This window comes from Diceros bicornis, chromosome 14, assembly GCF_020826845.1.
Source record: "Diceros bicornis minor isolate mBicDic1 chromosome 14, mDicBic1.mat.cur, whole genome shotgun sequence".
NCBI classification, from domain to species: Eukaryota; Metazoa; Chordata; class Mammalia; order Perissodactyla; family Rhinocerotidae; genus Diceros; species Diceros bicornis.
In genome coordinates, this window is record NC_080753.1 from 16836427 (window position 1) to 16908515 (window position 72089).

A 72089-nucleotide genomic window follows, 5' to 3' on the forward strand; every position below is an offset into this window, starting at 1 on the left:
CTGGGGAAAATGTGGTATATATGTACAAAGAAATATTATTGAGCCATGAGAAAGAAGGATTTTCTGCCATTTGTGACAATATGGATGGACCTTGAGCACTTATGCTAAATGAGATGTCAGATAGAGAAAGACAAGTACTGTACGTTATCACTTATGTGTGGAATCTAAAAAAGCCAAACTTATAAAAACAGAGAGTAAAATGAAGTTTACCAAGGGATGGGTGTTGGGGGGATAGGACGGATGTGGTTTAAGGGTATAAACTTCCAATGAGTAGTAAATATGCCCTAGAGATCTAATGCATAGTGCAGTGAATGCAGACAATATTGTATTATAACCATCAAAATTTCTAAGAGACTGGAACTTAATTATTCCAACCACTAAAAAGAAAGTATAATTATGTAACATGATAGAGGTGCTAATTATTGCTACAATGACAATCATATTACGATATATAAATGTATCAAATTAACATGTACGCCTTAAATTTATACAGTGTTATATGTCAAATATATTTTCATAAAAAAAAGAGAAGGAATTGGGGAATTAACTGTAGGGACTGAAAAAAATGAGAGAACAATACAAATAAATTAGCATACAGATTATCCATTTCCTGGAAATTAATGTCATTAAATTTAATTATTATATTAAAGAATAATTTTAAAAGACATTTATAAACATACTATTTATGTATGAGGGCACAGTTAAATTAACGCTAATTCTAAAATGCACCTGGGTCTATGACCCTCAATTTCTTGTTGAGGATACAGAGGACCAGAGACGATCAATCATTTCACTAAGGTCACCCTGACGGTCTCTAATAGAACTGGGCCTTGAACACTCAAACTTCTGATTAAATTATACTGATTCTTTCCTATGACATCTAAAAGGAGAAAAAGATCTTATAAATCCACCTGCATTGGCAATTCACTCAAACAAAATGCATTTACGGAAACATTTTATGTGCTTAACGAATACCAGGCTTTGGAGAAGATAACAATAAAAATGTTAATTCTATTTATTATCATATGCCAAGCATTATTTTAAGCATTTTATGTACAATAAACTTTTCAATTGCCAAAGCAAACCTATGATATGAAAATCCACATTTTACAGAAGAGAAAACTGAAGTTCAGAGAGGATTTCCCAGATCTGACAGTTTTCAAAGACTGCTCTTAACCAGTAGGTGGTTGGGAACTGGGAAGTAAAAGTCATAGAAAGCTGGGCCACGAGAGGTCAGCTATAAGGCAAGGATCCTATTTACCTTTGCAGTAACTACTCAGTTTTGGGTGATCAGCAAATGATTAGAAATGCCAAAAAGGCAACATCCAGTTGCTACCGTGTCTAAGATGAGAGGAGGGCAGGTTAGGGAAGGAGGGAAGCTGTGCTTTGTTTACTCATGTTATAACCAATCTGGTTAGAGTGCGGTGGTCAAAACCCAAGAACAGAAGATTAATTTTAAGGAGTAAGAAAAGCAACATTCCCTAAGCAGGATGTAGTGATTAATAGCAATGGTCACCGAGATACTCAATTACAAGTTCCATCAGAATAGTTGAAATTGATTAAAATATATACACAGGAGCCAATGATTTGCCCTTTTAACATAAAGTTTGGATATACAAATAAGAATAAGCTGGAAGATACTCATTGATAAAATTCAGAGGACTGGATCATGAAGGACCAACAATGACCATGGTAGACATAAATACGGAAAAAAAAATCATCATGGGAAGAGAGAGAACCAAGGTGTTTGGAAACACCATTTTGGAAGATTAAGGTCAATCTGTCAGTCGGATACGTGTACACTATTTTGTGACCCAAAGGAGACACATATTTTTTATATTTGTTTAACTTAATAATAAGGGTGCTAATATTTGACAAGCAAAATACCTTATATATCATGTTGCACACAATGATCATCTAGTGATAACTATGAATATAAAGTTAGAGGAAATCTAAGTGTTAATAAATCAAAAAATATTTTTTCCCTTTTTATACCATTTTCTATCCACTTCTTATGGTAATTTTTCACAGAACTACATATACCTTAGTAAACCAAACCATGTTTCATAAAATTCAAGTGCAATCCCATAGCTTAGAAGCATCAGGTGCAGGTTTGTTCAGACACAGAGGAAAAGAAGCATATAATATGGGAGGAAACTAACACGTTAGAAGTTCTTCCTACACGGCAGGCAACTTACGCATATTATCTCATTTTATTACAGTTAAATAAAATAATATTATTCCCATTTATAGATATGAAATTTACGGAAAGAAAAATAACTTCCCAAAATACATGGGTACAGAAATTTAAACCTATCAGACTATAAATCCCCAGCTCTTAACAATATTCTACACCATTAAGTGGAGACGAAGATGGGTCCTAGATGCTTCTGGATCTGGTCTTGCCCATGAAACACATTCTCTCACAGAAAGATGATTACATAGATGGTAATTCCAAGGTGCTTTTATCCAGGTGGCTGATTCAGCTTATTGAGAGCTCCCACTTCACATATACATGGGGTAAAATACACTTTAGGGATTAACTAGAGACATGGAAGCCAAGCAGTTAGCAGTTTTTTTATTTTATGGTAAAATCCATCCTGAGTTCTAAACTTTGCTGAGAAAATTTAGAGTAATATACCATCATTTAACTTACTGATTAACTATAATTAAATGATATGTCTGTTGAGCAGGCACTAGTCTATTCTGGTACATTTTTGCCACACAACTCAATAATGCTAGAATAAAAAAAAATGAACAGATATTATTGAATTGCGCACCACATTGTGAAATCTATACGCCTACATGAGCACCCAGAAATGTCTACCAGTGCTATGTATGTGCTACTTGTGATTTATTAATTTATACTCCCTCATTAATGAAAACTCAGGATTTGAAATCATTACATTTTAGAGCTAGAGAGAATCTGAACTCATTAGTCCAACCTCCTTCATTATTGAGATGTGGGAACAAGCCTGAAATGTTTAAATAAAGCCTTCCATAGATGAACAGAGGCAAATGATGATCACTGTGGAGAATCACAAGATACTGCCAAAATTGCAGTTAGACAAACAGCAATGAAATTTGAGACTTATTGGAATGACAAATCCTGTTTCAGACCTGTTGACTTAGACTACTTGCATAACCAGAATTTGCTAAAAACAGGAAATAGGTGTAATGTATATATACCTCTCTATCCTTCTCTCTCTCCACCTTACTTCTTCCTACAGATAAAGCAGATACTTCACCTTGCTCTGAGACCCAAAAGTAAGTGATAACTCCTTTATTTTAACGTGGACATTTTATTATGCCAATATATTTATGCCATGTCAGTGGTGAAATGATGTATAGTGAATGAATCTATCCTTTTCAAAACTCTGTTGTAACTTTTATTGAGAGTAATAATCTTAAGTTATTATATTCTTTTTAAGCTAAGAAAGTGACATAGCTCTATTATTTCAAAAGCACTTTTATTGAATTTAATATTTAAATGAATTTTTTACTTTTCATTCGAAAATAAAAAATATAATTAATTCCCATGTCTTTAACTTAGAAACAATTGTACTAGAACTTCCTTTAATAGAAAAATGAAAAACTATAGTTATATGTGTATGTATACTTCCATATTAATAACTTTAATATGCACATATATGGATATGTCTTCATATAGACATTATTAAAATAAGGATGGGAAGCTATTGATAATAGGTTTAAATCTATCAAAACAAAATTATAGCACTGACTTGGAGATAAAAGGTATTCTATTAAAGATTATCAAAACATAAAATACAATTTCCTCCATGAAATACGCTCAAATCAAAAAGGAAAAAAAAAGACTTTTAAAACTTTTCCAATCAGTCAATCTACTCAGGCAGCTACATTTATATAAATAATTTAAATATAATATGCTGTGTATATTTTATATAAGGAAGCAATTTCCACATAGAACTTAATATTTTTAGCTAATAAGAAGTGATTCTGGGTAAAAAGATATCAAGAGACCACAGAACTACCTAATGACAACACATAAGGCGTTCTTTACCTTGTAGAGGGAAGATTTTACTTACAAAACTATTTTATTAATGTTTTTCTCCTCCATGGCTAAATGCCATCCAGGGAGCTTTGGCAGGACATACTGTTGCCAAAGAAGATCAGGTGTTTCCTCTTCTGCTAGTTAAAATCAAAACCAACGTCTGCCTGGGTGACTAACGATCTGGAGGAGAATCAAAGGAAATTAAACTGATGACAAGTTTCAAGCCCAGAGGCGATACTCAATAATGATGCATTGTACAGTCAACTGGGGCCCCTGGATTGAGCTCAGATTTGTAAGGGGAAGAGGTAAATTGGAAGGAAGAATGTCAGAACGCTCAAATAATGTTTAAATCAGATACTTCTAGGAATTCCGATGATGTTGTTTAGTATATTTAAGTAAAGAGAAGGCAATTCATCCTTGGAAAGGAAAAAATTTGTTTTCTGGGAACTGTCAAGGCAGCTATTATTATTTAGATACTTTTGCAGATTTCCTACATGATAAAGTCTAGAACTTTTGTGAACTTTGTATAGTGTCATGGGCTGCTTTCTATCTCACAGACAAGTGGTGAGATGAAAGAGATCAGAATGAAGATTAAATACCACATTGAGGGGGCCGGCCCCGTGGCTTAGCGGTTAAGTGCTCGAGCTCCGCTGCTGGCAGCCCGGGTTCGGATCCCGGGCATGAAACGACGTACCGCTTCTCCAGCCATGCCGAGGCCGCGTCCCACATACAGCAACTAGAAGGATGTGCAGCTATGCCATACAACTATCTACTGGGGCTTTGGGGGAAAATAAATAAATAAATAAAATTAAATACCACATTGAAAGTTTGAAAATATTGCATCAGTTACTTTTCTGGTCTGTGATTGGTATATGAATGTGTCTATACCTATAATGCATGCATTACAACACATGTGTGTTAGTGCTTTAAACGACATATTTTCTGGTCTGTAAAATCATTTAAAACAAGTTCATCTCTTCCTTTCAGGATCAAGGGCTTTAAGCCAAACTGTCTGGGCTTATTCCTCAGATCTGCTTGCAAGTTTATGGCATTTCATTATTAAATCTTTGATCCTGGGGCTGCTCATCTGTAAACTGGAGTATTGAGTAACATCATTTACTATCTAGATTGTTATGAGTTTTAAATGAGCCCATAAAGAGTAACATAGTGCTTCACACAAAACACAGAATCACCATAGATCGGCATTATTATGTGTGACTCACTCAGGGCAAAGGAGTATGGCCCTGAAAATTTGCATGTAAATCGTTTTATCTATTTATAAATTTAATCCCTCTACTTTCACCTTTATAGATAATGCTTAAAAAGAATCTGTTTTATTTTTCTCCATAGAGTGAGCTAATTTTCCCAATACTGTATGCTAGATAATCTGTTCTTCCTCTAATGCCTTTTTATGCTACCTTGTTTGGTCTGTCTCTTAAATTTTCTATTTACCTCCATTGGTCCATTTGTCTGTTCCTACAATAATATCAAATTTTTGTCAACGTAAGTTTGAAATCTATCTTAATAACTAGTACGAAAATATACCCAAATTAATTCTTCTTATAAAAGGATTATTTCATTATTCATGGGCCAATCAGAATTTTTATTGGAATTATAAAGAATTTTTACATTAATTTAATTAGGATTGACATCTTTGTTATATTAGCATACCATTTAAGATCACGAAAACCTCTCCATTTATGCAGATCTTCTTAAATGTCTTTTACTAGAGTTTTAATGTTTTCTCGAAAAAGGAATTTTTTTATTCTTGGTTATTTCGTAGATACTTTATAATTTGTGTTACTATTATGAATGGTATCTTTTCTTTAAATCTTATTTCCTAGTTGAGTGTTGCTGGTATACGGCAATGGTTTTTTTTTTTTTTTTTTTTTGCTGAGGGAGATTGGCTCTGAGCTAACATCTGTTGCCAATCTTCCTCTTTTTGCTGAGGAAGATTGGCTCTGAGCTAACATCTGTGCCCATCTTCCTCTATTTTGTATGTGGGACACTGCCACAGCATGACTTGATGTGTGAGACATCAGTCCGTACCCAGCATTCAAACCTGTGAACCTTGGGCTACTGAAGCAGAGCACACAAACTTAACCACTATGCCACTGGGCTGGCCCCGGGAAATGTTGTTTTTTGTAGGCTGATATTGCATCTAGCAAACTTGTTGATTATGGTGTAATCTCTAGATAGATGATCATATCATTTGAAATTCATTACAATACTACCTCTTCCCTTACAAGACCTACAAATATATATTTTTCCTTTTCTTATTGCTTTGATCAGGACCTCTCCAATATGTTAACAGTGCCGTTAGTCCTTCTTTTCTTGTTCCCAATACTGAATGGAATACACCTGGAGTTTCTCCAATAACTAAAATATTTGCTAGAGATATTTCGCAATTTTGCCATTACCAAATTAATGATCTCCTCTATTCTCCTCTGTTTTTTTTTTAGCTCTAACTAGAGATTGAACTTAATAATATATTTTTTGCCACGTGATTTTTCTTTATTCCATTAATGTGATGAATTTGACCAATGAATGTCTTAATTTTGAATTATCTTTGCAGTCCTGGTATAAACTTTACTTGATCATGATTTTTTAAATGCATTTTTGAAGTTGGTGAATTCATATTTTGCTTGGATTTTTGCACATCCTTTATGAAATGGGCCTATATATTATTTACTATTATCCTTATCTGTTTTAGGAATCACTCCTAGAATCATTTCCATTCACTGCCACTCCTCAGGTTACACTTTAGGAAGAAACAGCATTGAGAGGAAGTAGTCACACTAATTTATACTCACATAAACTTGAGGGGGGGGTGGGGAGGAATAGAGATACGACTATAATAGCAACATACAGTAGTCCACATATCTTTATTTCATTAGTCTTCACACCTGATGAAGGTTTTTATGGTTCCCCGATTCTATATTGTTGACATACAGCACCAGGACAGGTGGCTCATTCTGTTGCTGCAGAATTTTGCAATAAAGGGGAAGAAATTATTATCTTGAGGCAAGAGCAGGAACTAAAAGGCATTACTCTTCCTATGCCATTGAGCCAGCCACTGCCTCAGGACGTAACACCTTCCTCCACCTCACACTCACCACACACACCAACTCACCCATACATACACACATACAAGAGGTCATGAGAGAAAGTTCTTCTCAGATTTTTCTCACTATCTTTTTGATACTTTCTTGGAAGGCATGTTTTCCTTTTGCTTCTATCATTCCTTCAGAGTTCATGTTGGTGACATAATAAGAAGCCTACCCGTTTTGATATCCTGACTGGAATAGAAGCCTAAAAGCTTACTTTTTAAATGGACCCTTTTATGAATTATTCTCTTAGGAACTAAGCAACTTCTCCTTAGTCTATAATTTGAAAATCTCTATTTCCACAAAATGGACTTTTAAGGCAAGGTATGCCAGTATAATTCTTGTAAATATACGTTTTTTATCAGTTAATAGGCAGTGATACCATGTCGTTAGAGAAAATAACATTTTCTTTATCAAATGAGTGTTTTAAACTTAGTGGTGGTCCTAACATCAATGTGAAGAAGCAGAGATATGTTACAGTTTAACTGCATCATATACATTTATGCTTAAAAAAGACACAATTTGCTCTGCTGCCTGTAATTAGATAGCAGTAAACCACCAACACTTGGAATTGCAAATCTTTGAAATCCCTGGATTTGGCTTTTCTCCAGTCACACCTGAAGAAATTACTAATCTCTATGAAAAAGGAAAATTACTCCCAGCAAAGAAGAAAACCAGATGATAGGAGAGACTTGGTGACTTGCACATAGCAAAATAACTCTTTTAATAGAGATAAATTAAAAGGAATCTAAAGTTTGTTCCTAAGGAAACAGCAGAGGAAATGTATGACTACACACATTTAGAAATTGTCTACATGCAAGTAGATGACAGAAAGAGGCAGTTATTTTTCCTAATTCTTTATAACGCTTTCTGGGCAACTCTACCAAATGAAAGTGCAAATAGACTGTATCCTCTCTGCACCTGCTATTCAGGGCAGCCCCTGGGGAAGAGGGGTGTGGTGGAGCTACGTGCTTTGGTCTTATAGCTGATGATAGATTTTTGTCATATTTACCTCATCTGAAATATTTAATTCCAGAGCCCTGGGCTATGTTAGCTTTTTCCTCATCCTTCTCCAAAAGCATCAGAATGGGTTAGGGCAAAAGAAAATAAAAGTTTATCCTCTACTTTTGCACCCATGGGAAAGTCCAACCAGCTCACACTCTGGGTGCTTAGATGATGGGCTCCCCCGATAATATGCTAAGACTCTGAGGTGGGCAGGAATCATGTCTTCTTCACTTGATCATGTCCAGCAATATCTAGCATGCTGTCCTCAATAGAGTATGTAAAATCGGATGAATGTCTGTTAAAGGAAAGAGCAATATCTGATTGTCAATGACTTGCAAAAAAAGAAGGATCTGTTTTTCTCTTTTGCTCAAATTCTCCAGGAGGCCTACTTGAGGCCATTGCCAGAGGGATGTGTGTGCCCAAGGACACAAGAGATAGTCCTCCGGAGTCTTTGAAAGTTTCTGCAGCTCCACCACTGAGCAAGTACAGAGTGAACCATCGTTAGCCATTAAGCATTTAAAAGAATGTGAAGATAGTAGTCTGCCTTTTCCAAACTCACAATCTGGAAGAAAGTCAAAAGTGCATAAAAAAATTGAGAGAAATAAGATGTTGCACTAAATCAGAAAAAATGAACATAATCAAAAGTTTACTGGGTGGGCTTTAAATATTCCTATCCAGGAACAAGATCAGTGTTTTTGGAGTTAGCCTCTGAGTTTCTTTGGAGAGAGGTACTTAGAAATGTTCTTGAAGGATGTGGCTAGAATCCAGGTTTGAGGATTAACCTGATCGATGGCATAAAGGGCATATGATCGCAGGATAATGAAGGTATAAATAAAGAGCCTATCCTGACTAAAGTTACAAAAAAGAAGGTTATCTAATGAATGATGTCACAGGTTGGGTTGCCCAGGTAACCCAACAAAATCCGAGACACAGGAAGTTTATTAAGGAATGCGCTTGTGATCCATTTCCTAGGAAGGGAAGGGAAAGGAATAAGATTAAGCAAAGATAGAAATCAAGCTGTGATGTAGTCTCATTGGAGGCTTCAGCCAGTCAACTACTTCAGAGTGGTTCTGAAGCTGGGATGATTTTTCAAAGTTGTCTCTAGTTGGAGCAAAGAAGTCAGCCTTTATATTCCACATCTGACAGACATGGGATGAGGGTGCCCTGGGAAGGGAGCATCATCTCGGGCCAGGTGGCTGTCTTCAGAAGAGCCAATCCCTGAAGGGCCTGAGAGCTGAGAGATTTCTGGCAGTACTCCCAGCTGAGGGAGCAAGCATCTCAAATGATAATAAAAATAGTAATGTTAATGCCAGGACTTGTATGGTGATTTTTTATGTTTTCAAATTGCTTTAACATTACTTAACTCCTCAAACCTCACAAAAATCCTATGAGGTGACCCTATGTCACGATATTCTAACTTAACAAATGAAGATTTTCAATTTCATATCGCTAGTTAAAGATGAGCTGAGTAAGAGCGCGTCAACAATAACAAGAAAAACCCAGGCTTCTTAACACTTACTGTGCTCTCTTTTCTTTCTCACAATACCAGGTGCCAAAGTTTAGGTTTGCTCAGTCTGGGACCAGGTATCTGATAAATAAAAATGGCTCTTTTTGACTTTAAATTTATGTATTTGCTTTATACTGAAATAAGTTCATTTCTCTTTCTGTGTTTTTCCTTTTCTATCTTCAAATTTTCATTCTGTTCCACCTCTTCCTCTGTTTCCCTAAAAACTACAATATAAACAAAATCAACCTTTTCCTATAGCTATGAGCAAAATTTTAAAGGGATAGAAGAACTTAAATTTCCAAAACATTGTGGGAACACCTGTATAATTTTTATTCCTTATAGAACCCTTATAGAAATATGCTATCAATTTTCTGATTCCCATTTCAATTCCATCCCTTCCCATTCCAGTTATTAAATGGACAAAAATACTTCATTAACATGCCAGCAAAGTTCTTCATTATTTCATCAAAGTTACATAAAGCTTATCATAATGGGGTATGTTTTCAACTCAAGATGGATATCCTAAGAAAATATTATTTGAGCTCTTTAAGTCTTAGGAGTTTTATTTTACATTTGAAGGACAGCAGAAAAGAATTGACTTAATTGTTAGTATTGTGTTAATTTTTTCTAATTTTCTCAAACGTGTTCAGTAATCTACCAGCGATTTACCAGCTGCAAAAAGATTTATAGGAATATGCAACTACTTTTGTCAAGGCAGAAATTCATTAAGTGCTTTCTTTCTTACCCAGAATCCCATGCCCCCAAAAAAGTATAATACAGTTTAGTGGGAAATAGATATTGAGGTTAAAAGAAACCTTAGATCTGTCCCAGCTATACAATAACTAGCAATGAGACTGTCAGAAGGTTGCTTAATATCTCTGTACCTCCGTTCTTCTCTTACGTGGACACCATAATGCCTAAACTATTGGCTGTACCAGGTTGCAAAAAAGCAACTAAGATAATAGGTTTGACAAAGTCAGAGGCACTTTTCCAAGGTTAATAATCTGTTTGTAATAAAAGTCTTTCCTTTTTCTAATTACTGTAATTGTAATAACGCAGATTCATTATAGAAAATGCAGAAAAGAACGTCTTACCACACGAAGATAAACTCATTCTCTTGTATTTCTGTTTAATCTCATTTGTTCTTTGCCTGGCTTTTTGTCTGATCATTAGCTTTGTGGGAGAAGAGAATGAGGTTCTGTTTCTGTCTGTCTTCCAGGAGAATCACAATGTATGCATTCCCAGGTCTCCCTGCACATCAAAATCATCAATACCGCTCTGCAATAAAATTTATTCCATTACTTTAGCTTAAAATTGGCCCAAAATACCTATGTCATAGAGTTTTTGTCATCTATCTGTGAGAAGAGCAAAGCTGCATTGAGATGTGGATGCTGGATGACAGTCGGAGGTAATCGGCTATCTCAGTCCCTTGTGAGAACACACGCGCCTGAATGCAGAGCTGTGGCTCCAGAAGATTTCAAATTACTCCGTATTATGGACCTTGGAACTCACTCCCACATAACCTAACCCTCAAATATGAAACATGAGAATGTGTATGAGTCTGTTTGGGCTGCCATAACAAAATATCACAGACTGGGTAGCTTGAAAACCAGAAATTTATTCTCCCACAGTTCTGGAGGTTACGAGTCTGAGACCAAGGGGCCAGTATGGTCAGCTTCTGGTGAGACTTCTCTTCCTGGCTTGCAGAGAGCCACCGTCTCACCGTGTTCTCCCATGGCCTCTTTGTATGCATGGAGGAGAGAGAGAGAGAGAGAGCACGCTCTGGTGTCTCTTCTTATTTGAACACTGGTCCTGTTGGATCAGGGTCCATCCTTATGACCTCATTTAACCTTAACTACTTCTTTGGGGCCCAAATACAAATACAGCCACACTGGGGGTTAGGGCTTCAACAAAATTTTGGGAGGACACAAACGTTCATTCATAGCAGAAGGCTAAGGATCTCCCATATACTACTTGGTATTCTGTTTTTTTTACTTAAATTTGAAGCATAAGCATTTTCCTTATTATAAAACCATCATAAACATAGTTTTATGTCTAATACACTAGAGCAAGAGGATGTACGCTAATTTACAGTCACGTGTCACTTAACAATGGGGATATGTCCTGAGAAATGCATTGTTCGGCAATTTTGTCATTGTGTGAACATCATAGAGTGTACTTACACAAACCTAGATAGTATAGCCTCCTACATATCTAGGCTATATGGTACTGATTTTATGGGATCCCCATCGTATATGTGGTCCATCGTTGTCCAAAATGTCATTATGTGGTGCATGACTGTATTTAGACATTTTATCTCCCCGTTATTAAGCACGTGGTTAATTATGTTTTTACCTTTATAAATACTAATGTGATGAAAAATTTATGCCTAAAGTTTTTCCAGTATACATTATTTTTTCCTCAGGATTCCAAGAAGTTGAATCAGGGAGGCAAAGGATGTAAACATATGTAATTACATATTAATACGTGAACACATATTAAGGGTATTCATACAGATTTAGTCAGTAATCCTTTTAAAGTGGGAAATCTATCTTCTGTTTTTACATCCAGAATTTGGAATTTGAGACATTGCAATAAAAAGAGAAATTTGAGTGAGAATGAATAAAGACACTGGCTACATGGGGAGAGTTGATGAAAATGGTTGAATGTATTAGAGAAAAGCACTTGCTTCTTAGTGGATTTACCTAGGGTTCTAGGAATGGCAAGCATATGAACCAGAGTCCTGGAAGGAAAGAAATAGCACATGCTAACTGGTAATTTGAAGAGATATTAATAAGGGGATATTTATAAAGGATTAAGCAGGGTTTAAGGAAACCAGCAAGGACTAATGCAGTGGTACCCCAGTAATAGTAACAGTTGGGAGTTATTACTACTCCTGACTGGGCAAAGTAGGAAGAAGCCATTCCTAGAACCTAAAGAGAGTAGCTACATGGACAAGACTGTGGAACTAGGGGAGAATTGGGTAGTATATCCTTAACATTTATAGGTGTACTTCAAGGGCTTCAGTCAAATACTTCTGTTTGTTCTTTATGGTCCCCATCGGAGGCTGGCTTCTGGGGCTGAATTCATTATCATTCTACTGGCACCATGTGACAAATCTTCTCTTACTAACAAATTTGGGATAACTGAGATCAATACATTGTTTTGTTTTCATTTTTCCCTTTGTTCCCCAGAAGTTCATGCACTAAACATTCCAATGCAGGTCTCTGTTGCCTTTGTTTTCCCAGCAATGGCATTGTTACCAGTGTTGCTGTTCCTGGCTGCTGTGTTGCTCCCATTATTTCCTGCAAATGGACAGGTATGGTTGAGGTTGAAAATCCTTTCAGAACAATTCAAACAACCTTGAGGGATACGGATAGGAAGCTACTAGATCAATTTCAAAAGTAAAAAGGGCTAGAGTGTCCAGTACATTACAAAGTACTCACCAGTTGCTCGAATACAGATAGTCTAAATTGAGATCTGCATAAATATAATACATAGCAAACTTCAAAAACTTAGTAGAAAAAGGAGGGAAAATATCTCATTAGTAATCTTAATATTGATTGCATGATGAAAACAAAATATTTTTAACATATTAGTTAAATAAAATATATTATAAATATCAATTTAATCTGCTTATTTTTTTCTTTTTGCAAGTGGTCACCAAAATATTAAAATTACATGTAATGCATTAATTACATTTCAATTGACAGCACTGGTCTACAGTTTTAAAAACTAATGAAACTCCTTCTGTCCCAAGATCTTTTCTGATTTTTTAATTAAATCTATTTCAGTGCGATTCCCACAGAAAATTAGCAATATGTTTATATAATCTCAAATCAGCAAAACTTCTTCACATACATCACTACAGTAAATTTTCATAGTTACTGTGTGAGAATACTTATAACTATTTTTTAAATTTAAAAAAAAAGAAATCTTACTAAAGATATTAAGTATTGGGATTTTTTTCATGGCTGTACAATTAGTATGTGTAAGATAAGATGCTCTAATTATTTCTAATATGCTGCTTCACTTTCATAATCCCAAAAACAAGATCAATCATCCTCTTCAATGATTGATGGGCAGGTGCTCATATAAGCTGTCTATCTCTTGATCAGAAAACCTCTGAATGTGAGGAACTTAGGTCACTGCTGTCTGTTCCCACACTCTCCTTTAACTGTGGGCATACAAGATTAGCTAGGACTCCTCAGACCTGAGAATTCTGACGCTGAGTCACTTCATTTGGCAATCAGAAATACAGTTATTATGTTACCATAATCAAATTTTCAATCTGAAGACAATTTATTCATCACCTAGGGCTTCATTCAAGTAGTTTGCTGTCTTCCCAATTTCTTTCCTTATGACTTCTTTTCATGGCCCTTTCCAATACCCTGTTACCTCTCTGGTCCATCTCCTGGTCTTTGTTTATAAAATTATTTTAAAAGGAGGTATCATTTTGTCTTTTGCACCACTAAATGTTTGCTGATCAGATGCTCTACATAACCTCTGCCCAGTGTGGTTTGCAGTGCCTTCTGAGGATGCCCAGAAAACACTATTCACCCTTCAAAACCTCAATCCAGACCATCTGTTGTGAAGCCTTACCTAACCTCAGTCAAGAAGAATTGATCCCTCCTTCCCCTATATCTAGTAGATCCCATCTATCATTTCAGTTATCATGTGGTATAGTAACTATTTATGTCGCATCGCCTAACCAATATAAACCCCTTAAGGAGAGATAGATACTATATTTTATCTATTTTACTCTCAAAAAATTTTTAGATTTCCTGTCACCTAATAAAAGCTTTATTGATACTCATTAAAAAAAAAAAAAAGAAACAAAGGTATGTCTTCTTCAGAATTTTTATCCACAAAGCAAGATGGGGTAAGAAACAGGAAATAATTATTTCTTTCTCAGGTACCAAATTTTGTTGTGCTTTGAAATGAAATTGCTTTACTTTAAGCAGGTTTTTGAGGGTCAATAGGACATATCCAGGAATGTTATTTCATGCTTTACTGTAATGCAGAGATTGGCCACAAATGATATTTCACACGTGCATCCTTTCTAACTCAGGAATCAGTAGCTGAGAATGTGCTGAATCTGTGGGCACAATGGCATTCGCTCTTGGTCCCTGCCCTTAGAAACATACAAACAGGCAGAAAAAATGGGTGCATAAATAAATAGTGGCAATAAAACATGGTCAGACCTATGTTTGCAGTATTTGGAGAGCTTTGAGGGAACTCAATATTGAGGAGAGGAGAGAATAACTTACCCGAAGGTGTCAGGGAAAATCAACAGAGGGCCTCGTCTGTTTAGACTTAACGCTTCAAACTCTTGCTCATGCTCGTATAATATCACACTCTTGTGTAAATTTAGATCACCAAATTGCGTAAACCTTACGGAACAATTCACACCCCCTACTCTACCTCCAGGCTCAGACTCCTCCCCCCCACACAAAGATACACCAAGAATATCAGCACTCTATTTAATACCTTATCAGTTACTTTTCTGTTACTAAAAGGAACAAAGTCAGCAATAGTCCATTAATTGATGGCTCTGCTCCCTCCAAATTGCCTTGGAGATTTTTTTAATATAATAAAACTGTTTTTTGAGTGACCCCATAAAATCTGTTACATAATTGGTAGCATCATTTACTAGAGTATTGAATGCACTTGGAATGGGCCTAAACAATCTTTCTCTAAATACAGACACCACGTCAGGTCAAAAGTCCTTGTAAAGTCCAGAATGAGTCACCTGCCCCTACCCGTACCATTCCCTTGCTGCAGCCCAATTGGGTGTGAATGAGAATGTCTTAACGGTTTCTATCTTGTACCTTTGTCATTATGTTATCACTCATATTTCTAGAAAAATCACACTAAGATCTCTCCTAATACTATTTGTGGCCTCAGAGGTGTTTTTAATTGTGATGCCATGAATTACATCCCCACCCTCAAAATTTAACACAATTTCTTTCCTATTCAAAAATTATAGCTTTGGCTCAGATTCATTGGCAATGCTTAACAATTAATATTGGCTTGAACTGAACATTTTTAAAAATAATCTTCGTTCTCTTGAATTATTCACTTGTCTATGCAATTTTCAAAACTAAAAAAATAATTCTAATTTGACTTTCCTTTAGGATCCAAGTTTTGGTGCTCTGTTAACCACCAAAGAAGAAGTCCAAAAAGAGATTGTAGATAAACACAATGACCTAAGGAGAACAGTCTCTCCACCTGCCAGTAACATGCTGAAGATGGTAAGAGGCAGCAACATAAAGAAAGTGGTTTAAGCCAGCTATGATAAGAGCAGGCACCTAGTAAAGAACATCTTTGAAGAATTTTGGGGCTTGGGAAGTTCAGTCTCTATTTAGTTATTTGAGCTGTGTTATGGACAGAGAAGAAATTCTTCTTTTTTTAATTCCACATACTATTTTTGCTTATAAATTGTATTTCCTCCTATCATTATATGTTCTGTGTACTAGAATAGTAAAATCTGTCAGAATCTACTCTCTGTCATGGCCATTTCAGAGTTTCCCATCTTTGTGAGTGGAATTTCTCTTCTCAGAAAAAAATGCATATATATGTGTATTTCAATACATGTATATATATATATATATACACACATATTTCAATATGTATAATTTCAAGGCGTCCATGGATCCCCTGAATCCCCTTCATGAACCCTGGGTTTAGACCCTCGCCTTGAGGTTATTATATGCCTTCCGACTTGGATAAATTGACTTTCAGACACTCTCACCAGGCCTTTTCTATTTATTTTGATCCAAAACAATTTTCCAATAAGTTCTCTGGACTGCGTGCAGCTCTTCTCTCCAGTCCCTCTCGGTACATTCATACCTACAACATCATCATCATCGTCGTTGTCCTCACTATTAATGTCCACTCCACCTGGGCTCCACCTTATATCCTAGATCTTTTCTAAGAGATATGTTGTTAGTAGGGGAAATCCAAGTTTCGGTGACTTAAAGCTTAAAGGAATCCTCTTGAGGGAAGAGAGTACAAAAATATCTTACCATTGCAAATTTTACAATAAAAAAATATGTCCAAACATATTCTGAGCATCCTTGCCACAACCTGGGGAAGGGCTTATATGAGGGAGGGGCCTAAAACTTCAACTTCGTTAGCTCCGCGGGACAGGGAAGAAATTCTTAACTTCACTTGATAATGGTTAAATGACTTGTTCAGGTTACAGGGCAATTTAAGTTGTGGAGGTGGAATGAAAACTAAATCTTTGCACATCCAATGAGAGGCCATTATATTTTTCTGCTTAATATTTCTCCTAATCTAGGATCAAGAAGACCTTTTCCCTGTAGGCTCAATGCCACTTAGGGTAAATAATAGCCCACTTTGCTGGGCCCAGTACTAAAAACCACATGTCTCCCAAATGTATTCAGTGGGAAAAAAAAAAAAAAAAGAACTAGGAATGAAGTATGTAAGCTCATTATTACAGGAAAAACAATCTCAAAACCTCCACGTGTTTAGGGTAGGACCATTACTAAAAATCTTTAGGTGTGCCTACTGTGCTATCATAAATAGACCATTAACCACCTTAGATTTTTCAGTTACTTAGAGTAGACATACCATCTATATTTCTTCACGGAGCAGAAAAAGGCACATCAAAAAATAGATCTTTGATTATGATGATAATCAGAAGATGCATGTACAGAAATCCTATAATGATGTAAATCTACCCACCAATCTCATTATAAAGCTTATGCTCCTTTGTGGTTTGAATCGTCAGGTGCATATCTTTTTTTCCCTCTTTCTTTTAGGAATGGGACAGCAAGGCAGCAACAAATGCCCAAAATTGGGCAGACAAGTGCCTTCTCAGACACAGTAGAAGTGAGGATCGAGTAGTCGGTATGTAAATCAATAAATATTTGCTGAGTAAATGAACAAGTAAAATAATAAGAGGCCATTTTTTAATGTTGCATTAAGAAATCTCTGTGGGGTCTGGCCCGGTGGTGTAGCAGTTAAGTTCGAGCACTCTGCTTTGGCGCCCGGGGTTCACAGGTCCAAATCCCAGGGGGGGACCTACACACCGCTTGTCAGCCATGCTGTGGCAGTGTCGCATATAAGGTAGATGAAGATGGGCACAGATGTTAGCCCAGGGCCAACCTTCCTCAGCAAAAAATGGGAGGATTGGCAACAGATGTTAGCTCATGGCCAATCTCCCCTCCCTCCAAAAAAAAGAAAAAAGAAGAAATCTTTGTGAATAAATGTCACTTCTAATGCTGCCTTGTTCAAGTTCAAGTCTCTCTGTATGAGAGAGAACTCTGCGAAGCATCACCTTGTGCTTATTTAGTGTTTCATATTTTACAAAATGTGTCTCACACAGTATCACATTTGTACCTCTTAACCATCTCATGAGTATAGCAGGTCATGTATCATCTCTTTTCTATTTTAAAGTATAGAAAACTGTCAGGGGAAAAATGATTGGTAATAAGTGTCACACATAGGAAATTTAAATATAATTTCTGATTTCTAATCCGGTGCTCTACTCATGTGATGCAGCCTGTTTGTGCTTTGAAAACTATTTATTTTTTTATTTATTAAATATGTTGAATTTTGTCAAACTGTTTCTGAACTTTACTCAAAAAATATTTAACATTAGCATCTACTTTTACTATTTTATTTTAATTTTTGATGACAGTAAGACAAGTCTTTTGTATGTTCTGGGTGCCTACAATGCATGCAATACTATATTAGACTTAAAAATAACCTATAATACGTGACCTCTACATCGAGGAACGTAAAAACAATGAGATAAAATGTCACATATATGAACTATTAGATAAGATATTTACAGGCATACCTCAGAGATATTGCAAGTTCAGTTCTAGGTGAGCACAATAAAGTGAATGTCATAATAAAGCAAGTCACACAAATTTTTTGGTTTACCAGTGCATATAAAAGCTATGTTTACACTATATAGTAATCTATTGCATGCAATACTGTTATGTCTAAAAACACAATGTACATACCTTAATTAAAAAATAATTTATTGCTAAAAAACGCTAACTATCATCTGAGCTTTTAGTGGGTCATAATCTTTTTGCTAGTGGAGGGTCTTGCCTTAGTGTTAATGGCTGCTGATTGATCAGGGTAGTGGTTGCTGAAGGTTGGGGTAGCTGTGGTAATTTCTTAAAATAAGACAACAATGGAGTTTGCTGCACCTATTGACTCTTCCTTTCATGAATGATTTCTCTGTAGCATGCAATGTTGTTTGATAGCATTTTACCCACAGTAGATCTTCTTTCAAAATTGGAGTCAATGCTCTTAAAGCCTTGCTGCTTTATCAATGAAGTTTATGTACTATTCTAAATCCTGTTTTGTCATTTCAACAATCCTCACAGCATCTTCACCAGGAGTAGATTTCATCTCAAGAAACCACTTTCCTTGCTCATCCATAAGAACCAACTCCCCATCTGTTAAAGTTTTATCATGAGATGGCAGCAATTCAATCACATCTTCAGGCTTCACTTCTAATTCTAGTTCTCTTGCTATTTCCACCACACCTGCAGTTGCTTCCACTGAAATCTCAAACCCCTCAGAGTCATCCATGAGGGTTGGAATCAACTTCTTCCAAATTCCTGTTAATGTTGATATTTTGATTTCTTCCCATGAATCACAAATGTTCTTAATGGCATCTAGAATGGTGAATCCTTTCCAGAAGGTTTTCAATTGACTTTACCCAGATCCATCAGAGGAATCACCATTTATGGCAGCTTTGGCCTTATGAAATGTATTTCTTAAATAATAAGACTTCAAAGCCAAAATTACTCCTTGATCCATGGGCTGCAGAATGGATGTTGTGTTAGCAGGCATGAAAACAATTTACATCTCATTATACATCTTCATCAGAGCTCTTCGGTGACCAGATGCACTGTCAATGAGCAGTAATATTTTGAAAGAAATCTTTTTTCTGAGCAGTAGGTCTCAAGAGTGGATTTATAAGACTCAGTAAACCATGCTGTAAACAGATGTGCTGTCATCCAGGCTTCGTTGTTCCATTTATAGAGCTCAGGCAGAGTAGATTTAACATAATTCTTAAGGGCACTAGAATTTTCAGAATGGTAAATGAGCATTGACTTCAGCTTAAAGTCACCAGCTGTATAAGCCCCTAACAAGAGAGTCAGCCTGTCCTTTGAAGCTTTGAAGACAGGCATTGACTTCTCTTCTCTAGCTATGAAAGCCCTAGACGGCATCTTCTTCCCATATAAGGCTGTTTTGTGTAGCCACCCTCATTAATTATCTCACCTAGATCTTCTGGAGAACTTGCTGCGGCTTCTACATCAGCTCTTGCTGCTTCACTTTGCACTTTTATGTTATGGAGATAGCTTCTTTCCTTAAACCTCATGAACCAACCCCTGCTGGCTTCAAACTTTGCTTCTGCAGCTTCCTAACCTCTCTCAGCATTCATAGAATTGAAGAGAGTTAGCGCGTTGCTCTGGAATAGGCTTTGGTTTAAGGGAATATTGTGGCTAGTTTGATCTTCTATCCAGACCACTAAGACTTTCTCCATATCAACAATAAGACTGTTTGGCTTTCTTATCATTCATGTGATCACTGGGGAAGCACTTTTAATTTCCTTCAAGAACTTTTCCTTTGCAGTCACAACTTGGCTAATTATTTGGCACAAAGACCTAGTTTGGGGCCTGTCTCAGCTTTTGACATGCCTTCCTTACTAAGTTTAATCATTTCTAGCTTTTGATTTAAAGTGAGAAGTGTGCAACTTTTCCTTTCACTTGAACATTAATTTCAATATTGCTGTCTCAAGGAATAGGGAGGCCCAAGGAGAGGGAGAGAGGTGGAGGAACTGCTGGTGGGTGGAGCAGTCAGAACACACGCAACTTTTATCAGTTAAATGTGCCATCTTACATGGGTACGGTTCATGGCACCCCAAAACAATTACAATAGTAACATCAAAGATCACTGATCACAGATCACCATAACAAATAATAATGAAAATTTTGAAACATTGAGAGAATTACCAAACATGACACAGAGATACTAAGTGAGCAAATGTGTTGGAAAAATGGCGCCAATAGAATTGTTTGACGTGGGGTTGCCACAAACCTTCAATTTGTAAAAAATGCAATATCTGCAAAGCGCAATAAAATGAAGTGCAATAAAATGAGGTATGCCTGGACTTAAATCATCAAAAATGACATAGATATAGGCAAGCCCAAATTGAAAGTAGTAAATAACTCACCTTTTTTGAAGGTAGGACTGCCATTGTTATTTGTATTTTTGGTACTATAATTTAATGAAATTATGAAGGATGACTATATTCAGTAGAAGATTGAGACAAATGTTCTTGAGGATCCCAGTTACTGTTAAAATCTTAGCTTCCTTTCTTTCCCTCTTAAAGGAGCTATCCAAGAGTAGTTTATACTCCCTTTAAGTAGCACGTAGACATTATTTTAGCCATTGCATGCTTTAGTATTGCTTTCTTCATGTATGCTCTATTTCTTCTTAGGTACAAGGCACTGTGGTGAGAATCTCTTTATGTCAAGTAGACCTATTTCATGGTCACATGCAATCCAAGGTTGGTATGATGAGGTCCGTCATTTTACCTATGGCGTAGGGAAAAATCATCCCAATGCAGTAGTTGGACATTATACTCAGGTAAGCAGAATAAATGAAAAACCCTCTGCCATAAGTGTCCTAAAAAGAAATCTTCAAATGCTGACTGATGCCAATGTTGGATTTGGGGGAAGATCTCTCACGCGGGTAAAGAATAGTTTAGGCATGTTGTGGGTATTTCAGCTGTGAGCTGTTTTCAACATCCTGCAGGCTCTTGGTAGGGAAACATACTCTGTATTTTTCTAACAGTCTAAATAGATAAAGTCGTGACAGTACATGGAAATGTAATATTTTAAAAGATTTTTACTTTGATTCAATAATCTAACTATATCGATAAGGTATATGGAAACAAAATACATCAGCAACATTCATTTCAGTTTTGGATTTCCTACTATTTGTTTTTCGATATTTCCTTCTTCTGTAATGTACTCTCATATCTTTCCTTGTGGATTTGTAGGTTGTTTGGTACTCGTCTTACCGTGTTGGATGTGGAATTGCCTATTGTCCTAATCAAAAATCACTAAAATACTACCAAGTTTGCCAATATTGTCCTCCGTAAGTACATACTTTTGAGTTTGCTATCAATAAAGCCACCAGTAATTTAATATTTTTAAAGTATAATAAATTGGAATATTTCAGTAAAGGGGGGATAAATCTTTACAAAGGTTTTCTCAATTTGAGACACAACAAACTTCTCAGAAAGACCAACTTCTCAGTTCTAAGTATAATATTCTGAAGCTCTCTTTCTTCATGTCTAAAATGACTTGTCCTCCCTCTGCATTGTCTTCCCCGAGGCTCAGAGTTACTCCGTGGGTGTACGTAGTATGTAGTTCTCTAGAGTTGGTATTGTCGCTTATTACTAAGCTCACACACTAGAAAGTCAAAGCTTGATGGTTAGGCCAGGGTGAAGGGGAGGTAGCAAATGGGGGATGACATTTTAGCGATTCCAGCCTTTTCTACTCAAATATTCCTACTCCTGCGTATCTAAAAATGCCTATATTACACCATTAAGAATTGATTAAATCTTGGGCCTCAAAGGCTTTTAAAGAGATCCTTGATACATTTCAAATTGTCAAGAAAAGGTAAGATCTTAAGTCTTTGCTCCTTAGAATTTAACACACAAGCTCTGAAGGAACCACCCATTATGATCTAGATTTACAGCAGGAAATATACCCCTTCCTCAAACAATATTTTTTAATTATCCACAAAAATTCCTATGAATATATTGAAGATATATTCACAATGTATCTGTTAGTTTTAATTTTTTTTAATTATTTTTTTATTTATTTATTTTTGTGTGAGGAAGATCAGCCCTGAGCTAACATCCAATGCCAATCCTCCTCTTTTTTGCTGAGGAAGATTGGCCCTGGGCTAACATCTGTGTCCATCTTCCTCCTCTTTATATGGGATGCCGCCACAGCATGGCCTGACAAGCGGTGCGTCGGTGCGCACCCAGATCCAAATCTGCAAACCTTCAGGCCACCTAAGAGGAGCGCGCATACTTAACCGCTGCGCCACCGGGCCGGTCCCAGTTTTAATTTATTTTTAATGTTTGAAATTCCTTACCACTGGAGGGAGATTTTCACCCAAAACCAAGCATCCAAAATGATTTATTTTGAGGCTATCCACAACCCAGATGAGGTAAGTTTCCAGTTAGAGAAATGTGACCTTCCGAGTCATTTTCCTGCAGGTGCCTATTAGGGTTTAGTAGAAAGAACTGAAAGGTCCTAGGAGAAAGCATCCAAACTCACTGCCTGGCTGTGAGGGGGAGGCATCTGGCCCAGGCATCTGAAGTGTGAGTTGGAGTGAATAATGAGGGAAAGCAGGAGTGCATGAACTTCCAGAACACTTTTCTATTTCACAATTTTTCCAAGAGCCCCCACACATAAAGCTACATTCTGTGCAGACAGATTGGGATTCTGGTGCATTGTCTTGGACCCACTTGGTATGACTGAGATTTTGACTCCCTTGTACTTTCAGATTATAATGGCCAATATATAATAATGATTATAATGATAATAATCATTAATGAGGTGCAGGCCAGTCACTGTAAGACCAATATACCCTGGAGATTAGTATTAATGAAACATTTTTTTTCCTAATAACAGTCCTATTTTTGGTAAGCATAAAAATCTTACACACAAAACCTCTAGATAGTCAACAACTTTCCTAAGGTCACCTACCTCCCAAAAACACACACCAAAAACTACTTGAAAATCACCACCTCTCATCTAGAAGCCAAAAATTCCCCTGGAGCTTGACTTTTTCTAGTTCACACTATACAAATTGTTATACTTTCCTTTTTAAATATAAAATTACATTTAACATTAAATATTTCTCATGCTGCAACTCCTGGTCCCTAGGAGCTCCTCCTGTCTTTCTAGAGGATATGTTTTACCCATCTTGGGTCAGCAACTTGGGGTGCACTGCCTTAACAATTTGACCAAGTCTACCGGAAGATGAAGAGTATTGCCACATGAAATATACTCTGAAAATTTTAGACACTATTTATCCCATTTCAGTTGCTCAGGCTGTGAAATTATTGTCAAGGAAGTGAGCGTGTGTGTAAATTATTCTCTTACTTTGCATTGTTATCTGAGTACACTTGGGGAATTTTAGTTTTTCAGTTATTTGACATGATTACATACATTGAATAAATATTCAGGTACATATGGTGATGGATGCTCCCCTTGGAGCATAGACTAAACCAAAAAATGAAAAATGTTTGACATGTTGCATTTCAAAATTTCAGTGGTAATTTTGTTGGCAAAGAACGTACCCCTTACCTAGAAGGAAAACCTTGTGCCAGCTGCCCTAATCACTGTGACAATGGACTATGCAGTAAGTCAACTCGTTACATGTTGGCATATATGAAAATGTTTCTGCAGAAATAATTCATTGTAATTAAATATACATTTTCTTTTCATCAAAGTTAATGCCATTAGAGCAAAGGTAGCATTTTAAAAAGAGAAAATATATACAAACATAAAGGTGTGAGACCACAGAATATGGCTCAGTCTGGACAGGCACACCAAAAATAATCATTCCTTATATGCCAATGAGTTCATCATACGAAATTCCTCACTTTCCCCATAGTGTAGTTAGATTCATCAAGTTTAACCTAACAACCACTTGCACTTTTGTTTGCTAGTAACTTTTACATACTTTCTATATGTCTATCAAATTGGCATACAGTATTATTAGCTCACAGAAGCCTCAAAAATATTTTAGCAAAAAGGAGTAAAATTAATGTCATGTAATATCTCATTTCCAGTGTTGTTGTGAATAGACATACAGAGAGTCGGTATTTTTGTTTAGTTGAGTATGTTATTAAAATTATTATAAATAATGTGGTTGACATTAACTGAGATTGTTACCTTTCAAACGTATTCACCTAACTGAATTGTAGCATCCTTTCTGAGTGAATGGTATAGACACAATTCAGAGCTATAAATCCACTAAAGAAGAAAATACTTATACCTCTGCTGAATACTATTTGTTAAGGAGTTTGAAATTCATCCTATTAGTAATGAGCATCCAGTTGAAAGATTTTAAACAGAAGAGTGATGAGATCAGAATTGTGTTTTTGGAAGAGCACCGGGCATTAGTATGAGGGAACAAGTAGGTGGAAGCCAACTTGGAAACTGTTGAAAAACCTGGGTTTAAAAACAAATGGATGTCGGGCCGGCCCGGTGGCGCAAGCGGTTAAGTGCGTGCGCTCCGCTGCGGAGGCCTGGGGTTCGCTGGTTCAGATCCCGGGCACGCACTGACACACTGCTTGGCAGGCCATGCTGTGGCGGAGTCCCATATAAAGTGGAGGAAGATAGACACGGATGTTAGCCCAGGGCCAGTCTTCCTCAGCAAAAAAGAGGAGGATTGGCAGATGTTAGCACAGGGCTGATCTCCTCACACACACACAAAAAAATGGACGTCTTACTTCATTAGGGCAAAACGAATGAAGAGGAATGGACAGTTAGGAGAGAGAGAAAGAAAGTAGATTAGCCAGTGTTTGTTACTTGTGCTTATTGGGTGCTGATAAAAAGTAGAGGTGAACAAGTTCAGGTTGATTCCTAGTTCCTGGTTTGAATTACTTAGTAGTTGGGAGTGCCATTTCTCTGAGATTGAGTGAATCAAGTCAGAAGTTGGAGAGGGATACCAAAGAAATGCCAAGCTTGTAGGTAGGATGATGAATTTAGTTTGAGGTTTGTTGAGGTTGTGGCCACTGAGGGACATCCAAGTGGGAATGTCCAGTAATCATAGTGAAATTCTCCCCTGTTTTTACATTTTTGCATCCACATCTTCTCATAACGATTTCTTACTCCTGAAAGCAAGACTAGTGGCATTAGAGTCTAGTGCAACAGTGTGCAATATAACTTTTTGCAATGATAGAAACGTTCAATATTTGTACATCCTGTAAAGTAACCACGAGACTCATTGGCTATTGAGCACTTATAACTAACATCACTGAGTACCTGAAATTTTAATTTTATTTAATTTTAGTTAATTTGAGTTTAAATTTAAACAAGCACATGGCTAGCAGCTATCATTTTAGATAGTACAGTTCTAGAGTGATTTAACTTCATTTTACAAGAGAGGAAAGTAGGTCAATTCATTTTAGAAATATTTTTAAAAGCTCGAATTTTAAAAGAAGTGATGGATTAAGCACTGAATTTAACTAAGGGATCTTATGTGTCCCTCGAGATACGAAATGACCATCATAAGGGAATGATGCCAACTTGTTTGCTCAATTCCCTCCTCACACTAAGTTTATTGTTTGTGTTGCTGCTGTGCAGGAAAATGATAATGAAGTGACTAATCTCTTTGTTTTTATTCCAGCCAATAGTTGCGAATATGATGATGTCTATTCTAACTGTAAAGATTTGGCAAAAAAGATTGGCTGCAAACGCACTCTCACCAAGAATAGTTGCAAGGCTGCCTGCCAGTGTCCTGACAAAATTTATTAAATGCCCAATACAGACTGAGTAGGACTAAGTCTACTCAGGTTTGACATATACTAGCAAAGAAATCAGAGGCATTTTAGCTATAAATTTGATTCCAAATAGCAACGAGTCTTTTTCTCTTGGATCTGCTTTTTATTTTACGGAAATCTCTTTTATACAAGGGTTAAAAAAATCACATAATCTATGATAACAACTGGATTTTGACATAAATTTGGTAATTTAAATTTAATCAAGTTAAGGATTCTGAAAGTTGTACTTTCTTACAGTCACTAGAAACCTGAATTGAAGTTGAGACCCATGTTCCTGGAACAAAATTTACAATAAGAACAGAATGTAATATCATTGTCACATGAATCCTGGACTACAGTCCTCCTTCCTAGCTCCACTCTATAGCTAAACATGTTCAGAGAAGTGTTTACATATGCTGTCTTTAATTCTTCCTGTCACATTCATCCTTCTTCTCATTCTTCTGGCTCCTATCCTTACAATTAAATTGAAATCATTCTTGGTAATGTAACTCCAACCTTCATTTTGCCAAAATCCATGAAGACTTTTGGTTCTTCATCTGCATAAATTGTACAGTAGAATACGACCACACTTTCCTTTTTAAACCTCTCTTCTCTTAGACAGATTTCGTTTAAAGAAGAATTCAAAATAATATATGTAAATATTCTCCTCTTCAGGAGGTAGAACTTAGTCCCCTCCCTTCTGATTCTGGGCTGAACTTAGTGACTCACTTCCAAAGAGTCAAGAATGGAAAGGGAATAATAATAACTTTACAGTGGAGAAATCTGGCAAATGCCATCTTAACCAACGGATCAAAGTTAACATCACCAGTAATAAGTCATGTGGATTCGTGTACCCTCTTATATGATGTGATTAGAAGGGCCTTTCGCTTCTGTGGTATTCTTTCTAAAAACTTGTAATCCCAATCTCATCATGAGATAAAATATCCAGCAAGCCTAAATTGAGGGACATTCTACAAAATATCCCTGATCAATACTCCTCAAAACTGTCAAAATCACGAGCAATGAGGAAAACCTGAGAAACTGTTACAGACCGAGGAGACTAAGGAAACACGAGAACTAAATGCAGTGTGGTACCCTGGATCATTCCTAGAACAGAAGAAGATCTTTAATGGGAAAATTGATGAAATCTAAATAGAGTCTGGAGTGTTTCAATAGTTATGTTGATTTCTTAGTCTTGACAAATGTACCAAGGTAATGTAAGATGATAACGTTAGGGGAAACTGAAACTGGGTAAAGAGTATATGGGAATTCTCTGTAGTATCTTGGCAAAATTTCTGTAAATCTAAAAATTCTCCAAAATAAAAAGTGCATTAAAAAAAAAAAATCTTGGCTCCATGACACTTCATTCTTTTTCTCCAGATTACCTGGTTATTCGTTCTCAGACTTCCTCTCCGCCACCAAGTTTCAATTCTTCTATTCCATTGCTAAATGTTTGATGTCATTTTTTTCCTGGACCTTTCAGATAATACCAATGACTGGATTGTTAAAACAGACTCACATGCTTATCCAGTGTCACGCCTCACTAATGACTTCAAGGATATGAGTGGTCATGAGGCAAAGGGAAAACAGAGAGAGAAGCAAGACCACCAATGCAGTGCCCAGATGCTGTTTTTGCAGCACATTTCTTTTCCTTTTTTTTTTTTTTTTGTTTATTGCAATAACATTGGTTTATAACATTGTATAAATTTCAGGTGTCCATCATTGTACTTCTATTTCTGCATAGATTACATCATGTTCACCCCCCAAATACTAATTACAACCCATCACCACACAAATGTGCCGAATTATCCCTTTCGCCCTCCTCCCTCCCCCCTTCCCCTCTGGTAACCACCAATCCAATTTCTGCCTCTGTGTGTTTGTCTATTGTTGTTATTATCTACTACTTAAGGAAGGAAATCATACGGTATTTGACCTTCTCCCTCTGACTTATTTCACTTTGCATTTCTTAATCTCTCAAGTGATAAACTTCCATTAGTCTACGTTCAAAACCTTTCATAGACTTCTCAAGAACTTGATAATATTCTTTTAAACTGATCTGCAAGAAGCTGAATGATCTTTTTTATACTTTGTAATCTTACTGCATTCCACTCTCCCTTGTTTCTTATGCTCCAAGTACAATGATCTTATCAAGTTCTCTCAAGTGCCTCAACTTCTCTTACCTCAGGGCATTTGTGTTTGCTACTAGCTCTGTCTAAAAGAGTCATTCCTCTATTATTTGCTAGAAAAGTTCCTTCACATTAGATGTCATTTCATCTAAGAGATGGCTTTGAGTAAAGAATCTGAAGAATGCCCCCCGTTCTCTCTCACAGCTCCCTGCACTTCCTTTCATAGTGATCATCACAATGTGTAATAATTCATTCCTGCATTCAACAGATATTTATTAAAAACAATTATGGCTCAGGTATTTAATTAGGTATTTTGAAACAGAGTGATCAACAAGACCGACCAAGTTCCAAACTTCATGGAGTTCACAATCAAATAGGGAAGAGAGAAAGAAAACCATTTTGCAGATGAATGCTTAATATAATGCCAGAAGCGATAAGCGCTATGAACTAAAATCGGCAGGAGAATAGAGAATAATGAGGATAGGCTGTGGGGGGGGCGTTAACTTAAATAAGATGATTAGGTAAATCCTCTCTGAGGTGACAGCAGTGGATTAGGAAACCAACAGAAGTGAAAGAGCAACAAATAAGAGGACTTGATCAAGAAAACTTTCAGGCAAAGAGAATAGTGAGTACAAAGTCGTTGAGGTAGGAATAAACTTGGCATACTTGAGGAAAGGCAAGAAGCCTGGAATGCCTGGAGCAGACTGAGCACAGTAAAGATAATTTTAAAAAGGGCTCAGAGACGTAGGCAGAAACTTAGTCATGTGGTGCTCTCTAGGGCAGGTACAGAATTGGGATATTATCATAAGATGGCAAACCACGAAAGTATATTGAAGAAGAGAGTGATAGACGAGATATAAGTTGTACAAGGACAAGAGTAGAAGGAAGAAACCAGTTAAGAGACTACCGACTAGAAGTGAGATTAAGTTAAATTGCACTAGATTATAGATGCATATTATATATATATATATATGCCTACCACGTATATTGTACAATTTCAGAATATTTTTGTTTATATCATGACAGAAAACAAGAGAACTATTTCCCAACTCAGGCTAGTATTACCCTATGCCAAAGCCAGAGAAAGACATCACAGGAAAAGGAAACTACAGACTATTATTCCTCATGAACACGGATGTGACATATAAATGGGATTATACACCATGACCAAGTAAGGTTATCCCAGGAATGAAAGGTTGTTTCGACATTCAAAAATCAATTAACGTGATATACCAAATTAATAAAACACATATATCATATAATCATCACAAAAGATGCAAAAAAATGCACTTGACAAAATTCAACACCTTTAATGAAAACAATTTTCAGAAAATTAGGAATAGAAGGTAAACTTCTTCATCTTAATAAGGGACGTCTTACAAAATCCTCCAGCCAACCTTATACTTAGTGGTGAATAACTGAATGCTTTCGCCTTATATTACTTTATAGACAAAAATACTCCTGTAGCACTTTTCAATCTGGAATCCACTACCAGGAATAAAGCAAGGATGTCAGTTTGCACCACTTTGTCTACAGTTTAGGTTTACAGCCAATGCACTAAAATAAAGGAAAAGAAATTAAAGGTATATAGATTAGAAAGGTAGAAACTGTCTTCATTTGCAGATTAAAATGAGCTTTTTGTAGAAAATCCAAAGGAATCTATAAAAAAGCGACTAGAACTTATAGGCAAGTTTAGCAACGTCCCATGATTACAGGGTGGAGCAGGGAGCAACTTTCGTATAGAGGAACAGGATAAGAATTACAGTGGATTTCTCATCAGACTCCTTGCAAGAACCCAGTCCTAACTTTCAGGCATTTTCAACATTGCTTCTTTCAGCTCAGCACACTGCTAACTTCTGACTTTACGTGAGTATTTAGAAATACCTGTACTGTTCCTCTCAATAATGGAGATGCGCTTTTAATCCACGTGTAGATTCAAAACCTACAAGCTTTCTTCTACTCTGGATTTGCCCTCCACACCAAATTCATCATCAACACTGCTTTTTTATCTTTTCCCATCCCACCCTTTTGTCCTATTTCTACTGCTGTAAAATTAATATGGGAAATTGTCACCACACTCTTATTTTTCCCATCACCAATTACTCAGCTCTGCAAATCACCTTGCACAGTGCTATCAGGTAGCTTTCATGAAATAATATTTGATCATATAGTTTCACAATTCTCTAAACATCAATGAAATTACTTTCCCATGTTACATAAGGAAGCAAATCTCCTTAGACTTCTATACAAAGTTTCCCCAACATTCTCAACACCCTATCATTCTGAGTTAAATATGCCTTGTGATATGCTCTTCCAACCAAGTATACAAGGCTCTTTCTTCTTTCTGATCAAGTCATATACATTTTTCAAAGCAGTTCAAATGTCACTCTACCATCTAGTTTTTACCTAGATAGTATCAACTCACAGAACTCCCAATTACTGTGCATATTTTCTGTTCCAACTACTTAGCACTAAACTACACTACTTGGTAATGTTCATATATACGTATCTTTCCCACAGTATTTGTGTGTGTGCGTGTGAGAAAGATCAGCCCCGAGCTAACATCCGTGCTAATCCTCCTCTTTTCTGCTGAGGAAGACCAGCTCTGAGCTCACATCTATTGCCAATCCTCCTTTTTTTTTTTTTTTCCCCAAAGCCCCAGTAGATAGTTGTATGTCATAGCTGCACATGCTTCTAGTTGCTGTATGTGGGATGTGGCCTCAGCGTGGCCGGAGAATGGGTGCGTCGGTGTGCGCCCGGGATCCGAACCCGGGCCACCAGTAGCAGAGTGCGCGCACTTAACCGCTAAGCCACGGGGCCGGCCCTCCCGTAGTATTTTAAGTCTTAGAGGAAAGAGCTGGCGTGTCCTTTTCTCTGAATTCCTTAAGAACCTAGGCCAGGTCAATATTTATTCATTCAACAAATATTTAGAAGCTGCCACCTATGTAACTGGTATTATGGTAGACTTTGGAGATATATTGCAATAATCAAGAGAGACATGGTCAATTTCTGAAATACATGTTCACTGACAATCTATCACTACAACATTCAAGTTGCTCTCATTCTGACATCAGCTATGGGAGCAAGTAACAATAATAGGTATGGTGACTCCAAGAATGAAAAATAGAATATTCACAGTAAATTACAGACTATTAGAGGATAATAATGAATTGTTTTGCACTAGAAAAAGAACAAATGTACTAAGAAATTCTATTTATAAAAGGTAAGCAGCAATTCTGTGGATATAAGTATTTGAAATATTAAATTAATAATCTAAGCAAGATACAGTGAAAACATGAATATACAGTGAGAAACAGATCCAGGAATAAGTTTCATAAACATTCAGAAAGGCAAACTGTCAGGAGTGAACTTTGATTGAAGGCAACTATAAGAATAAAGCAGTCTAGGATGACTTCTAAATTCCAAGACTTTTTAGTCAGTGATACTTGAACGGAAATAGTAGTAAAGGAGAATAAAATAATGTCTGTGCATTGGCCATTTGGAATTTTAATGCCGCCAAGGGAAAATGACACTCAGCCTCCTGAAACATGGCAGTTTGTTTTAGTTATAGTTGTGCCTAGGTGAGTCTCAAGGGTTGGAATGAGAAATTTCAAGCCTCTTGGCATGCGGTACAGAAAGCAAGCATGTGATGGATGTTAATCCTTGGTTTCACATCTTTTGACCCAACTGAACCTCTAGGTAATGAGTTAATTCATTTCTTTAAATCTTGAAAACAACTACGCATAGAAGAAAATGCATCTATTACTCATCTTCCCTGTGCGAAGAGAAGCAACACGTCTTAAACCAAAGTCTAATAAACCTGCTGAACTTGAAGCCGTCAGCTTTAGATGAGAATTCTGGGAATTTTCCTGACTTGTTTCTGTTACTCTTCTCGAATTTCTTGACCACAAAATTGTTGTGGAGGGGAAGAAGGGCAAGAACAGGAACTGTTTATGAGCGAACCCGCAAAATGCTCGTTGCATCTATGCAACCCTGAGTGCATTGTTGGCACCACGCTGATACTGCGCTGCAAACTTGTCTATGGACTTTCCCAATCTGCTCTTTAAATTTTGAATCAAATTCAGGAGATATTGTCTGAAAAGGAACGCCTCCTTTTTCAGCCACCCACCGGGCATTTCAAATCCTAGTATTATCTCCACCCTCCTCCTAGTGTTCATGTGTGTGAGCAGACATTTACCTTCCTCATCAAATCATGGTAATAAGAGAAAAGCATAACTCTGCTTTTTACAAGGGAAAACGTGTAGCATTTCCTCGGTGCAGCCCCGGAGGGCGGATGGGAAAGTTGCAGGAAGAATTCAGTTAGCCGATGGCTGCACTGAAGGCATAAAGCCTTGTGACGTCGCATGCACGCACGTGGTTGGCTGGGTATCTTAGTTTCGCTGTAGGAGGGGCGAGCAGCAGGCGGTCTCTGGCTCCGTGAGGTCCTGCCGCAGGAAGATTTGGGCTCTGGCGCCAGGGTAAGAGTTCTGGGAAACGAAATGACTAGGGCCTGGGGGATGGGGTGAAGACAGGGGAGAGAAAGGATGAGGAGTGTTCTGATCCTCTGTGCGTTTTCTGGCATTCTGGTTGGCACATCCGCTGATTCAGTGCATAGGGATAGAGTGTTCAGTTTTGTTGCTTAGCATGCATTCACCGAAGAGTTTCAACGTGCCGGTATGTTTATTCTGTTGAAACTCTTTACCTATGGTAAAAAAGAAATCATTCTATGTACATGAAATGCTCTAAGTCCTAGCGAAAGCCTGAAATCATTTCTAAATCTGGCCTTTCATGAGGTCAAATTAAGAACTTTAGTTTCTTGGGCCGCCCCGTGGCTTAGCCGTTAAGTACGCGCGCGCTCCGCTACTGCCGGCGGGGGTCGGATCCCTGGGTTCGGATCCCAGGTGCGCAGGGTTGCGCCCCTTCTCCGACCATGCTGAGGCCACGTCCCACATACAGCAACTAGAAGATGTGTAATTATGACATACAACTATCTACCCGGGCTTTGGGGGGACAAAAAAGGAGGAGGATTGGCAATAGATGTTAGCTCAGGGCTGATCTTCCTCACACACAAAAAAAGAACTTTAGTTTCTTATTTATGTTTTTGAATGTGCAGTTATTAGAAACTGTATATTACAAACAATTAGAATTGTGGTTGTTGACGCTTCTAGACTTCAGTCATCTACTGACTTCCAGGAAAAGACATGAAGAGATATAGGTGTGACCCCCAAATCCATGTAGTAAGTGCTCACTATGTGGGTGACTACTCATAGAAATTATCTTCTAAAGAGTGTATGGGTTGGAGGTCTAGATAAAGAGTTGGGAGTCTTGAAACTATGCTGTGATATTCCAAGGAAGTTAGTCAACCAACAGTTAATTGAACTTCTTTAAGAAACCTACTTCCTTGTTAGTGTTTGAAGGAAATACCAGGACACAAAACCACAATCTGATTTCAGAAGGAGATTATGGTTTTAATGATGAGATCAAGTAAATACAGTAAACTATTAGAGAACAATACTTAACAGTTGAGTCAGCTTTTAAGTTTGTGATAGAGATTATTGATACCACCTATCTATTCTTCACATCTTTACTTTAAATATCCTCTTTTTCCCTATTCTAGGATTATGAAACCATACACCATGCTCTTCCTGTAGACACCCTAGGAGAACCATGTTATCCTGGTCTTAAAACACCTACAAGAAAGGGCACAATATTTTTCCACTCGTAAGTAGCAAGGAAAAAAATGGCAGCCAACTTTTCAACTATGTATGAATGTGGGTTTAAAGGAATAAAATATAATCATTTTTTCTTTAAATATACTCTCACCAAAAGTGTCATTGCTTTCATTGATGCAACAAAGATGATTATACGTTGGGTGAGTGAGGGTAGGGAGAGAGGGGAGTGGCAAGGAGGAGTATGTGGCATCATGGTCCATTGAATTACGGAAGTGTGGGTCATCTAATGCAAACCTATTGAATGACTGAGCTAAACAGAATCTTCAGGCTCATGTGTATGTCTTTCAATGAGCTAATGAGGATGCAAGATGCTAATGAGGAAGCCCAGATGTTAGATCATTTTCCTGAAGTTAGCCAGAAGGTCTCCAGTAGAACTGGGCCTTGAACATTTGAATCTCTGATTAGATTATACTGATTTTTTTCCTGTGACATCTGGAAGTAAAAATAGGTCTTATAAGCACTTTTAAAATTAGCAATGCAATCAAACAACTTGCATTTATGGAAAGATCTTATGAGCTTCGAAAACTACCATGCATTGCAAAGGATAATAAAAATATTAATAATTTCCATTTATTAAATATTCTATGCCAGGCATTGTATTATGTGTTTTATGCATATTATGCCTTTCAGTTTTCAAAGCAAACCCATGATATGATAATCTACATTTTACAGAAGAGAAAACTGAAGCTCAGAGAGAATTTCCTAGAACTGATGGTTCACCAAAGATCACGCTCTTAACGAATAAACTAAAGAAAGTTGGTAACCGGGAAATAAAAGTTATAGAAAGTTGAGCCATGGGAGTTCAGCTATCAGGTAGGATCCTGGTTACCTTAGCAGTGATTAACCAGTCTTGAGTGGTTATTATTAAAAAATGAGGCCAAAAAGTCAGCATCCAGATTTTAGTGTGCCTAAGAGGAGAGGGCTGGTTAGGGAGGGAACGCATGCTTTACTTACACATATTAAAAGCTATGTGGGAAACACGTAATGTCAAAAACAATGTCAGACAACTCACAATGAAATTTGAAGCTATTAATTTGAAAAATTCCATTTCGGAAATTTACTGACTTTGACTTACTTGCATAACCAGAATTTGCTAACACAGAAATAGGTGTAATGCAGATTGTGCTCTAACCTTCTCTCCACCTTCCTTCTTCCTACAGATAAAGCAGATACTTCATCCTGCTCTGAGAACCAACAGTAAGTGATAATTCATTTATTTTAATGTGAACATTTTGTCAATCATTTTTATTTTGCCAATGGTAAAAAGATATAATTAATAAATTTATCCATGATTTTCAAACTGTATGGATAAATTTTTACTGATAGAATGATATGTTAATTTTACTCTTTTACTCACTATATCAAGTTGAAACTTAAATGAATTTTCACATATCATTCTAAAGTAGATAATATAAATAATTCTCATGTTTATCACTTTGAAACAATTATACTAGAACTGTCTTTAATAGAAAAATGTAAAAGTATGACAATTTTGTATATATTATATATACTTCCATAGTAGTGATTTTTACTATGAACATATATGGTTATGTATTAATACAAGGATTGTTAAAATAAGGATAGAATGTCTCCATTGTGCTGCAAAACGATTGCTTTTTGCCAGTTGAAACCATGTTCCTTTCAATGTGCATTGTCATAATGTGAGTCATAATTGGATGAAGGCTAATTTCTGATATTGCTTAAGACCTTATTATTGGTATAAGTTAAGTAACTGTTCTAAGCCTCAGTTTCTTCACATGTAAAATATAGTCAGACCTATCAAGGTCTGAGAGTGAAATTAGATATCGTATTTTACCGTACATGGTCAATAAATCTTCATTCCTCTCCCTCTTATGAGCACGTTATTTAAGTTAAAGGAAATACATGAAACAGGTATAAATTGTCTACTATTTACAAATCAATAGGGCCTGAGAAGTACCACAGATAAATTGTGTAGAATTGCTTTACTTCCAAGAATTTGAGAGTAGCAGTCTCACACAAAGAAAACTAATCAAGGCAGCATTCCTTCAGTTTACAAAGTGAGCAATTTATATGACTAATGGCAAGAAGTGAGTGCTTTCTAAATTTAGTGGTGGTGTTGCTTCATCTATAGGACCAAGGATCTTTTTGACACACTGAGAAAGGACAACATGGGCAACCCAATGCTGAGTGTCTTTTAAAAAGTTAATATAAAACCATTGTACCAAATCATGGACTCAGCAAATTTGAACACGCTAGATTTTTAAACATTAATTGTATTTGTATTTTTTCTATACTGGGAAATTTGAAAATATAGACCAGTGTAAGGAAGAAAATAAACATAACTTCTAATCCCGCCATCAGAGAAATAACCACTAATAAAGTGTTTGTACATTTATTTCTGTGTAATCACAACCCTGGAATTTGATTAGAGTCACGTGTAAATAAAAGAACAAACAGTTCTACTTTTCATAGAGAAGAGCAAACCAAGAGATGGTACACTTTGAAAATAAATTCCTCCAAAATTGAGATGCATAATTAATCCAGTACCATAATTAACTATGAAGAAGTCTGTTTTTTCCTTATTTTCTTTTTGATAGGCCTTAGGAGCAATGGAACTGGGCAGAAAGAAGGTGGCATGTCCCTAGTCTTTATAGGTATACTTCAAGGGTATCAGTCAAGTTCTTCAGTTTATTTTTTATTGTCCCTATCAGAGACAAGGTTGGTTCCTCTATGGTTCTACTGGCACCATATGATCAACTTCTCTTGTTACATTATTTATGAATTTGAGAATCACAGTTCCTTTGAGATAACCAAGATCATTACATTGGTTTTCCTCTCTTGCTCAGAGGTCCATGCACTACATGTTTCAATGCAAACCTTTGTTCTCTTTGACTTACTTCCCAGCAATGGCTTTACTCCCAGTGGTGGTGTTTTTGGCTGCTCTGTTGCTTCCATCTTTACCCACAGAAGGAAAGGTAAGGTTAAAGTGGAAAATCTTTCCAGGGGTATCCAGGCAACTTTGTAGGATGGCAAGGTACTCTGAGAGTGGAAGGGGCAAGAGTGTCTGGTACATCACAAAGTACTCGTTGGTAGCTCAAAGCACTTAAGACAGTTATCTAGATGAAAGTCTGAGGCTGAGCTGTCCAATACAGTAGCCACTAGTCACATGTGCCTATTGAACACTTGAAATGTGGTTTGTCTAAAATAAGATGTACTATCAGTATAAAATACACATCAGATTTCCAAGATTTATTACAAAAAAAAGAAGAAAATATCTCATTAATAATTTTTATATTGAATACAGGGTGAAATGATATTTTGGATAATTAATATATTAGGTTCTTAGGGCTGGTGTAAGAAATTAACACAAACTGGATGGCTTAGAACAACAGAAATTTATTCTTTCACAGTTCTGGAGGCCGGGAGTCTGAAATCAAGATATCAGCAGGGCCATACTCCCTCTGGAGGATCTAGGAGGGAATTTATTCCTTCCTCTCTCCTAGCTTCTGGTGGCTTCCAGCAGCCAGAACACCACTTCTTGGTGTTCTTGGCTTGTGGTTGCATCACACCAATCTCTGCCTCCATCTTCACATCACCTACTCCTCAATGTATCACTTACAAGGACACATGTCATTGGATTTAAGGCGCACTCGGATAATCCAGGAGGCTCTCATCTCAAGATCCTTAACTTAATTAAATCTGCAAAGACCCCTTTTCCGAAGGTCACGTTCACAGATTCTGGGGATTGGGACATGGACATATCATTTTTGTGGACTACCACTCAACCCGTTTCAAATAAAATGTATTATTTAAATTAATATCACCTGTTTCTTTTTACTTTTTTAATGTGACCACCAACAAGTTAAAACTACATATAATGCTTGAATTATATTTCTAATGGACAACTGGTCTATGAGTTTAAAAAGCTAATGATAGTCCTCCACCCTCAAGATCTTTTCTGATTTTTTTTTATTTAGTTCATTTCATTGTGATCTCCACAGAAAATTAACAATGTATTTACACAACTAAAGAAGCACAACTTTATATATCACCACATTTAATTTTCATTACTGTATGACAAAATTATACCCGTTTTTTACATTAAAAAATATAAATCTAGGGCCGGCACCGTGGCTTAGCGGTTGGGTGCACGCGCTCTGCTGCTGGCGGCCCGGGTTCGGTCCCGGGCGCGCACCGACGCGCTGCTTCTCCCGCCATGCTGAGGCCGCGGCCCGCGTACGGCAGCTGGAGGGACGTGCAGCTATGACATGCAGCTGTCTACTGGGGCTTTGGGGGAAAAAAATAAATAAATAAAATTTAAAAAAAGATTCTTTAAAAAAAAAAATTATAAATCTAAAGCTCTTAGTGTTTTCTTTTGCTTTGTTTTTTAATGGTCATAGACTTAGTATATGAGAGACCAACTCTTGAACTCAAATCCTCTATTTTAAATATGCTACTTTGCTTAAATAATCCCAAGAACAAGATCAATTACCTTCTTCAGTGATTGCTGGGTAGGTGCCCATATAAGGTGTCTATCTCCTGATCAGAAAACCTCTGAATGTGAGGAACTTTGGTCATTGCTGTCTGCTCCCACACTCTCCTTTAACTCTGGGAATATAAGAAGAGCTAGGACGCCTCAGACCAGAGAATTCTGACACTGGGTCAAACCTCATTGGGCATTCAGAAATGTAGTCATTATGTTACGTAATGAAATTTTCAATCTGAAGACAGTTTATTTATCACCTAGGGCTTCATTCAAGTAGTTTGCTGTCTTCTCAATTTCTTTCCTTTCATGGCCCTTTCTAATCCCCTGTTACCTTTGTAGTCCCCCTCCTGATCTTCACTTATAAAATTGTTTAAAGAGGTATCATTTGGTCTTTTGCACCACTAGATGTTTGTTGATCAGATGCTCTACATACCCTCTGCCCAGTGTGGTTTTCAGTGCCTTCTGAGGACGCCCAGAAAACACTATTCACCCTTCAAAACCCCAATCCAGACCCTCTTTTGTGAAGCTTTTCCTAACCTCAGTCAAGAAGAACTGATCCCTCCTTCCTCTATATCTAGTAGATCCCATCTCCCATTTCAGTCATCATGTGGTGATGTAATTATTTATGTCATACTGCCTATCCAATATAAACTCTTTAAGGAGATATAGATACTCTGTTTGATCCATTTTATTCTCAACACTTTTCATATTTCCCGTCACCTAATAAAAGCTTCATTGATACTCATTAAAAAAAAAGGCACATCTTCTTCACTAGAAATTTTATCTACAAAGCAAGGTGGGGTAAGAGGCAGAAAATAATTACTTTTTTCAGAGACAAAATTTTGCTGTGCTTTGAAATGAAACTACTTTAAGCAGGTTTTTGATGGTCAATAGGACATATCCAGGGATGTTATTTTACGCTTTGCTGTAATGCAGAGATTAGTCACAACTGATATTTCATGTGTGCATCTTTTCTAACTCAGGAATCAGTAGCTGAGAATGTGCTGAATCTGTGGGCACAATGGCATTCACTCTTGTCCTTAAGAACATAGAAACAGGCAGGAGAAATGGGTGCATAAGTAAATAGTGGCAATAAAATACAATCAGACCTGTGTTCATAGTATTTGGAGAGCTTTGAGGGAACTCAGTATTGAGGGGAGGAGAGAATAACTTACCCAAAGATGTCGGGGGAAATCCACAAAGGGCCCTGTCTGTTTAGACTTACACTTCAAACTCTTGCTCATGCTCATATAACATCACACTCTTGTATAAATTTAGGTCATCAAATTACATAAACCTTATAGAACAATTCACACACCCTACTCTACCTCCAGGCTTAGACCTCCTCCCCCACACATACAAAGGTACACCAGAAATATCAGCACCCTATTTAATACCCTGTCAGTTCTATTTCTGTTACTAAAAGGGACAAAGTCAGCAATAGTCCATTAATTGGGTGGCTTTGCTCCCTCCAAATTGCCTTGGAGATTTTTTTAATATTGCAAAGATGTCTTTTGAGTGACCTCATAAAATCTACCCACAATAGGTAGAATCATTTTACTAGAATACTGAATGCACTTCAACTGAACCTAAACATTCTTTCACTTAATATGTTCTAAATACATTCTTTCTCTAAATACAGACACCACATCAGGTCGAAGTTCCCCTTAAAGTCCAGGATGAATCTTGAACTCCACCCTTATCCCCCCTGCTGCAGCCTGATCGAACGTGAATGAATATGTCTGAATGATCCTATTGTCTTCTGTGTACTTTTGTGGTTATAAAATATTATCACTCATATGCTACAAAAATCACGTTGAGTTCCCTTGAAACTGAAAATTGGCATTTGTGGCATCAGAGAAGTTTTTCCTTTGTCATGCCATGATTTACATCCCCATTCTCAAGACTTTGAACTACTTCTTTCCTGTTTGTCATGGTTTTGGCTCAGATTCATTGGCAACTCTTAACAATTAATATTGGCTTGAACTGAATGCCTTTTTGTTTTTTTAATTTTATTGAGGTCACATTGGTTTATAATGCTTTTTAAAATATCTTTGTTCCCTTGCATTAACTCATTCACTCTTAAATGCAGTTTTCAAAGATGTAAAAAAATAACCCTGATTTTATTTCCCTTTAGGATCCAACTTTTACTGCTTTGTTAACCACTCAAGCGCAAGTCCAAAGAGAGATTGTCAACAAACACAATGAACTAAGGAAATCAGTCTCTCCACCTGCCAGCAACATGCTAAAGATGGTAAGAGGCAGTGATACAAAGAAAGTGGTGTGAACCAGCGGTGGCAGGAGCAGGTAGCTGGTAACTGACATCTCTTAAGAGCTTTGTGACTTACCAAGTTCTGCCTCTGTTTTGCTGTTTCATTTGAGCTGTGTTACGGGCAGTACAGAAATTAATTTTCCTTTGTAATGGTTAAATGACTTGTCAAAGTTACAGGGCTATTAAGTTGGGAAAGCAGAATTAGAAGCCAAATCTTCAGACAGCAAACGTGAAGCTGCTACATTTTTTTTGTTCACTATCTTTCCTAGTCTAAAATAAAGAAATCCCCTTTCCTTCAGGATCAATGCCATTTAGGGTAAATAATAGCCTGCTTTCCAGGGCATAGTCCATAAAAGCTAGCTATCTCTCATTTGAACACAATGGGCTACAAATGGAGGTGGGAATAACCTAGGCCAGCTTATCAGTATTGAAATATAATTAGAATACTTCACATGATGATCAGTATTTAAAGTGGCATAATTACTAAAAATCCTAGGTGTGGCTGCTGTGCTAGCATAAATAGTCAGATATTATAGATATTATTCTATTAGATACGTCACCTATGGACTTCTCTTTGTGTGGAAACTGGCACTGGAGCAGATAAAGACACACACATGCAAAACCAACAAAAGGATATTTTAATACCAATGACAATTAGATAATACACCTACAGAAATTTTAAAGTAGTGCAAATCAACCTACCAATGAAATCATAAAGCATATGCTTCGTTGGAGTTGAATCTTTAAGTGCAATTTTTTTCTTGTGACATTTAGGAATGGAGCAGAGAAGCAACAGCAAATGCCCAAAGGTGGGCAAACCAGTGCACTTTAGAACACAGTAGGGCAGAGGACCGCAAAACCAGTACGTAAATTAGTAAATATTTGTTGAATAAATGAACAAATAAAATAATATTGGACAAATAAAATAGAATGGACCATTCTGGGATGTTGCGTTAAGAAGATTTTGTGAATAAATGTTGCTTTTACTGCTGTCTTTTTAAAATCAAAGTGTCTGTACATAAAGAGATAACTAAAAGTACCATTTTGTTCTTGTTGATTATTTGCATTATGGAAATAATTTCTTAAGCAATATTTTGTTTGTTCTTCTCAACCAGCTCATGAGTCAATAGGTCATGTATCATCATTTTTCCAGTTTTAAAGATTAGAAAACCAGGATGTGGGAGGAATGACCTACCCAGGAACACAACCTGAAGTAGTATCATATGTTGGACAGTTAACCAGGTTTTCTGATTTCTAACCCATTGCCCTTTTTGTGATATTGTGTAGCTGTTTGGCATTTTGAAATCTATTTTTTTTCATTTATTTATTTATTATTTTCTTGTTTAAATTAATTTATTTTTAAATGAGATATAATTGACAAATAACATTGTATTAGTTTTAGGTGTACAACATAATTATTCGATATATGTATATATTGCAAAATGATGACCACAGTAAGTTAACACTTATTACCACACACAATTACAATTTTTTTCTTGTGATGAGAACTTTTAAGTCTTATCAACTTGTGATGATAAGAACTTTGTACTCTCTTACCAACTTTCAAATATACAATACGGTGTTGTTAACTATAGTCGCCATGCTGTACATTAACTCCCCAGGACTTATTTATCTTAGTGGATTCTTTTTTTTTTTTTTTTAACTTTTTGTTTATTGCAGTAACATTGGTTTATAATATTGTATAAATTTCAGTTGTACATCATTATACTTCTATGTCAGCATAGATTACATCATGTTCACCACCAAAATACTAATTACAACCCATCACCACACACATGTGCTGAATTATCCCTTTCGTCCTCCTCCCTCCCCCCTTCCCCTCTGGTAACCACCAATCCAATCTCTCTCTCTATGTGTTTGTTTATTGTTGTTATTATCTACTACTTAATGAAGGAAATCATACGGTATTTGACCTTCTCCCTCTGACTTATTTCACTTTGCATAATACCCTCAATGTCCATCCATGTTGTCACAAATGGCTGGATTTCATCATTTCTTATGGCTGAGTAGTATTCCATTGTGTATATATACCACATCTTCTTTATCCGTTCATCCCTTGATGGGCACTTAGGTTGCTTCCAAGTCTTGGCTATTGTGAATAACACTGCAATGAACACAGGGGTGCATGTATCTTTATGCATTGGTGTTTTCAAGTTCTTTGGATAAATACCCAGCAGTGGAATAGCTGGATCATATGGTAGTTCTATCCTTGATTTTTTGAGGAATCTCCATACTATTTTCCATTGTGGCTGCACCAGTTTGCACTCCCACCAACAGTGTATGAGAGTTCCCTTCTCTCCACATCCTCTCCAACATATATTGTTTCCTGTCTTGTTAATTATAGCCATTCTGACGGGCGTGAGGTGATATCTCATTGTAGTTTTGATTTGCATTTCCCTGATAGTTAATGATTTTGAACATCTTTCCATGTGTCTGTTGGCCATCTGTATATCTTCTTTGGAGAAATGTCTGTTCAGGTCTTTTGCCCATTTTTTAATTGGGTTGTTAGTTTTTTTGTTGTTGATATGCATGAGTTCTTAATATATTTTGGAGATTAAGCCCTTATCAGATGTATGGTGTGCAAATATCTTCTCCCAATTGTTAGGTTGTCTTTTCATTTTGTTGATGGTTTCCTTTGCTGTGCAGAAGCTTTTTAGTTTGATGTAGTCCCATTTGTTTATTTTTTCTATTGTTTCTCTTGCGCGGTCAGACATGGTGCTTGAAAATATGTTGCTAAGACCAATGTCGAAGAGCGTACTGCCCATGTTTTCTTTTAGAAGTTTCATAGTTTCAGGTCTTACATTCAAGTCCTTAATCCATTTGGAGTTAATTTTTGCGTATCGTGTAAGGTAAGGATCTACTTTCATTTTTTTGCATGTGGCTGTCCAGTTTTCCCAAAACCATTTGTTGAAGAGACTTTCTTTTCTCTATTGTATGTTCTTGGCTCCTTTGTCAAAGGAGCTGTTCGTAGATGTGTGGGTTTATTTCTGGGCTTTTGATTCTATTCCATTGATCTGTGTGTCTGTTTTTGTGCCAGTACCATTTTGAAATCAGGGAGTGTGATACCTCCAGCTTTGTTCTTTTTTCTCAGGATTCCTTTACCTATTCGGGATCTTTTGTTGTTCCATATAAATTTTAGGATTCCTTGTTCTATTTCTGTGAAAAATGTTGTTGGAACTTTGATAGAGATTGCATTGAATCCATAGATTGCTTTAGGAAGTATGGACATCTTAACTATGTTAATTCTTCCAATCCAAGAGCATGGAATATCTTTGCATTTCTTTGTGTCTTCTTCAATTTCTTTCAGCAATGTTTTATAGTTTTCCATGTACAGCTCTTTCACCTCTTTGGTTAAGTTTATTCCTAGGTATTTTATTCTTTTTGTTGCAATTGTAAATGGGATGGTATGCTTAATTTCTCTTTCTGCTACTTAGTTTTTAGTGTACAGAAATGCAACTGATTTTTGTATGTTGATTTTGTATCCTGGAACTTTACCATATTTGTTTATTACTTCTAAAAGTTTTCTGGTGGATTCTTTAGGGTTTTCTATATATAAAATCATGTCATCTGCAAATAGTGACAGTTTCACTTCTTCCTTTCCAGTTTGGATCCCTTTTATTTCTTTTTCTTGCCCGATTGCTCTGGCTAGGACTTCCAGTACTATGTTAAATAGGAGTGGTGACAGTGGGCATCCTTGTCTGGTTCCTGTTCTTGGTGGGATAGCTTTCAGTTTTTCACCATTGAGGATGATATTAGCTGTGGGTTTGTCATATGTGGCCTTTATTATGTTGAGGTACTTTCCTTCTATACCCATTTTATTCAGAGTTTTTATCATAAATGGATGCTGTATCTTGTCAAATGCTTTCTCTGAATCTATTGAGAGGATCGTGTGATTTTTATTCTTCATTTTATTAATGTGGTGTATTACGTTGATTGATTTGCGAATGTTGAACCATCCCTGCATACCTGGAATAAATCCCACTTGATCATGGTGTATAATCTTTTTAATGTATTGTTGTATGTGATTTGCTAGTATTTTGTTGAGAATTTTTGCATTAATGTTCATCAGTGATATTGGCCTGTAATTTTCTTGTTTTGTGTTGTCCTTGTCTGGTTTTGGTATCAGGGTGATGTCGGCTTCGTAGAATGAGTTAGGGAGCTTCCCCCCCTCCTCAATTTTTTGGAAGAGTTTGAGAAGCATAGGTATTAAGTCTTCTTTGAATGTTTGGTTGAATTCACCAGGGAAGCCGTCTGGTCCTGGACTTTTATTTTTGGGGAGGTGTGATTACTGTTTCGATCTCCTTACTGGTGATTGGGGTGATTGGTCTATTCAAATTCTCTACTTCTTGATCCAGTTTTGGAAGGTTGTATGATTCTAAGAATTTATCTATTTCTTCCAGATTGTCGAATTGGTTGGCATATAGATTTTCATAGTATTCTCTTATAATCTTTTGTATTTCTGAGGTGTCTGTTGTAATTTCTCCTCTTTCATTTCTGATTTTACTTATTTGTGCCTTCTCTCTTTGTTTCTTGGTGAGTCTAGCTACAGGTTTGTCAATTTTGTTTATCTTTTCAAAAAACCAGCTCTTGGTTTTATTAATTTTTTCTACTGTTTTTTTGGTCTCTATTTCATTTATTTCTGCTCTGTTTTATGATTTCCCTTCTTCTACTGATTTTGGGCTTTGTTTGTTCTTCTTTTTCCAGTTCCTTTAGGTGCATTGTTAGATTGTTTATTTGACATTTTTCTTGTTTGTTGAGATAGGCCTGTATTGCTATACACTTCCCTCTTAGAACCGCTTTTGCTGTATCCCATTAATTCTAGCACGTCGTATTTTCATTTTCATTTGTCTCCAGGTATTTTTTGATTTCTTCTTTGATTTCTTCGTTGACCCAGTCGTTGTTCAGTGGCATTTTGTTTAATCTCCACATATTTGTGGCTTTTCTGACTTTCTTCCTGTAGTTGATTTCTAGTTTCATATTGTTGTGGTCAGAAAAGATGCTTGGTATTATTTCAGTCTTCTTAAATTTGTGGAGACTTGTTTTGTGGCCTAATATGTGATCAATTCTGGAGAATGTTCCATGTGCATTTGAAAAGAATGTGTATTCTTCGGTTTTTGGATGGAATGCTCTGTATATATCTACTAGGTCCATCTGTTCTAGTGTGTCACTTAAGGCCAATGTTTCCTTATTGATCTTCTGTTTGGATGATCTATCCGTTGGTGTAAGTGGAGTGTTAAAGTCCCCTACTATTATTGTGTTACTATCTATTTCTGTTTTTATGTCTGTTGTTAATTGCTTTATATATTTAGGTGCACCTACATTGGGTGCATAGATATTTACAAGTGTTATATCCTCTTGTTGGATTGTTCCCTTGATCATTATGTAATGCCCTTCTTTGTCTCTTTTTACAGTTTTTGTTTTAAAGTCTATTTTGTCTGATATAAGTACTGCTACCCCAGCTTCCTTTCATTGCCATTTGCGTGGAGTATCTTTTTCCATCCCTTCACTTTCAGATTGTGAGTGTCTTTAGGTCTGAAGTGTGTCTCTTGTATGCAGCATATATATGGGTCTTGTTTTTTTATCCAATCAGCCACCCTATGCCTTTTAATTGGAGCATTTAGTCCATTGACATTTAAAGTAGCTATTGATAAGTATGTACTTAATGTCATTTTTTAACTTTTTTTTCTCAGTGTTTTAGTAGTCCTTCTCTGTTCCTTTCTTCTTCTATACAGAATTGATGGTCTCTTTAGTTTGACCTCTGTTTGAAAGCTCTACTCTTTAACTCCCCTCCTCCCTCCTTTTATGTTTTTGATATCATATCTAAGCTCTTTTTTGTGCATTTGTATCCATTACCCTCTTAACATGGAAATAGATAATTATTCCTATTTGTGGTCTTCTCTTTTCCCCTTAAATCAGTCCCTTTAACATTTCTTGTAGCACTGGTTTCTTGGTGACAAACTCCTTTAATTTTTGCTCGTCTGGGAAATTTTTGATCTCTCCTTCCATTTTGAATGATAACGTTGCTGGGTAGAGTATTCTTAGCTGTAAGTTTTTTCCTTTTAGCACTTTAAATATATCATGCCACTCTCTTCTAGCCTGTAAGGTTTCTGCTGAGAAGTCAGCTGATAGCCTTATGGGGTTTCCTTTGTACGTAACTTGACTTTCTCTTGCGGCTTTTAGGATTCTCTCTTTATCTTTAATTCTGGACATTTTGATTACGATGTGTCTTGCTGTGGGCCTCTTTGGGTTTATCTTGCTTGGGGCTTTCTGTGATTCCTGTACCTGGATGTCTGTTTCCTTCCTTAGGTTAAGGAAGTTTGCATCTATTATTTCTTGAAATAGATTCTCTGCCCCTTTGTCTCACTCTTCTCCTTCCGGGACACCTGTAACATGGATGTTAGTGTGCTTAATGTTGTCCCAGAGGTCCCTTAGACTGTCCTCACTCTTTTTCTTTTCCCTTGTACCTGGTCAGCTTGAGTAATTTCTTCTAGTCTTTCGTCCAGCTCACAGATCCGTTCTTCTGTATCCTCTACTCTGCTTTTGAGTTCCTCTAGTGAATTTTTCATTTCCAGTATTGTATTCTTCATTTCTGATTGGTTCTTTTTTATATCTTCCATTTCTTTGTTGACATTCTCACTGAGTTCATCCATTCTTCTCCCCAGATCAGTGAGCATCCTTAACACTCTTTGTTTGAACTCTCTGTCAGGTAGGTTGCTCATTTCTGTTTCACTTAGTTCCTTTTCTGGAGTTTTGTCTTGTTCCCTTACTTGGAATGTATTCCTTTGCCTCCTCATTTTGCCTCTTTCCCTGTGCTTGTGTCTACATATTAGTTAAGTCAGCTACGTCTGCTGCTCTTGGATAAGTGACTTTATGTAAGTGATGCCTTAGGAGGCCTGCAGTGTGCTTCCCTCAGTTCTCAATGTTCCAGGGGTGACCCCTATGTGGGCTACATGTGTCCTTCTGTTGTGGCCTGTTTGCTCTCCCTGTGGGCACCAAGGGAGGCCGAGTTATGCTCCTGGCCAGCTGTTGTAATGCTCAGCTGCTTGTAGTTGTTGTAAGCCCTTCAGTCTCTTTATCAGATGTGGGGAGCCCCAGCGCAGTTGGTTTCAATTTCTAATACCACGTTTGTGTTGCAGTATTTCTTTTAAGTGAGTAGGCCCCCAGCGTGGCAGGTTGTTAGGCTCAGGGCCTTACAATTGCTATAAGCTTCCAGCCTTTAGGTCTCTTGTCAGCTCTCTGAGGATTGCAGCTGGGTGGGGCTGGCCTCAGGCACGGGAGCACCCAATTTTTTCAAGCTTTGGAAGGTGGTGAAAACCCCCTATGTGGGTCTTTGAGAAGCACAAGTCTTCTGCAGCTGACAAGCCCTCCCGCCCACAGGTCCACACACAGTCAACACAGTCCTGCCCCATGTGTGCGCCCCAACCTCCCGAAGTGGACCCAGTCTCTCCACAGCAGGATTCCCACACACTCCACCACCACCCCACACTCTCCACCCACTCCTTGTGCACGCCCTGCCCCACTGAAGTTGGCTCAGTTGCCAGGCTGCAGAGAATCCAGTCACCAATCTATGCAGGCCCACAAGTTGCCTCAGGGCTTGTTGTTGTGTGGGGCCAGTCTCTAGGGTGGGCTGCCTGCCCTGGCTGAGCTGGATTAAATTGGTGCTCTAGTGGGTGGGGCAGACCCTGGGCTAGCAGGCCTCAGGGAGAACCCCAACAGCATCTGTGTCAGCACGCCAACACCAGGCCACAACAATGGCCGGCGCCAATGTCCCAGTCCCTGGAGAGGTCTCACCTCTCACCGAGATGCACTCAGGGCCTATTAGGTGAGCTTTTCACCAAAGCACTGTGCACCTTTCTTTCTGGTGATTTTAGGTTGCTTTCTGAAATGGGTGAGTTTGTGCGTGGGCCCTTTAAGAGCCAGTTTTAATTTCTTTGTAAACCAGCTTTTCTGGGGGTACTCCCCAATGTTTTAGTAGCAGGCAAAGTCAGATATTATGCCACTCCTCTCGATTGTGCTGGGTCCACAAAATGCCCACAGCGGGGGCGCTCCCCGGCTCAGCGCCCTGCACCTCCAAGGAGGGCTGCATACCTTTGGGCTGCTCCCAGGCGGCCGTGAGGTGTTGCAGCTTGTGAAGGCAGCGTTTTTCCTCTCCAGAAGGGAGTTTCTGCCTCTTCTACCTCAATTAGGATTGTCCGTTGTTGCAGGAGTTCCTCTTATCCAGTTTTCAGTTCTGTCTCAGGGGTAATTTTTCCACCAGTAGTTGTAAATTGGCTGTGTCCGCGGGAGGAGGTGAGTTCAGAGTCTGCCTACACTGCCATCTTGACTTGTCTCCTGAAATCTATTTATTTTGTATTCATAAAATGTATTGAATGATGTGGAATTGTTCCTGAATTTTGCTCTAAAAATATTTAATCTTTTTAATCAGGATGAATATTTTGGGTATGTTAATTCATTTTTTTAATTTTTGGTAACAAACAGTCAAGTATTTTCTATGGACTGTGTGCCTATAATGCATAGAATAATATATTAGACTCAAAAAACTATAAAATATATCTTTTCAAGGATCATAAAAACTATAAGAGTAAAAACTTTTATGCATAAACTTTACATAAATTATTTATTTACATTATCAAGCATGATATCATATAGGCAAGCCCAATTTGAAAGTAGTGAGTAATTTACATATTTCAGTTGAACTATTTTTATTTATATTGTTAATGCTAACATTATAATGATATTATGAAGAGACATGACTGCATTCATAGACGATTGAAACAAATGGTCTAAAAGATCTAAGTCTACTGTTAGATTCTTCGTTTCTTTCCTTCCCTATTAAAGCAGATATCCAAGAAAATTTTATACTCTGTTTAAGCTGCATGTAGACATCATAGTTCAAGCCACCAAAATGTAAATATTAAGTGAGAGCTTGAAAATTAAGGAGAAGTTTCTGAGCTGCAAGGCACTTCTTTCTCTTTTTTATTAATTTTATGGTGATAAGAACATTTATTTATTTTTATTTTTTAATTTTATTGTGGTAAAGACACTGAACATGAGATCTACCCTCGTAACAGATTTTTAAGTGTACAACACAATATTGTTGACTATAGGTACGATGTTGTACAGCAGATCTCTAGAACTTATTCATTGTGCTTACCTGAAACTTTATGCCACATTCCCCTTCCCCCAAGCCCCAACAACCACCATTCCACTCTTTGGTTCTATGAATTTGACTATTTTAGATATTTACAGAAATGGAATCATGCAGTAGTTGTCTTTTCTCTGACTTGCTTATTTCAGTTTACCTAATGTCCTCAAGGTTCATTCATGTTGTCACGTGTCGCATAATTTCCTTCTTTTTTAAGGTTGAATGATATTCTACTGTATGTATATACCACATTTTGTTTACCTATGCATCTGTCAATGGACATTTAGGTTGTTTCGACATCATGCCTATTGTAAACAGTGCTACAATGAACATAGGAGTGCTAATATCTCTTCAAGATCCTGATTTCAGTTCGTTTGGATAAATACTCAGAAATGGATTGCTGTATGGTTTGGTAGTTCTACCTTTAATTTTTTGAGGAACCTCCCTACTGTTTTCCGCAGCAGCTATACCATTTTGCATTCTTACCAACAGTATACAGGTTTCCAGTTTCTCCACATCCTTACCATCACTTGTCTTCTGTTTTTTTTAATGGGCATCCTGACAGGTGTAAGGTGATACTCGTTGTGGTTTTGATTTGCATTTCCCTGATGATTAGTGACGTCAAGCACCTTTTCATATACCTGTTGGCCGTTTGTATGTCTTCTTTGGAGATGTGTCTATTCAAGTCCATTGTGGTCAGAAAAGATCCTTAGTCACTTCCTCAGGCAGTCCCCAGAAAAGATAGATATTTGGACATTCCATCTAACTCGCTCTCTTCCCAGGGAGAGGGTAGGAGCTGGAGTCTTTTGCCTACTTACTCTGTGCTGAACCAGGAAGGGAGACTATAGCAACTGCCAGCCCAAATGTCTATCTGTTCTCACTAGCCCCAGGCAGCCAGATTATGCTACGTCTTGTTAGCATTCTGAGACAGGCAAGTCAGAAGCCACTCCTTTGGGCAGCCTTTGGAAAATTTGTGGCATTGGATGCCCAGACGACCTCTTCCCCTCGCCAAGGAGAAGCAGGAAGCTGTGGTTTTTGTCTGCTTGTCTCATCACAGGATGAGTCAAGGAGAGGAGCTATGGCATCTACGAATCCAAATCACCATCTGTGTTCTCCCCCACGGGGCAAGAATGTGCCAAACCCATCCGAGCTCCCAGACTAGCAAGACAGATGCCAGTTCTTTGGGCAGCCCTGGAAAACCTGAAGCATTGAACAAGCTCTTTGCCTCCCCAGGGGAAAGCTGAGAGTTAGGAATTTTCATTTGCTTGCTCTGTGCTGAGCCTGGAGGAGGTGTTATGGCATCTACCAGCCCAAGCCACTATCTCCATTCTCCCCCGGGTGGCTAGCCTATGCTCGACTGTCAGAGCTCCAAGACCAGCAAGACAGAAACCAGCACACTGGGAAGTCTCTTTGGAAAAGCTGGGCTGCTGGACACATGAACCAGCTCTTTCTCTCCCCCGGGACAATCTGGGAGCTAGGGGGTCTCTTCCCGATCATATGGCACTGCACTGAGGGTGGGGATTCTAGCAAGAGGGTGTCCTAATCTCCCTACAGGCTTGAGTGAGTCTGTTTTCATATTGTCCCAGGGTACAGGAGCCTTTCAATTAGTTTTTGGATTTCTCCCAAGGGCATTGTGTTCATGAATTGTAGCTGAATCAGTGTGTTTGTCAGGGGAAGGAGAGTCCAGGGCTTCCTACTTAATCATCTTGCTGATGTCACCCTCTGCAAGACCTTCTTGCCTAACTCTTTCAGCAGGGTTTGGCCTTGTGTCATTCTCATTTATTGATAAAGAGAAGACTCAAAAGTTTTGAAAACTGTCTTCCCTCTTGATGTCAGTTACCTCTTGATTGGGGCTCTTAAAGATTGCCTGTAAACCTTTTTTATCAAAGTTTACACAAAATCATAATGATAACATTTATTCAGCATCCTATCATGTGAAAAATCTCTAGTGAGGGTCTGGAAGAGGAGGAGAGAAAGAATAAAAATTGGTGGCTGCCTTTTGCAAGCTTACAATACAAAGCTGAGAGGACAGGAGGCATTACACATGTGAAGAATTTAGCATGAAAAAGAATACATCTTTGACAGTCCAGAGGGGGAAGGATTTTTAAAGAATAAGATCTTCTCAGTCTATTCAAAATTTTCATGTTGAGGCGAGCCTCAAGGCGCTAGACAGATCTGTCTTCTATTCAGCTTCATAGGTGATAAGGAACATAAGCACCTGTTTAATGTATTAATCAATAGTTAGCAAGTATAGACACTTGTTTGAAGGGCAAAAGCATTGTGTTCACATAGTTGATTTCTTTTGCCATCAAATGTTTTATTGCTTTCCTCATGAAAGATCTGTTTCTTCTTAGATACCAGATGTGGTGAGAATATCTATATGTCTAGTGACCCTACTTCTTGGTCAACTGCAATCCAAAGCTGGTATGATGAGAGCCTCGACTTTATCTATGGTGTAGGACCAAAGAGTTCCAATGCAGTTGTTGGACATTACACCCAGGTAAGGGGAACAAATGAAAATACTTCTGCCACAAATGCTCTAATAGAGAAAGCTTTTCCAAATTATGACCAACTCCAGTGTTCAATTTGGGGGAAGAGCCTGAGTAGGTATAATACATATAGTCCTGGCATTTGGCTGCTACTTCACCTAGAGCTGTCATTTTTTTCCACAACCTGAAAACTCATGGTAGGGAAGTACACTCTGTACTTTTCCAGCGTTATAAATGGAATGTGAATGTACATGAAAATTTAATATTTTAAAAGTTTGTGACTTTGTTTCAGTAATTTAAATATTTCCATAGGTACATGGCTACAAACTATAATAGTAACAATTTTTCAGTTTTATATTTGCTACTATTTGGGTTTTTTTAGTATTTTTCCTCTTCTTTAATGCACTGTCATATATTCCCTTATGGATTTGTAGGCTGTTTGGTACTCATCTTACCTTGTTGGATGTGGAATTGCCTATTGTCCCAATCAAGAGAGTCTAAAATACTACTATGTTTGCCAATACTGTCCTGCGTAAGTATACACTTAAGAGTTTAATGCCAATAATTTCATCTGAGATTTAATATTTTAAAACTCTCATATATTAAACAAACCGGAATAAAAGCCTATTTCAGTAAAAGGAAAGAATGAATCCTTGGAAATGCTCTTTAAGCTGAGATACATTCAACTTATCTGAGAAGAAATCAACTTCTGAGTTCCGAGTGTAAAATCTGAAGCTATCTTTCCTCAATTATAAATTGATGTCTTTTCTCTTAATCACCTTTACCCAGGGCTCAAGGTTATTCCATGAGCATGTGTAGTGTGTATTTCTCTGGATTTCATATCATCAGTTCTCGTTAGTTTCACACTCTAGAAAGGTGGAAGCTTGATGGTTAGGCAAGGGGTGGTAGTGGAGTGCGAAATAGGGGATGGCAAATTGTGATTTCAGCCCTGTCTGCTAAAATGTTCCTACTCCTGCTTTAAAAGCCACTTACATTAAGAAATGATTCATTCTTTTGGGTCTCAAATGTTTTTCAAGAGATCTTTGATATATTTCAGAATCCAGAAAAAGGTAACATCTTAAGTCTTTGTTTCTCAGAAGTTTTCACAAAAGGCTCCATAAGGAACCATCTGTTAAGGTCTTGATTTATAGCAGGAAACAAGCTCTTTTATCAAGCAATATGTTATCCACAATAAACCCTATGGATAGATTGAAGATCTAAACTTAGCATATCTGTTAGTCTTAATTTCTGTTAATGTTTGAAATTCCTTATCACTGGAGGCAGAGGGAAACCTCCTCCAAGATTTATTTTGAGGCTGTAGATAACCTGGGGATATGGATCTCCAGTTTGAGAAGTATGACCTCCAAAGTCATTTTCCTGCAAGTCCCTATTAGGTAGGGTTTAGTAGAAGCAATTGAGAGGTCTGAGGAGAAAGCATCCAAACTCACTGCCTGGCCGTGAGGGGGAGGCATCTGAAGCCAGGCATCTGAAGTGAGAGCTGGAGTGAATAATGAGAGAAAGCAGGAGTGAGAGAACTTCCACAGCACTTTTATATCTATTTCAGTTTTCCCAAGGGCTCCCACACATACAACTATATTCTCTACAGGGAGACTGAGATAGAAATGCACCGCCTTGGGCTCTTGGCCAACTTGACACTATTGAGATTTGCACTCCCATGTATTTTCAAATGAATTAAATGGCCAATAGGATAATGATCATCGGTGAGTTACAAGTTAGTCACTGAAGATGATTACACTCTAGATATTGGTATTTATCAAAACTTTTTTAAATTAATATTTTTGTTTTTGGTAAACATAAAAATCTCTCACACACCACCTCTAGAAACTCACAGACCTTTCCCCAGATCTCCCTGCCCCAAAACACACACCAACTACTTAAATATCACTACCACCACCTAGAGGTCAAAAATATATACACCGGAACTTTACTGTCCCTAGTTCTAACGTTAGCAAAATTATGGTATTTTATCGTCTTTCAAGTGTAAAATGATATTGTAACATTGAGTATTCTTTTCCATACTGCAACCCCCTGCCCCCAGGACCTTCTTCTCTCTTTCTAGGAGGTATGTTCTACCCCTAGGCAGCACATTGGGGTGTACTGCCTTACGGATTTGACTGAGTCTATTGGGAGATGAAGTGTGTCGCCACATTGAAGTATACTCTGAAAACTTTAGACTCTAGTATTCCAATTTGGTTGCTCAGCCTGCAGAATTATAGTCAAGCAGAAGGGTCAATGTGTTAAGTATTTTCTTAACTTGTACATTATCTGAACTACACACTGGGAATAGTAATTCTTCGTTTTGTTAACATAACTAAAAACATTTAATAACTATGTATGTTTGGTGCTCGATGCTGCCCTTGGAGTAGAAACTAAACAGCAAAGTGAAAAATATTTAACACTGTGTATTTTAAATTTCAGTGGTAATAATGTGAGTAAAAAGAATACCCCTTACCAACAAGGCGCACCTTGTGCCAGTTGCCCTGGTAACTGTGACAGTGGACTATGCAGTAAGTTTGAAGTGATTAACTTGCTATTTTAACAAAGACTTGATATTGTAGTTTCTTCTTATGGATTAAGAAATCTCCTTAAGTAATCGATTTAAATAATGTCTTTATGCAAAAGATAAAATGATGACTCAACAGAGTGTGTGTTTAAGTAAACATTTAAACCCTTCAATAACCTACATATTATTTGTAATGAAAAGAATATTACCATATGTAAGATAATAAAACATCTACCATCGATGTGTTTTTGTGACTATGCAGAGCTCAGTAATATTAACTATACATGGTTTTGGTAAATAGTTCACTTCATCAAAGTTATTATCATTCTACCAGAGGTCGTATTTTGAAAGAATCAAAATATGTAAATCTAAGGATGTCAGATCACATTATGGCTCAGTCTAGACAGGGAAACTAAATATTATGTTTCTTTGGTGCTAATGAGTTCATCATACTGATTACTTCATTTTTTTTCTATAGTATAATTGGAATCCTAGTGTTTAACTTAATAAATGATCACTTGCCCTATAATTTGATAGTAGTTTTGTGCACATTTTTAATGACAAAATTCAATTTGTATACAGTATTGGCTCACAGAACTCATGAACATATTGTTGCAAAAGGAGAGAATAAAATAAATGTCATGTTTCATTTCTAAAGTTGCCATGAAGAGAAGTAAAAATAGCTGTCAGCTTTTTATAGTTGGGATACTTTTATTTAAATTATTATGAACAATGGAGTTGCCCTGTTCACTGAGATTTTTACCATTTAAGTGAATTCACCTTTGGTTAGCATTCTTTCTGACTGAATTATATAGCTATAATTCAAAATATTGATCATATAAAAGCTATAAATCAACTAAAATGAAAAAAAGTTGAATATTTATACCTCTGCTGAATGCTAAGTAGCTAATTTGCTAAGGAGCTTGGAATTTATCCTAGTAACATTAATCACTCAATTGAAAGATTTTAAACAAAACAGTGACAAGGTCAGAATCATGTTTTATAAAAAGATTTTTAACAATAGTATGTAGAAACAATTGGATGAAAGCCACCAAGATAACTGTTGAAAAACATAAGTTGAAAAAAATGGATGTCTTGACTGCATTGCTGACAAAATGCATGACGAGAAATGGACAGAGATGAGAGACAAGAAGTCAAATAGCTAGTGTTTGTGACTTGTGCTGGTTGAGTGCTGGTCAGAAGTAGAAGTCAGAAAAGGAGTTCTACTTCCCGGCCTAAATTACTGACTAGTCAGAGAGCCATTTCCTTGAGACGGCGGGATGGGTGTAGGTAGACCATACCCAAGAATAGTCAGCCTTGTGGGTAGTGTGATGAGTTTAGTTTGAGATTTGTTGAGTTTGGGGCCCCTGGGGAACATCCAAGAAGAAATATCAGAAAGAAAAGGGGCATGTTGTCACGGTTTGACATCTTTATCTTCCCATGGATGTCACTTTCTCCAGAAAGAAAGCACTGGAGTCTAAAGCAGTGCTGTCCAATAGTATGACATGATGGAAATGTTCTCCAGCAGCATATGTCTTACAAATAGCCGCTAGTCACATGTGACCTTTGAACACTTGAAATGTGGCTAGTAAGATTAAGGAACTAAATTTTTAATTTTATCTAATTTAGTATAATTTAAATTTAAATAGCTACATGTAGCTAGTGGCTCCCATATTAGACTCTGCAGATGTAGAGAGATTTATTTATATTCATTTTACTCTCTTTGCTAACGGAGAAAAGTAGGTCAATTCATTTTAGAAACATATCACCAAGTTCAAAATAAAAAAATGGTGAATTAATCAGTCAGCTCAACTAAGACATTTCATATGTCCCTCAAGAAGTGAAAGGCCCATGGTAGTGTAAGTGACGCTAACCTGTTTGTCCAGTGCTAACCCCACGCCCCCATGCACTTTGAACGTATGGATTGTGTTGCTGCTACTGAGGATAATGATAATGAGGTAACTAATCTGTCTTTGTTACAGCCAATAGTTGCGAGTATGAAGATCTCCTTAGTAACTGTGATTCCTTGAAGACAACAGCTGGCTGTGAACATGAACTGCTCAAGGAAAAGTGCAAGGCTACTTGTCGATGTGAAAACAAAATTTACTGAAATGCCCAATGTGCATTTTGCAGGACTAAGCGGAGAAGGGCTACATCCTTTAATTGACACATACCAGAGGGGAAATTGTAGGCATGTTAGTTACAAAGTTGATTCCAGACAGTAATGCATCTTTTTCTCTTGGATCTTTGTAGAAATCTCTTACATACAACGATATATACAAAAGCAGCATAGTCTGTGATGACAACTTTGGACTTGGATATAAATTTGGTACTTTAAATTGAATTAATTGAATCAAGTTGAAGATTTTGAAAGTTGTATAACCACAGGACTTAAGTCACTAGAACTTTGGATTAAAACGAAGAATTACATGTTTCCTGAAACAATATGCCAAAAAAAAAAGACTATAACATCATTGCCATTCCTGTTGCATGATTTTTAACACGTATAAAGAATGAATTCAGAGACTGACATCTATCTTTGTCTTATGGTCCCTTCTTTAAACAACAGTAATCAGCTTTCAGAATAAAGAACTTATCTAAGCAACCATGTAGATGTGATTCTTGTGCAATATTTTATCGTATTCATTATTAACCCCAGCTAGACTCAGCCCAGAAAAATGGTTATACAGGGCAAAATTTCCAAAATATTTGCCTATAAAATTAAACTTTAACAAAAAAAAGGAATAAGTTCTATTCTTACTTGCTTTTTGCTTTTTGACATTTTGATCTCCTCCCTTTCTGGTTTAGTTGATAAATTTTAGAAAGAGCATTATTTGACAGCATATACAAATACAGCTTAACAACAAAAAAAAAGAGCAACAATAAATGTTTTAAAGAGATTTATCATTTATAAGTCTTTGCGTACATTCTCATTTAAGATTGATAGCAACAAAGTATAGTAGACCCATTTTATGGATGAGAAAATAGACACTAAAAATCTAAAAACAGTAAAGGAAGTGTTGAAAGTAGTCAGGAAATAGATCTGGCCAGATAAATGGTGTACTAGCATGAGCCACTGATGCCTCCAGGATGAAATAAATTATCTGAATCATCCTATACTTGTTAAAGAAATTGAATTCAGAATTCTAAAGCTTCTAATAGAGAACTTTCCAGGCCCAGATTGTTTTACTAAAGAATTATGGCAAACATTTAAAGAAGAATTAATACAAATTTTACACAATCTCTTCCAGAAAATAGAATAGGAAGGAATACTCCTCAATTCATTCTTTGAGACTGGTATTATCCTACTATTAAAACCAAAGACAATACAACAGGAAAAAAACATAAAACAATAGTCTTTTGACTGCATTTTGCAGATGAGTAAACAGGGATAGGAGGGTTAGGTACCTTGTCCAGATATAAACAGCCAGTAAACTTAGCATACTGAGAGCACAGACTCTACCCAAATATAGCCTGACAAAAGCCTAATGTTTTTAAGCAAGACACAATGCTGTTTCCCGATCTAGACCAAAATTAATTGAGAAAAGTTGGGATTAAAAATGTATTCAAATTATTGAGTAATTTGCAAAGAAAAGTTTCCTTTATATAAAGTTCTTAGATTACTTTTTCTATACTCATGGACATGTGTTTATTTTCGACAATGTGACATTTAAGCCTTGTAGTTCAGTGGCAGGCATAGAATACCTCCTTATAACTTCATAAAATTACATAGTGACTCAAACCTATTGACTTCTATTTCTATTCTCTTAAAAACCTATTCTGTAATTATAAAAAAGTTGACAAGAAGTAGCTTAAACCTTGAAGAGTATTGAGTGAGTGAGGGCATGAGGGAGCCTTCTGGAATGCTGGTTACACAGCTGTATTCACATGTAAAAAGTAAATTGGCTGTATATTTTTAAAATTTTGTGTACTATATTGTATACAAGTTATGCAGAATAAACAGATGCAGAAAAGAAGGAAGGAAGGAAAAAATGAAAGAAGGAAAAAAAAGAAATAGATTACCTATTTTGGTAATCTATTTATGCATATAAATCAAGATTGATCTCATTTTATAAAACTACACCTATGTGTGTGCCCAGAGTTCATCTGAATGCTCAGCAGAACTTCATCAAATTCTTATTAAAACATGGGACTGTTTGCAAATATTATTATGGGTACTTGAAACTGGTTGAAAAAAATGCTAATTAGAAGGAAAATATCAATCTACAGTTCTCTGTATTTGCTTAGCATAAACTTCTGACCTTGATTGGATGCTATTAATCAATGCTTCCAGTGACTTCTATGCGAGCAGGCAATTAGGCAGTGCATTGGGTCAGCGCTGAGCAACCTCTCAGGAATTTGTAAATAAAATTTTATTCCTTAGTTAAACCAAGTGATGTTATCAATTTTAACAGAAATGTTTGAGAAGCCCCAAAACTCCAGTCAAGGTAACCTAGATTAACTCTCCTGAAAATGAGATTGGAATGTAATTATAATTTATTAAATTGAAACTTAATAAGGACAGGCTATGTAATTAGACAGTGTGGGTCAGTGTAAAGCAGTGGCTCTTAAAGAGTCATCCCCCAACCAGCAGCATCAACTTCACCTGGCAACTTATTTAAAACCCACTGAATCAGAAACGGGGGAGACCCAGCCATCTGTGTTTTAACACATCCTCCACTAAATCACATTGAAGTTCAAGACCAACTGGCCTATGGCATAGAATAGGGAAGGCAGACACCGAATTTGGCAGACTCCAGTGTAGTCATTAGGGGTCAGTATTCCATGTGGGCCAAGGCTCTTTCATTAGCCCCGTCGTGACTTGAATGACATACCTCTCAAAACTCTTTGCCTTTGCTCTCATTTTGTGTTCACAAAGCAGCTTTTTTATTGCATGCTTGACCTTTGAATTACCCTGTCACTGTGAAGGAGGAGCCTTACTGGGGGACATAATTATCCTAAACTTGGACAGATGGCCAATACTTTAAATGACAGAATCAAGGGGAGCAAGCATTGAAAAGCTGGAATGTGGCATCAACTAAGATAGAATTGAGGTTCAAAAATCAATTGTGGAAGAACGAGGTGAGTGATACTGGGTTCATGAGTATCTCCTTTGAAAAAGACCTAGAGCTTTTCATTAATTGCAAAAGTGACTTATGACAACAGTATGACTGCACTACCAATGTGTTGATGGCCCATTCTACTGTGCATTGTAGAGAACACAACCAGAACGTTATATTCTATTCTGGTGTCAACTTCTAACAGAGTACTTGAGCTAGGGTCCAAAGGACCATGAGAGGGAGGTGAGGTATAGGAAAACCGTTATCATCCATCAGGACATCCACAGAGCCATTGAAACCCCAATCCTACAGCATCCCACATACATGAGCACAGCTGCCTCTCACTCAGTGATCATTTCTGGGAGTCAGAGCCATTCCCATGCTTGCTTTGGATTTGGCACTATGAAATGTTTAGTGGTCATCTGTCTCCCTTAGCAGGTAACAAAGTTCGGTAGAAGGAATTAAAGGTGCTGACTTGTTGTTCCTGCTTGAGGTATGGTGATCAGAAGCTGTCGGCAGGGGTTGGCTCTAATGGTAAAACATGTGACAGTGACCTCAGGCTGGAGATTCTTCTCTCTGACCTCCCTCTCTTTAAATCCTGATGCTATCAGGTTTGCCCCTCTACAATTACAAATATCCCAGCCACACAGAAGAAATAGAAGGAGCAGGGAAAGCTAGTTATGATATGAGACGGCAAGCCTGACTGGCCACAGTTAACTTTGTTTTTCTTCCAATTCTCAGATATTAAAAAAAATGAGTAATACATCTATCAAGGTTCTTTTCTGGAAAAGATGTAATCCGATGGAAATTTTTAGTTCCCTAGAGCTTCAGAGGAGTTGTGTACCTATAGAAAAGCAAGGTCTATTGTCGGACTACACTTTTTGTAATGTGGCCCCATGCCGAGACTAGGATCCCACACTGCTCAAGCGGGTTGTGTATGCCTTATCAACCTGGTCAGGTTACATGAGTTCTTTGGAGTCATGGATGACTTTTCTAGTGTTCTCTAAGGCACCTAGCACCCTGTAGAACAATACTTGATGCTCAGTGAATATTTGTTGTGTTGAATTATTTTTAAACACCTTTTCCAGTGTTCTATTTTTGTTTTTAAATTCTGGATGCATTTTTGGTGTACTCATCCTGCAAGTATGAGATGTCAGAGCTTAAAAGGACCTTCAGAGGTTCTATGGCCTACACTCTTTTTAGAGATGAGAACACTGAAACCCCAAAAGAGGAGGTTACAGAGACGATTAGTGAAAGTAACGAGTCTAACATTGATTCTAAAGCCAGGCTCCCTGACTCCAGTTTCAATCATTGTTCCACTAAAACTATACTTATTCTTGAGTATCATCATTTCTTCTGTATCTACCATAATCATACTTGCCTTCATTACCTATTTCTTTATTAAGTACCGATCTCTTACAAGATTGTCTTCTGAGCTTTCCTTACATTTCTTCAAATATATCTTTATTCATTATTAAATTTGGTGTGTATGTAGCTAGAACTCTGTTGAGTACCGCACACCCAGTACTCTGCTTGACATTAGCTACTGAGTAGTAATTTAATGAACGGTTACATGAGGAAATAAGTAAATGAATGAGAAAATAACTGAATAATTGTACAGGACTGTATTTTGTGAGACTGACATATTTTAAGAAGCCAAAGAATTCTTTACCAAAGAGTCCTTTGGCAAAGAAGTATTTATTGCCAAAGAAATCCTTAATGTATTTCCTGCTACAATTGTATGCAAAAGAACACAACCTGCTCTTCAATTTCTCAAAAATAAAGAAGAGAATAGTTGTCATCTCCACCTATTTGGTAAATACAGAACATGACTTCTATTTTCATGGGGAGGAAGGAATAAGAGCCAACTTCCCTTTGAAACACAATAAATACAATGAAGAAACATATATAAAGGAATCATGAAAGCTTAGTTGATTCCCAAGTTTTCTCTTTCTTTAATGCTATGTTTATTATTTAAAAATAAGCTGATATGTTGGTTGTTTCGCGCATGTAAAATTGAAAGACAAAGTAAAACATTTAGTTTTACTAAAGCATTATACTAAACATTTAGTATAAAGGAACATACCACAACATATTTGATGGAACAAGAACATTGAAATTAGAAGGCAACTATGGGCACTGATATATATCAAGTCATATTTATAATTGAATATCTAGCATCATTATGCATATCTCTGGTAAACAATGAATAGTCTTTCATTTAAAAAATACATTGAATACATATTGAGGATCTAATATGTCCCATATGTGCTGATTAGTTGCAGTGGGAAATCCTGACTTCATAGCAGGCATGGATCTCCTCAACTCTTAAAACGATGTGGGTAGATTTTATATTATTTTCTAAATATAAAGAACTCCATTAACTGGAGATCATTATGACTAACAGGAATGCAAACTAGGTTCCACATTTTTACTGGCAATTTGGAGTGATGTGTTAGGGTGTTGACTTGCCAAATTTTAGGTTGAACTTCTGGCAGGGATAACAAACTCAAAATCAAAATGAAAGTGATCAATGGGATGAAGCCAACCCACTCGAAAGAAAGAAGGAAGGAAAGGAGGGAGTGAAGGGGAGAGAGAGAGAGAGAAAGAGAGAAGAAGGAAAGGAGGGAGGGAAGGAAGGAAGGGAAAAAGAAAGGAAAGGAAAAAGGATTTTCATTCTGGTATACTTTCGGGTCACTGAGTCAAGGTGATAAAGAAGTAGTTGAGAAACCAAATTAATTTCAATCTCTTTTGGTGGACTAAAGTAGGTGTTGGCCCATTCTGCCTCCTATGACACCATGTGGAGAAATGAAAAGCCAAGAATCTCTAGAGAAGGAAGATCTGCACCTGCTCCCATTCTCTGAACTCATACATCAATTACTTAACTCTCTGAGCCAGTTTTTCTAAGTGTCAAAATAAAAATTCTTGCCCAGTTACCTTACAGTCTTGTTCTTACATATTTCTGAACTTATCATGGTAGTAAAATATTATGCAAACATTAGATATCATTATTATTCTGCTCAGACTACACAAAGAGTATTATTTTCTAATGTATGATTCTACAAAGGAATCTTTAATAAAGATGACTTAACAGGAAAGTACCTGAAAACCACGACTTATTACAAATTCTTTAAATAACAAGGAAAAAAAATTGAGACTGTGATGGTATTATATCCTCAACTTATCATTAAATTCCATTCCCTGGGCTATCAATTATGAGTGTCCTAACTTATCACATCAAATCCAATCCACCATGTACACTGCTCCCAACTATACTTCCTGGAGCATACTTATCATGTGTCTCCTTCTCCTTAAGAATCTTCCAACAGATTCTCTTTCCTCTAAATTAAAGCACTTAGCTTGAAATGTTGTGATCCTTCACAAATTGGCTACAAGCTCTATTCCCCAACCTTTTCCCTTACCATAGTATGATAATGTGACTATTTGGGAGTCCCTAGAAGATAGCATAGTAAGAATAAGTAGAGTTTCCTCCCGCTGTTGTACCCCACCCACACTGTTCCACTTCATCTCTGAAAGGGAGGATATACTGCTATACTTTCCTCTTTATGTCACCAATGTCACTAGTACGTAGAACATAACTTGCATTTCATACATACTTACTAAATCCAAGATACATAGCAAATGGCCTATAAATTTAGATTCTTATTAATCAGGTGTACAATTTCAAAATATCTGCTTTTATGTATATCCCTAATTAACTGAGTAGATATATTAGTTAGTACACTTTTACTGCAAAAATAAGAAAATCCAATTTAAAATGACTGAAACAGCACAAGAGCTTTTTCCGGCTTGTGTGACTAAAAACAGCCAAAGAAGGCAGATGCTGGAACTGAAGATTTTCAATGTTCTCAAGTCACCACATTCATTTCTCTCCAGTCTCCCCAGTTCTGTCCCCCTCCATGTATTGGCTTCGCCTGCAGTTTATACTTAAACTTATTAAAAATTAATCTGTAGTTTTAAACATGGAACTAAGCACGGTGTTTATCTCCTCTGTGAATGCATTTTTACACAACAGCGGGAAATGAATAAAAAAGTAAGATTTAATGCTACCTCCCAGCTTCCTTAGGCCGGACTTCAAGGAATAGGAAGATCTCTAACTCAAGAAGGGGTGAAGGGATGTAGCTTCTCACCAGTCTAGACAGGGCACAGGACTGATGCCAGAAAACCAGGTGGGTTGACGAGTGTCCGCAATAGTCTACTGAATCTGAGAAACTGAGGTTTCTCTGTCTAGCCAAGGGACAAAAAAAAATCTCCCTCGTGGATGTTAGCACATGTGACAGCACAGGCATGGGACTGGACGTTCTTCCTGCTGCCTCGGACTTTCCCAGGAAAGACAACCACGGGACCATGGGATCCAAGGAGCCACGGAGCAATTTTTCCTAAGGACTAATTATGTATAGTCACAGCTCTTACAAAGAATGGTCTGGCATTAGTAAACTAAGCTGTCCGTTAACATGGGACCCATCAATTCCTCTCAATTATTTTTAAGAATCACATCACATTTTAAATAGCATTTGATGCTAAATTATAATTGGTATATTATAATGAATATGTCAGCCTCTGTTTAATTTAAGACCCAACAATTTCAAATAATTGAGGGGACACTTTGGTGATCAAAGGCAATGACAGGTTAATTTGCATGATCATTACATATGTACACACCTTTCTCATATCGTATACTACATATTGTACTGCAGCAATTCCTCTGCCCTATTTTTATTGGACTTAGCTAAGAAAGAAAGTTTAGCAGGCTATTAAAGTAATGTGAGTGAGCAATGATGGTAGGTTGGACTAGGAAGTACTAGTGAAAATTAAACGAACAGGAGATATATATCTAACTGTAGAGCTGACAGGACTTGCCAGTGGATTGGATGGGAGGGGGGAGCTGATAGATAATATGAAATCAATATGACTCTTTTGCATCTATACTTGTCATCTTCAATTATCTCATCTCCTTTGAGTCCTGTTATCTTTCTCTGTAATATTTTTACTGGAAAAATTCACAGAAAATACTAATTGTACTTTCATTTTGTTTCCCATTGACTTATAGATCTAAATTTTATTCAGAAAAAGTAAAGCATCAGATTTAAAATAAGAATGATATATGGTACTCAGTGACTATGGGCATTTTCCTTATTATTAAGAATATCTTTTCTTTGAATCCAACTGTTTAGATAAATGTAACATTAAAAATACTGTAATACTGTAATAATTCACTAAAAAGTTCTGAGTTTAGAAGAGGTTGACTATACAAGAAAAATTACCATGTTCACTGGAGCAAGTGGGAAGAAGTAAATGTGTTTAAACGTGATCATTTCATTCTTTGAGTGAAAATAAAGTTATTATTTTAAAAGACCTTCCAAGTCTGTGAAGTGCAGTAAACAAATAAAAACACTGTTTAAACTCTTTTGATGAAATCATTATCACATGTAGTCCGTGAAAATTATTACCCTTTTGATGAAATCATTATCACATGTAGTCCATGAAAATTATTAGTAGGTAAAGAGGAGCAAAAAACTTCCCTTCAAGCCTCAGGGTAAGTCAGCTATTTCCCTCTCAGTCTTTTCTAGGTAGATTCTTTTATCTGAATGACTTCTGGGCTAGGGTAACTAGGGAAGGCTAATTATTTATTCAGGAAAATTATATTGTGAGGAAAGCTAATTATCTATTTAGTTTCCAAAGATCTCATACGTTATAAGTAGACGGGAAATAACAAAGCATTTTATACATTTCATAATACCAAAAGAATTTAAGGCATTCTCAATTCCACCCCTTATGTGCCACGTTCAACCCCAATACTGGTCTAGTTCAGGTAATCATCATTTCTTTTTTTTTTTTTGCTGGTAAAGATTCGCCCTGAGCTAACGTCTGTTGCCAATGTTCCTCTCCATTTTGTTTCTTTTTTTTCCTCCCCAAAGCCCCAGTACATAGTTTATATTCTAGTTGTAAGTCCTTTTAGTTTGTCTAAGTGAGGCGCTGCAGCAGCATGGCTACTGACAGACGAGCGGTGCTGTTCCGTGCCGGGGAACCGAACCCGGGTTGCTGAAGCAGAGTGAACCGAACTTGAACCACTAGGCCATCAGAACTGGCTCGGTAATCACCATTTCTTGATGATTATGGTGTAATTTCCTGTCTTCCTTCCAGCCACATACACACCAGACCATGCCACTCTCATGCTATACAAACCTTCAATGGCTTTGTATACAGTTTCAATCAGGAGGGGCTGGATAGTGCTGCAGTCACAAAATATCCCCTACATCTTAGTGACTTGTAACTAAAAGTAAAAGTTTATTGCTCACTCATGCTATATTTCCATCACAAGTTGGAGGGTGTCACTGCTCCGTGTTACCTTCAATCAAAGGTCAAATTGATGGAGGTTTCACCATTGAATGAATATCACCATAGTAGAAAGAGGAAATATGGAAACATCTTTGAAGCTTCCATCTAGAAATGGTATGATTGCTTCTTCTAACATTTCATTAGCTTAAACAGGTCACGTGACCATTAATAACTCCAAGAAATGGGGAAATGCAATTTTACCATGTGCCTGGAAGGAGGAAAATAGGAAATATCTGATAATACCACGTAACATCCTTCTAGTCACCAAAACTTTAATTCACTCTCCTTCACACCTGCAAATTATACCTACCCCTCTTCCCAAGAGAGATGCCACAAAAGTCACATCCAGTCATGGTCTGTTTCTCAAAGTCTACATCTCTCTACATGAGGGATGCATGTGGCTTCTCTTGATCTTGTGACCTATGAATTAAAACAAGATTTTCACCCTACACAGAGTTAATACAAAACAATACAACAGGAATTTGATAACTGCAATTAGCACTGTCACTCAGAATGGAGAAGAATGAAAGACACATAGCAGGCAGTGGTCTATAACATTTCTGAAATGCTGCTGAGAAGACATGGTGAGATTCCCCTATCATGGGGGTGGAGATTGTTCTCTGATTAAACCCTGATTTTGTTCCCTTTTTCATTATTCCCCATGACCCACAACTCTATCATCTGAGAGATACTTCACTTTAAAATATATATGTGTGTGTGTGTGTGTGTGTGTGTGTGTATATATTTATATTTCTCAGTTATCACTGAAGTTGACAAGTAGAGATTATGCTTTCACTGAGGACTGAGCAGCTATCTAAGCGCAGGCCCACACACAGTTGTGAGTTTCAAATGTACAGTCACGCGTCACTTCATGACAGGGATATGTTCTGAGATACACACCATTAGGCAATTTCATCATCGTGCAAACATTATATAGTGTACTTTCACAAGGCTAAATGGTATAGCCTACTACACACCTAGGCTATATGGTACCAATCTTATGGGACCACTGTCATATACGTGGTTGGTCATTGACCAAAACATCATTATGCAGTGCATGGCTGTAATTTTAAGTGTTAAACAGTTGCAGTCTCTTTTAATACAGGCTGATGTTTCACCAGGCTGATGTTTCAGTTTTCTTTTCTGTTTTTTTTTTTTTTGAGTAGCATGACACCCTCAAAAACATGGTTATCCCATTATTTATTTGATTCCAGTCCATTCCTTGTACCTCCATATGCTGTACTTTTTTCTTTCTCACTTCGGTAACACCCCTTCCTCTCTACTTAATAGAAGGTACTTTGAGCTGATATTGCTTTGGTAAGAAAGCAATATTCTTTTTTGAGCCATTCTTCCAAAAGAAAGTATTTGCTGGAGCTAAATCCTAAATTTGACTCTTACCCTGAGACATTTTAATCCCTTCAGAGGTTTTAACAATATGGGATGGTCTAATTTGACTCTTGCCAGAAGGCTGAGTTTTAAGTGGTTTTTGTTGCTCTAAGCATTTTTCATTTCAATCTTTCACTGTCTGGGGTTGAAAGAACAATTTCTTCTTCAACCCCACAGTCCCTCGTTTCATGAACTTTCTCTATCCCTTTTCTTTCTACTTGCCAACTAGTCAATTTATTACTGCTGACACTTCTTTAATACTTTGCCAAACACAGTTCTGATAACCAATTAGCATTCTGTTTTCTGAATTCTTTCTTGAGACATAAATGCTTTAAGCAAATTATCTGCCTACCAAGTTACTCCAGGTGATAGGTTTACCAAATATTTTACCACGTCATAAAATGGACTGCCTAATTGCCAGTATGCCGAAAGTCTTCTCTCTACCTGGCAGACAACTAAATGCATACCTTACATTATAGGTTATTTTTACAACAGCACACCACTTAGGCTACGAATTTATGTATCAGTTAGGCTGAGCCAAGTCCTGCTGGGTTAGAAAAAACTTATTATTTGCTCACATAGCATGTGATGGATTGGCTAAGGTTCTGATGCACATTGTCCTTGCTCAGAGATATAGGCCATCAGAGTCTTTACCATTTGGAATGCTGTAGGTGACAGTGGTGGAGAGAGAGAGAACAAGGCAAATTTCATACTTGCTCTTTAAGACTTCTCTTCACATTTAATTGGTTAAAGTAAGTCACATAGCACTCTGAACTTGAAGAGTGCAGAGAAGTTCAATCTTAATATGTGTCTAGAAGAAGGAGATGATTGGAAATATTGTACTTCCAAATACTTCTATAAGTTTTGACACCCACAAATACTTATAGAAGACATTTCAAGTTCCTTATTATGTCATCACATTTCTTCATGACCTGATCCTGCGCATTCCTGAACTTCATGTCTGGACACACCCTGACTCAAACATTTTACCCATCAGCACCAACCTGCTTGATGTTTCTTCAATCTTACTTTTCTATTCCTTGCCTTCTTTCATGTGGCTTTCTCTACCTGAAATAATCCCAAAGCCTATGTCCCTATTCACCTGACTAACTCTTGTGCATCCTTTAAGTTTTAACTTAGATATCTTCACCTCTAGGAAGGCTTCCCTCTTCTCCATTATTCTCTGTTCATATATCAGCTATTGAACTTACTACATACATTAGGTGTCTCTCTCTCTCCAACTAGATTATTTCTTATTCTTTTTTATATACTGTGTCAATTAATGTGCCCAGTTTATAAAAGGCCTTCAACAAATATTGTATTGGAAACATTAATGTGTTAACAAATTAGTTCATTAATTCCAGTGGGAAGGTAATTTGTGGAAGAAATAGCAATACAAATCCTAGAGTGGCACAGAAAGTAAGGACAAAAAAGGTCCTGAAAAGGGAAAGAGAATCCATAATAAAATTATAGTAGTAACATGTGTAGTGTATTAACATTCCAGGCATGATATTAAGCATTTGAATTAATTACCCCATTTTCTTTTCCCAAGAAATCTATGAGCTAGATATGTTATTACCGCTCACTTCATAGTTGAGAAAACTGAGACTTAGAGCAATTAACTTGCTGGTAGTTTAAATTATTTGTTCAAAGTCATGCAGCTTGTAAATGGCAAAGCTGGAGTTCAAACTCGAGCAATTGGAAGTCAGCGGTCTTGTTTTTAAACACTTCGGTGTATGGCTTGGTACTGACCAGGTATTGTATAAAAAGGTGAATAAAGGTCCAGTCTCTAACCTCAAGGCTCTTAATGTTTTAGGTGCTATAATAGAAGAATAAGGGAAATACAGCCCAGAGAAGAACATACTAACTCTGCTCAGGGAGCTCAGGGAAGATGCCAGAGCTAATATTTATAGGATAAGGAAGAATGTGTCATGCAGAAGAGCAAGGAGGGAATTGTAACATATTCCATTAGAAAGTACTTAGGGAAAGTCCTGATCAGTGAATGGCAAACTCTAATAGGTCAGCGGTTGGGGACTGTAGTGTACAGGCAGAATAGTGGAAGATTATGCTGAAAAGTAAAGTAGAACCAGATTAATATAATAATAATAATAGCTGACATTTACTGAGCACTTGTTATATGCAAGGCACTCTACTAAATGCTGTTTAAACATCATATCCCTTCATTGTTATGACAACCCTTAGGTAGATACAGCTTATAGCTTTCTGCTTCTGGCATACCCTGGCCTGAGGAATAGATCTTTTGATTGGGGTTCTCATAAAATACCTCAAGCCCAAACCACCTCTCATAAATCCACTTGATCCCAAGAGAGATTAATGCCTCATTGTGGTGCCAAATGGTTCCAATGCAGGCTGTTACATTGCCAGTCCATTTCTTCAATTTTTTCTTCCTGACCAGATAAGCTCACAGGAAGATCAGCACATCCACTGGCTAGGCAAAGTCTAACCAGGGATTCTGTAATGCCATCGCTATTCTTACAGTTATTTCCAAACTCTATAAGTTAATTTTCCTGGAATTTCTCCCCTTGTCATGGCTTAAGGGGTGCAACCAATAGCAGGGAAAAAAAGAATTGGGTTGTTGGAAAAAGCTTCTCACCGCAAGCACTAAACTCCCACAAGATGGATGCCCCTGTGACTCTGTGTCTCACTCCTTCCTAGACTTCCTATGAAGCAAGCCAAGCATTCGGTGAGGTAGCTGATGACATTAAGGCTAGTTTTGCCCGTCTTAATAAGGTTTCAGTCTGGGTCAAACTGTTGGTAAATTTCTTTAAAAAGAGGGATACTCAATCTCATTTGTTTTTGGCTAAGGACTTGGTTACCTATTTTTGAGCAATATGAAAAGTCTCATTCAACATTCTGATGTTCTAACATTTTTCCCAGTTACAATCTCCACTTGTATGTTTACCTAATTTATGGCTTTCTACTCCATGCAACAGTAATTCAGTGAGAAAAAAATAACATCTGTATTTGATCACCGTTTTATCTGAAGCACCAAATACAGTACCTGATGCATAATAAGTACTTATTCAATATTAAATGAGTAAATGCTAAAAAAATAAACTCGAATGCTTGGTTCAATAATGCCATTAAAAAGCATTATTAGAAGAGATTCAGTCATAAATTAGTCATAGTTATCAAAAATTTGTAAGTATTGGGATAGTCAAGAATGGAGGAGCCCCAAGTACACAACTAAAAGTCATCAGAATATAAATAAAGCCATAGAGAAATTTAAGGCACAATGTAGACTAAGAGGATATCAGAGATTATCTCTGATAATTTATTTATTACTTTAAAAGAAAAAATATAAGAGGGAAATTGATTTTTACAAACTGAAAATTTGACTATTTGAAAAGAGGATTTATAGTGTTATCAATGTGTACCTGAACTTCATTTTTGCCAAATTTACATAAAAATATTTTTCTGCTGAAAGTAAATTTCTCAGCTTATAAGAGATCTTTGCTTAAGGAGCTCCAGTTTGGATGGTTTAATAAGGAAGAAACGAATTGCTAATGGCCACACAAAGCAAAGGAATTGACTATAACCCCTAAGTAGTCTTTTTCTGGGGCAAATACTACCAAAATAATTCCTGCATTAGTAGCTTATAAAATTAAACTTTTACTATTTATTTTTTAATTATTTACTTCAAACTAGCACACTTAAGTCATTTAAGTACATAATTTGTCTTCTTAATAACTGTAATTTTTTTTGTTTGTTTGTTTGTTTTTGTGAGGGAGATCAGCCCTGAGCTAACATCCGTGCTAATCCTCCTCTTTTTTGCTGAGGAAGACCAGCTCTGAGATAACATCTATTGCCAATCCTCCTCCTTTTTTACTCCCCAAAGCCCCAGTAGATAGTTGTACGTCATAGTTGCACATCCTTCTAGTTGCTGTATGTGGGACGCGGCCTCAGCATGGCCCGGAGAAGCGGTGCGACGGTGCGCACCCGGGATCCGAACCTGGGCCGCCAGTAGCAGAGCATGCGCACTTAACCGCTAAGCCACGGGGCCAGCCCAATAACTATAATTTTATTATGTGCACCAACTCACATACACTGTTTTTATTTTTTCCTTAAAAAATCACATTTTGACTTTCTTAATTAACTTTTTTTTAATTGAGATATAATTGACATATAACATTGTGTAAGCTTAAGGTATACAACATATTGATTTGATACATTTATGTTGCAATATGATTGCCACTGTAGCATTAGCCAACAACTCTGTTGAGTCACATAATTATTTCTTCTAGTGGTAAGAACAATTAA

General features: G+C 37.1%; 2 protein-coding genes across 3 annotated transcripts; both read left to right on the top strand.

The window, feature by feature from the left end:
• Positions 1-12893: 12893 nt before the first annotated feature.
• Positions 12894-26220, top strand: LOC131413411 (cysteine-rich secretory protein 3-like). 2 transcript variants are annotated; one of them, XM_058553938.1, is made up of 7 exons: positions 12894-12971; positions 15790-15906; positions 17440-17531; positions 21157-21298; positions 21714-21811; positions 24009-24097; positions 26093-26220. In XM_058553938.1, exons 1-7 carry the CDS (start codon positions 12903-12905, stop codon positions 26218-26220), a joined length of 735 nt encoding a protein of 244 aa, XP_058409921.1. In that variant the 5' UTR covers positions 12894-12902. The 2 variants fall into 2 exon arrangements, with proteins under 2 accessions (XP_058409921.1, XP_058409920.1); XM_058553937.1 differs by having other exon boundaries at positions 12903-12971; positions 17440-17527; positions 21150-21298.
• Positions 26221-33982: 7762 nt separating this feature from the next.
• On the top strand, positions 33983-57606 carry LOC131413586 (cysteine-rich secretory protein 2). The gene is made up of 9 exons (XM_058554176.1): positions 33983-34072; positions 35244-35280; positions 36970-37040; positions 40689-40805; positions 41598-41685; positions 52344-52489; positions 52913-53010; positions 54918-55006; positions 56985-57606. Exons 3-9 carry the CDS (start codon positions 36972-36974, stop codon positions 57110-57112), a joined length of 735 nt encoding a protein of 244 aa, XP_058410159.1. The 5' UTR covers positions 33983-34072; positions 35244-35280; positions 36970-36971; the 3' UTR covers positions 57113-57606.
• The last annotated feature ends 14483 nt before the right edge of the window (positions 57607-72089 follow it).

Excerpts from the sequence above, each read along its gene's own strand:
- LOC131413586 (XM_058554176.1), top strand. The coding sequence starts at position 36,972 with ATGGCTTTACTCCCAGTGGTGGTGTTTTTGGCTGCTCTGTTGCTTCCA. Across the intron at positions 40,806-41,597 it reads CCAGCAACATGCTAAAGATG|GAATGGAGCAGAGAAGCAAC; the intron begins GTAAGAGGCAGT and ends TGTGACATTTAG. Across the intron at positions 41,686-52,343 it reads GGCAGAGGACCGCAAAACCA|ATACCAGATGTGGTGAGAAT; the intron begins GTACGTAAATTA and ends GTTTCTTCTTAG.
- LOC131413411 (XM_058553937.1), top strand. The coding sequence starts at position 12,903 with ATGGCATTGTTACCAGTGTTGCTGTTCCTGGCTGCTGTGTTGCTCCCA. Across the intron at positions 15,907-17,439 it reads CCAGTAACATGCTGAAGATG|GAATGGGACAGCAAGGCAGC; the intron begins GTAAGAGGCAGC and ends TCTTTCTTTTAG. Across the intron at positions 17,528-21,149 it reads AAGTGAGGATCGAGTAGTCG|GTACAAGGCACTGTGGTGAG; the intron begins GTATGTAAATCA and ends ATTTCTTCTTAG.